General features: G+C 41.3%; 1 long non-coding RNA gene across 1 annotated transcript; it reads left to right on the top strand.

The window, feature by feature from the left end:
• The first annotated feature begins 45,791 nt into the window (after positions 1-45,791).
• On the top strand, positions 45,792-66,735 carry LOC140707970 (uncharacterized). Its single transcript, XR_013537743.1, has 3 exons — positions 45,792-51,767; positions 59,659-59,733; positions 61,658-66,735. It is a non-coding gene; the product is annotated as an uncharacterized LOC140707970 (long non-coding RNA).
• Positions 66,736-72,089: the final 5,354 nt, after the last annotated feature.

The following is a 72,089-nucleotide window of genomic DNA, read 5'->3' as shown; positions in this document are numbered from 1 at the left end:
CACATGCCTTCTCTGCAAATTGGACCTCGGGGAGTGGGGGAGAATTTATTTATTTATTGAAAATATCTACCCCTCCTTTCTCCTCAGGAAGGACCCTAAAAGACAATGTTGAAAGCTAAAAACAGTAAGTATACAAATACTAAAAAGGATCAAGCAAATACCACACTAAAAGACACTAAACAAAAGCAATGCCAAAATATTGTATTTTTTCATGTATAACATGATAGGTAAAGGTTCCCCTTGACATTTAGTCCAGTCATGTCTGACTCTAGGGGGCAGTGCTCATCCCTATTTCCAAGCCTTAGAGCCAGCGTTTGTCCATAGACAGTTTCCGTGGTCATGTGGCCAGCGCGACTAGACATGGAAGGTTGTTATCTTCCCACCGTGGTGGTACCTATTTATCTATTTGCATTTACATGCTTTCGAACGGCAAGGTTGGCAGGAGCTGGGACAAGCGACGGGAGCTCAGTCCATCGTGTGGATTCAATCTTACGACTGCTGGTCTTCTGACTTTGCAGCACAGAGGCTTCTGCGGTTTAACCCGCAGCGCCGCCACATCCCATGTATAAGATGCTTTTGTCTAAAACTTTTAGATTAAAAACTGAGAGTTCTCTTATACATGGCAATAAGCCGAGGAGAGAACAAAACGGCTCATAACTTGCCTCTGCAAACGGGCTTCCTTCAATCACGACGCTTAGCTCCCTCCAATCACTGAGGCTCAGCGTCCTCCAGTCACGAGCCTTGTGTAACAGACATCAGCTGATGTTGAACAAACCAATTGGAACACACCTCGTTGGAGGTGGAACATGTAGGCAGTGCTCAGATGCAACAGGGACTTGTAATGTCCAAGTGTTCTGAGCCCAGAGGCTGAATACTCAAAGCTAAGTTAAGATTTCTTAATTTTGGGTTAGAAAAGTGGGGTGTGTGCGTCTTATACATGGGGACCTCTTATACGTGGAAAAATACGGGAGTTATTTTTGCAGTAAGGCAAAACCATTCATTCAAAAACCCCACTCAGGCAGCCAGTCATTAAGGAAAAGCCTGCCTGAAGAAAAAGGTCTTTGCCTGCTTGCAGAAGGACAGTACTGGAGAACAAACTTCAGAACATTATTAATATATAGCAAATTATGATCATAAATATGCCCTGAACATAGACTGCCTAATAGGTCTGCCATAGGACAGACATAGGTCTTTAGGAGTGGATTGAGCTAAAGTTAAAGACATGCCTGCCTGCACACTCTTTTTTTTTATTTATTTATTTTTGCTGAATACTTGAGTATTTTCACTTGCAGATTTCCTACAAACAACATAGCAAGCACACCTTTGCCTCCCCCCCACCCCTGGCTTCAATTGTGGTTTGGGACCATGACTCCTGTTTTAAAGTTAGCTTGTTTTCATAAAGATAAGTTGAGTTTGTGTGTTTCTTCCTTTTTAAAAAAAGAGACAAAGAAGAATGTAGAACTCTTTTCCTCTGTGACAAAAAGGCACAGACCATGAAACAGGATGAAATGAAGCAGAAATTATGTAGCTATTAATGCGAAGCTGGGAACGTATGGTTCGGTATGCAGATTGGCATTTTGACGATGCAGATCTGTGAAGGCAAACTGTGCAGAATCAAGGAGGAAAGCACCCTGTCATGCAAATGCCATTCTGCTGACGTGAATGCACGTAGATGTGGATTTTGGTCGGCCATCTCATGAAGAATACTGGTTAGACTATTTATAAACGCAAACTGTAGTTACTTCGAATGCAAGTGGATGGAAGGTGTCCACATGCTATGTTTTAGGATGGACTGTTCTCCATTTGATACTCCTTTTCAAGGTATTCTCCATTTGAATGAGGCTATCTGTGTTTTTGCAACCAGCAGGCTACTCCTAGTAATTTATTTATTTATTGCATTTATATGCCGCCCTTCTAGACATAGTCTACTCTGGGCGGCTCACAACTTAGAAGATAAAAACAATTTAAAATATACAGTTTTACATTAAAAAACAAAATAATATAAAATATAATATAAATTTATGATTTTAACAGTTAATTTAAAGCAAAGAGTCCCAAGATGGCAAGAATAAAAAAAAATAAGAATGACTTAATTGACTGAAGGGAAGGCCTGCTTGAATAGCCAAGTTTTCAGCTGGCTTTTGAAAATGCCCAGCGAGGGTGCCAGCCGAATTTCAGTGGGGAGGGTGTTCCACAGCCGAGGGGCCACCGCCGAGAAGGCCCGATTTCTTGTTTTTTCCTTCCGGGCCTCCCTCAGCGTCAGACCCCTCAGCCGTCCCTGCTGGCTGTGTCGGGTGATTCGGGTAGATCAGGGTTGGAGAAGACGATCTGCCAGTAAGCGTGGCTAGGTGGAACCTTTCTAGGCTGGTGTGGCTGTCAATCTATCCAGCAGTAACCAATTGTTCCTTCCAACAACACGAGGTGACTTTACACATGGACATCATCAGTCTGAATGCAGACTTCCAAAGAAAAGCAAGGAGAGACAAGAGAACTTTCTTAAATGAACAGTGCAAAGAAATGGAGGAAAATAATAGAAAGGGAAAAACCAGAGATCTGTTCAGGAAAACTGAACATTTTGTGCAAAGATAGACATGATAAAGAACAAAAATAGTAGGGACCTCACAGAAGCAGAAGACATCAAGAAGAGGTGGCAAGAATACACAGAGGAACTATACCAGAAAGATCTGCATGTCCCAGACAACCCAGATAGTGCGGTTCCTGACCATGAGCTAGACATCCTGGAGAGTGAAGTCAAGTAGGCCTTAGAAAGCATGGCTAACAACACGGCCAATGGAGGTGATGGCATTCCAGTTGAATTATTTAAAATCTTAAAAGATGGTGCTTTTAAGGTGCTACGCTCAATATGCCAGCAAATTTGGAAAACTCAGCATTGGCCAGAGGATTGGAAAAGATCAGTCTACATCCCAATCCCAAAGAAGGGCAATGCCAAAGAATGCTCCAACTACCGTACAATTGCACTCATTTTACACGCTAGCAACATCTACTTCTGCTTCATTGACTATTCAAAAGCCCTTGACTGTGTGGACCACAGCAAACTATGGCAAGTCCTTGAAGAAATGGGAGTGCCTGACCACCTTATCTATCTCCTGAGAAATCTATATGTGGGACAGGAAGCAACAGTTAAAACTCAATATGGAACAACTGATTGGTTCAACATTGGGAAAGGAGTATGAGAAATCAGTGGATCTACAACAGGGTGAAATTCTTTGTACATTTAGCTAGGAGTAAGCCCCACTGAACCTAATGGGACTTGGTTTCTAACAGACCTGTAGTAGTTTCACTTCGCCTTTATTTACTTCAGAGGGCTTAGACATGCCTCATTTTGTATTAATGTGCACTTTATTTTTGAAGCAATAAAGTTAATTACTATGCTGTGTGTTAATTGTTTGGATATATAGTACATCTGATAAAAGAACCCCCTTGAAAATCTTCCTCCTTCCATTTTTGAACATTTACAGAGAAATTCTAATGGAAAGAAATACATAAAAGAAGCAATATTTACATCTTGCTGTGCTATTTTGCCATTTTCTATTGTCTTGATATTTCTTCCACTGGCTACAAAATCTTAACTAAAAGTTTAATAAATCCAGTTCAGTTTCATACATATAAATATATTATTAATAATTAAAAAGCTAGTTACAAAAGAACCTTTAAGGAAAACATGAAAGGTCAGTACAACCTTTTTTTTTTTAAAAAAAATCACATTTCTTTTACTGAAAGATTCTCTCTTAATATTTTGTTCATACCTTCTTATTTTTTTAAAAAAAAAATAAAGCTGACCAGATTCTATCCATTTAATCCTTAAATCCTCACTTACTGTCATCACCATAGAAACACCTGCTGGTAAAATCAGTATGTTGATCAGAAACGGGTGTTCTGCTCTTTTCCTGGAGGAAAAAAAAAGTTCTAAAACTTCCAGGGATCAGATGTAAAGTCTGAGACATAAAAAGCCCGGAGAAGCAAAATTCATTATTTTATCCAATCACAGGGATCTTTCTTCTTCATTAGGAAAATGAAGAAGAAAAAAAACCTTAGATGTGATATAACATTTAGATATCATTTTGTTCAAGAATTCTCCTATCTGACCTCTCTCTCTCTCTCTCTTTCTCTTACACACACACGCACACACACAACACACACATACACATACACACACACACTCACACACACACAGAGAGAGAGAGAGAGAGAGAGAGACTTTTGAGTTCATGAAAAGATAATTCAAAATGGCAAAAGTTTCCACCTTAACTTAAGTCACCTCATGCTCTACAGAAATGTCGGCAAGTCTTTGGCACCAAGTCTCAAGTCTAATTCCAAGTCTTTTGTACCAAGTCCTAGGTCCAAGTCCCTATTAAAAATAAGCTTTCCCCCCCAGAAAAAAGGGAGGGGTGAGTGAGTTCTGATTTGCGAGTCACGTTCCAGTCATTGAAGAAAAAAAAAAAAAGGAAAAAAAGCACCTCTGAGTCAAATCCAAATCAAGCTACTGGTGTAAATATCACTCTGACCGTGACTTGAGTTCCCATCCCTGTGTTTTGCCACCTTCTTCAAACAAGAAACAAGCTGATTTTTCCCCTCCGTCACTTCAGTCTTTCCCATTATTTATTTGTGTAGTGTTTTTTGAAAAGAGATTTTTACTAAAATGACACTGATATCATATTCTTATTAAAGTTAAACTGTGTACAAGGAGTGGAACAACTAATTTTTGATAAATGATATCGTTTCTGTACTACAGAGAAGCACCCTGTTCCATCCCTGGACACAACAGCCCATTGTTCATCCAACCAGAAATGTAAACATATTTTCAGTGTTTACCTATGATAACCTTGTGCTCTTACAGAAGGATTTACCTCAGATCCGTCCTGACTTGTATAGGTTAGTTAGGCATCCTTCAGTCTCGAGAGACTATGGTAATGTGCTCTGTATGGAGGACTTGAAACCATGTCTGATGTGGCTGAGAAGGCCAATTCGAGAGTGACAATCCCTTCCACACTGAAGACAAATACAATCTGCCCCCTGTCCAGCTCCCTGATTTTGCTATTTTGCTGCTTTTGTGACTTCCTCTTTGCCTCGGCCTGCTGGACAAGGGTCTCTTCAAAATGGGAGAGGCCATGATGCACCGCCTGCCTCCAGGCTGAACGCTCAGATGTCAGGGTTTCCCATCTGTTGAGGTCCATTCCTAAGGCCTTCAGATCCCGCTTGCAGATATCCTTATATCGCAGCTTTGATCTCTAGGTACTTTTAGGTACATCAACTCAGTGAAGGCAACATCTACATTCAAAACGTGGCCAAAGAGTGGATGGATCTTTGGTGAGCCCTAACTGATGTCCTAGCTTCTCAAAGGAAACCTTCTTAGGTCAGGCTGAACCATATGGGCCTAGTCATCTATTCTGACTGGAAGTGGCTCTCTCAGGTTCTCTCCAGTCCAAATGATACTTCAAATTCTGGCAAAACAAAACTATAATGACATAGGAAGGGGACACCTGTACTTTTCCCTTCTCTCCCATTGGCTGTCAGTCCAGGCCAATGCACTGCGGGCCAATTCAGCTGCAAAGAGCAGAATGACTTGCAGCCTCCACCCTCTCAAGCATCTGCCTCCTTGGCCGCAGGCCATGACACAGCAGCATTCCTGGTAACTTACCAAATTCCTATTGCCAGTGCTAGCAATTGTGTTTATTTTTCAGTGTGACGGGCAGGTTTCCAAAGGTCTGTGCAATCCAAAGGGCGATGCACCGCTGATACAGCTCCAGTCGGAGCCGATCATGGGTTGCAGAAGTATTGTCTTCAAAAAGCCATGGTAACACATTAATTGCTATTGTTCTAGCCTTTCACCTGCTTCGCTTTTTCCTGTTTGCTGACAGCTATTGTTGTTTTAACATAGCATTTAAAACATTTGACCACTCACCTGAGGACTGAATTGGCACAATACATTCTACTGTTGCAGGAGGCTATTAGTCTGTTTTGAATCATGCGCAGACCAGGCCACGAGTTCTTCTGAAAAATATGGGAGTCACCTCTGGAGGTGACTCCATAGGTAACTCCATAAAACCTCAGAACATAAAGCAGCTGAGCTGCAGAAAAGAATGACAACTAGACAACAGACTAGCCTGGTCACATAGTCTGAGGAAGGATATACTGAGGTATCTCATTATACTTCTGAGTCACTATGCCACTGAAGACACTGTCTGTTTTAATGGGTGAGCTATTAAGCCAAATGCAGCTCATCAGCCATGCAAATTAATTGTCAAGTCAAGTAGCACTACCAGTTTTTGTTGTCCGAAATATTCAGTAAAATCAAGGGTTTATCAGTCGCTTTGGGCAGCCATACACGATGGGCAAACATATATAGTGAAAGCTTGTTGGTGGAAATGAATGCAGTGTGTGTGTGTGAGGAACAGAGAATGACTAGACAAGAAGATGACAATGCTTTCAGTAAAGTGACTAGATACTACCATGTTCTGTGTCTCAGGTTATATAACCGTCCTACCCATCAGAGTTCATGTAATGCATACATGCATACATGCATACATGCATACATGCATACATGCATACATGCATACATGCATACATACATACATACATACATACATACATACATAACTTTCTAAGGAGAATTATGATGCACGTTCCTATGAGACAACCTCTATATATGGCCAATTCCTTAATGATTAGTCCATATTCAGTCCACTCTGCTAAAGAGGCACTAAATTAAAAAGGGCTGCTGTACGAAGCTAAGGCTACAAATTGAATTTCAAACACCTAATAAGACGTTGAAAATTACCTCAAGCTTTCAAATGTCACATAATGTAAAAGCACAAATGAGTCTCGAAAATGCAGCTCCAGCCGTAATTAACATTCTGATGTGTTCAAATAATCAAACGTTATCCTCCAAGGAGTTTATTGAAGGAGATTATTATAAGTGATAGTTCGCTAATCACTGGGTGACAACGATTTTTTATGCCATTGATCCAGGTTGCCTTGTCTATTTTGTCAGTGTCACTCAGCATCTTTTTTTAAAAAATAGACGGTGATATTTTCCCCCACATGGAGACAGCTCATCCTACAATTCCCAATTGATGTCAACCTTTGCTCACAGTTATCATCTGTACACAGCCAGGCTTCGTTTTAAATCAGAGAAGCGGGGATAAATAAAACTGGATGGCTTTCGGTTCCAAGTTCATCCTGGTCCACCCCCATCCACCAGCCAATATGTTATCATGAAATAATAGATTTTATCTATATGAAAGGTTGGGTTGAAGCCTTTTTACATTTTTTAAACTAAAAAGAGATTTATCTTAACATTGGCAATACTGTTCAGTTTCTTTGGCCAGAGATAGACAGACTGTGGAAAGGTTTCTCTGCCTTTTTCTTAAAGAAAGAGAAAGGGTAGAAGGAAATCATATGGCCGGCAGAGGGATGGAAATGAGATCTTTACTCAATGTTTTGTATTGTTGAGCAGCCCAAAATGTTGCTAACCATGGTAATAGGATTTCTCACCTCCATTCCCTGTGTCTACTCTTGGGACGTCCTCTCTAATCAATAAAGCACAACACCGATGTAAACACCAGGAAGCATTTCCTCTCGGTATTCCTGTTTCGTGTACTAATTCTACCCCACAAGAAAAAGAGGTTGCTGGCAATTTAACCTCAACCCAATACCGGATAGTTCTCAGCAGTACAGATTCAAACACACCACAAAAGCCATTTCTGACATTAGAGCCTTTGCGACAGATGTGAATGGTTGGCTTTTTATTTTATTTTAATTTTTGGTGGAATTCAGAATTCACCATCCCCGTTCTGTCTCAGTCCTCCATATCAGGTTGCATGTCATGTTTGTTTGTTTCCACATGCAAATGTGTTCATCTCTTCCTACACAATTCTTCTATATACACAGTCTAATCCATTTTTCATATTGGTGAAAGTGGTTGTGTGCATTTTTTTCAAACACACATATTCTAAATTGTGTGTATTTTTTCAAATATGCACATGTTTTCAGATTTTTCTTTATCTACTGGAATTCACTGTAAACCTTGGCATTGTATGAATTTTCCAGGCAGAATATGCATCATCTTGTTGCTAGTCTCAGGAAGTGTGAAATTAAGATATGTACGTACGTACGTACGTACCTACCTACCTACCTACCTACCTACCTACCTGCCTGCCTGCCTGTCTGTCTGTCTGTCTGTCTGTCTGTCTGTCTGTCTATCTATCTATCTATCTATCTATCTATCTATCTATCTATCTATCTATCTATCTATCTATCTATCTATCTATCTATCTATCTATCTATTATCCCACCCATCTAGTGTCCAGGCCACTGCTCTGGGTGGCTTACAGTAACATGGGCATAAAATAAAAGTCAACAATAAACATCAGTTTAAACAACAAATTAAAAGAACAATCATAGACTAACATATATATAAGCAGCTGGTACAAAAGATGAACAAGGATAATTAGCCTTGAAATAGTGTAATGTCAGAAATCAGAAAAGACACAATTAATCAGGATTAAGGCTGTGAAAGGCCTGAGGGAATAGCCACTTCTTCACTTGTTAATTGAAGCCTAGGAGAGAATGAGTTTGTTTCACTTTTACCAGAAGGGAGTTCCATAACAAGGGGGGCCATCACCGAGAAGGCCCATTTCTGGGTTGTTGATTTGCGGGACTCCCTCGGGATAACCACCCATAACATCATGGATTGGGATGTATGGGTTTTATACGGATTTTTATAGAATATATGAACTAGACAAATTTCTCTTCTTTCCCTAATCTTGAGGCATACATTCTTAACGAACAGCAAAAAGCAAAAATAGGGAAAACTCAGTTTTCAACTGAATGTGAACTTGCCAATTCACAGTGCTCAGACATATACATGAAAAAAAATGCAGCTTTATCTCACAGTTGTGCTTTTAAAAAATTTTCTGGAAGGTATTTTCCAATCAAATATGTGTGCAGCATTGTACATATTAATAATTTATATTAGTTACTGTAGAGAAAAATCTATATTAGTTACCATAGAAAAACACATTTGTATGCAGAAATATTCATAGGAGAATTGCCGTGTGCATGTGTACAGCATTTCATGGAGATATATATTGTTCACATCAGCAGTTGATTGAAAATTAGAAACTGAGTGAAACATAAACTGACAGAATCACTCACCTGTTAATAAATCCTAGATAGAAACTGGCTTTCAAAATCTAATAACTGCAGGTGAGCTATATTCCACTTGGTGCGCAAAAAAACAGAGAGGTCCCTAGAACATGATAAAAGTTACTTTTAAGAAGTAATTGGATACAGGTCTGGTTCCAAGGCTCTCATAAGGAAGCAAGATGCTGTTATGGTTAGATTTTTTTAAAAAACTTATTTGGTTCTTGATTTTCAAATATACCTACTTATTTATATATATATTTAAGCTGAGTATTTCAAGTCATTGACCTGTGGTACAAAACATTTACCATACAGTTAAATAAAATAAAAATCTTCCAGAATGTATTTTTATTTTATTTATTTATTAAATTTATACCCCGCCCCTCTAGACTATGTCTACTCAGGGCGGCTTACAACATAAAAATCAATATAAAATAATCATTAAAAATACAATTACTATATCAATTAAGACAATTAATTTAAGAAAAAAATTTACCAAGATGGGGTAGGATAAGGAAAGAAGAAATAAAAAGACTTAGCTGACTGGAGGGAAGGCCTGCCTAAATAGCCAAGTTTTTAATTGTCTTTTAAAAACACCCAGCCGAATTTATGTTGGGAGGGCGTTCCACAGCCGAGGGGCCACCGCCGAGAAGGCCCGGTTTCTAGTTTTTTCCTTCCGGGCCTCTCTCGTAGAAGACTAGTATCTCAGGAATAAAAATTCCAGGTAAGCCTCTGTTCTTAACGTGCTAATTTTAAGTTCCTGGAAATTCATAACTTAATTATTCAAAGTAGGGAGCACTGAGACATGTATCCTTACATCAAGATCTGTGATGTGTTCTTCTCTTGATCATCCAGCCCGGCTCCCAGTTTATTTCCAAGAAGTGTATGTGAAATTAATAATTGCTCAGAATTCTTCTCATTTAGCTCTTTTACCTGTAATGCTTAAAAGCTGGTAATTTTCCCTCTGTGCACACAGGATTCTCGTTTTGCCTCCTGTTTAAATATCAAGCAGCTGCAGTGCGTGGGTGCCACCTGGAAAATAATTAAACAATGGGTCCCTCGCCCATCTGCTATAAATTGTTGTTTGAACTTAATGGGAGTGAGACTGTAAAACGGGAGCGCATCTTGCTCTTTTCCCTATATACTTCCCACAGAGAAATAGAGTTTTATTGAGATGATGAGAACTAAGCAGTTTCTTCTCTGCCAAGTTCAATGCATAAATCAATATTTAATAATAGAGCAATGCGATTGTTGTATGCACTTTGCTGCTTCCCTTGGTGAGTTTTGAATAATCCTCAGTTCCCAAGGGGGTTGAAAGTTTTAATTAATTACTCTCTGTGAAGCCTTGTGTGTTCCTTCTAAGATGGGCACTAGTGAAGTGAAAAGTCCTCCCTCTTTTCTCTTTTTCCCAGTGGGCTTAATTGAATCCCTTTCCGACATAATGAAACTTCCAATTCAGTATAGTAATCAGAGCATGGAAATTTTACTTTTTGGGTCTAGAGGGGCGGGGTAAAAAATCAAATAAATAAATAAAATAAAATAAATAAAAATGGCTACCAGAATTCCCAATCCAACAGGGTCGACATGGAAATTCCGGGAGCCGCAGTGCGAAAATTTAAGTTCCCAGCCTCTGATAATAATACTTTTCAACCGCAGAATCATAGACCCCTTTAGAATGGTCTCTCACATTGGTCACAGCAGGTCTTCAAAACCTTCAGTCAAGAAAGGTTCTATCAAGTCCTAGCTCCCATTTAGGAACTGGGCATTCATCAGGAGTGGGGAAATTCTGGCCCTCTCAGCATTTGGATTTCTGTGCTCAACCACAACCAGCATTGCCAATGCTGAGGGACCCTGAGAGTTCCAGCCTATAAGATCTGGAGGGCCATAACTCCCACCGCTCTGGCTTGGGTGATGATAAAATGCAACACAGCAATAATCCACATGGATTGATGAAATACTCTGAAAGCAGATGACTTAGTAAGCTTGGTAAAACGAAGCAAGTTCAGGTCTCAACAGGGCTTGTTTAAGACAAAGTCTTGAAACCTTAAATATACTAGCTACACTCCATTAAGTATATATAATTATGTATACAAGGTAAAATGAAAAGGGGAAGGAACAAAGATGAAATGGAACATCATACCCTTCTGAAGAGGACTGCATTCCCTCAGAGGTTGGGATGGAAAGAAGAGCCAGTACATGCCCCATTCTTGTAGATTTAAGCTATCTTGACAGGACAAGTCACCACAATGAGGAATATCAAAGGACTATGAAGTTCCTCACAACCAGCTGAGTGTGAGACAAGGAATTCTCCTCCTCCTCTGAAGGTGTCTAATAATTTGTGGAAAATATCCCCAGTGACCTTTCCTTTAAGAAGGAAAGCACAGACATAAAGCCAGAAGGACGGTTCAGAAAGATGCAAACAACCCATCCAGTCCTCACTTAGAGCAACTTGTTTTAAAAAATCGCATTTTTCTTCAAAAATGACAATTTTGTGTAAAACGTTGTTCTCCACCATGTGACAGTTTTATGGAGAGCACCAAGAAATTCCTTACAATTCATCACTGACAAGGAGAAGAACACTGAAGCTCTGAATCCTTAAATGAGAATAATAATTTGCATCCATATTCAAGGGTAACTTATAGGGAGCCATGGTGAATGAGGCCCCATGCAAAGGGGATGAAGCTGCCCGTTCTCTGTCCTCTCTTTCTCCTAGGCCCGTTCTTATTCTCTCCCTCTAATCCTACCCAGCAGCTGTGTCAGACCTAAATATTTGAGCCATGAAGCTTGAACTCTTATGGAGGCCCTTCATAACCCACTGTGAGGTCTGGGTAACCAGTGTTATCTTCTTTAGTGGGGTTATTCCATTACAGATCACCACAATTTTTTTAAAGTAGGCTAAAATTGCTTCTGGGGTCCTTCTGGGATTAGGGGCCAAGAAGCTTGAGCTTCATTAGTTTTACAGTAGATCTGCTCCTGCCCAGCAGGCTGCTTAGAAAGGACAAACATGGTTGCCGAAGGTTTTGACATACTGCCTGAAGAGGGCTTCTGACACTAGGCTGTGGGCCACAAGTTACCTAGTCACCCCGTAGTGTGTGGTCAATGAATTTCCTCTAGCTTCTCTCCAGTTTTTTCAGCCATGCCTCCCAGGTGGGACTCTTTCTTTGGGGATTTTGCTTGAGTATCACCTCTTAACGAGATTCAAGGTAGTGTCAGAGGTCCTCAGATGTTTGGTTCCTATTGCCACAAGATTTAAACTTAGCAACTTTTGGCCACAGCTGTAGTAGACGTTGCACAGATGTTAGAAGACTTCCTGCACGCTCTCTTTGGGAAGTGCTTTGGGTTGAGCAACTGAATAAAGAAAGGATGGGATTCCGTCCCTCCCTTTTTTGCGACAAGGCTTGGCCATCTCACTTGATCCTGTCTTGGAGCAGCTCCTGCCCTCGAGCGTCTACGCTTTGCTGAGCTCAGCTTCCATTTTGGCCACACAGAGCTCGCTCTTGGAAAGCCCGACGGCTCTTTAATGTCGGCGGATAGGCACCAATGGATTTTCTTAAAAATAAAAATTGTCTAGGCAAAGGGCTTGACCTTCTTGATTCTCTGTTTAGAGCCCTGTGTTACAGCACTGTGCTTCATTTGTTACCTTACCGCACATCACTGGGAAAGGTAATTACAGTTAAAATTAAACTCTACAGACTGTGTCCTGCTGCCTTTTAACAGCACAACGCAACAAAGAGGCCATTTCCTATGTATTCTCCTCTTGTTTAGAAGATTCATGTTTATCTAATGTGAAGTCAATATTATCGCCCTGTAAAGAGTTAGGGCACTGCTAACAATCCATCAGGGACTGCTACTTTATCACGGCAGGGCTACGCTCTACTGGCTCAGAAACCATTTAACACTGTGCTAATGCTTATGCCCGACTTCGCCGTGTCAGCATTCAGTCCACAGTTCTTCTTGCTCCAAAAAAAATGTTTAACGCTAGAATATTTCAAAGTGCTTCCACAGCGAGGTTCTTCTAGAAATGCGGAAGTGGAAAGAGCCGTGGCTGAAACAGCACGCACCCAGAAGGAAAGGAAGAAAATGACAATGTTGTATTTGCATCTTATTCATGGGAATGCTTATCTGGAGGCTAAATGCTCATGAGAAAGGGATTGACACTGAAGTCATGGAGCCCCCTTCTGTAAACACGGACCAATGCCCTCTTGGGTACAGGACACATTTTCTGTGACGGTGGAGATATTCAGTCAATGGAACACGTATGTGCATGCAGATTGTGCCCCACCATATGTACAAAAGATCTAGCAAAACTGAGGCGCCTTTTTAGATGTTAGAGAGATGTCATCTTTCCTTTATTATCTCAACAAATCTTCTGGTTTTAATACCTCTAAATAAACAGAGCGGGGGGACACACAAGGTGGGAAAGAAGACATTTGGCCTCAGGTGAGTCCAGAGACGGGCCATCAATCCACTGCTGGCGGATTAAGACCCAAATGGATGGAGGCGCACATATTGGCTAAAGAAATACCGCGGATGAGGTTTGGAAGTGATCAGAGGAGGAGAGTGACCAAATCTGTTTAACCATTTATCTTCATGAAAAGAAGAGAAGTAGGAGGAGGAGAGAGATGTGGCTACCTTGAAGGACCAGACATCATGTCTCCCATTCACCATGTCTCCTATCAGATAGATGCTACCAAGAAACACAGTGCCCTACCAGTCCTTTCCCAGTGGACAGAGGATGAAAAATTGTATTCAGCTTAACCACAAAACTCCAGCATCCACCTTTACTTCTGGATAGAAGACAATAAAGCTAGGTTTTGGATTACAGTTCTCATAACCCTCCAGCCCATGTGGCCACTGGAAGTTGTTCTTTTTTATAAACTCTCCTTTGGAAACAGAGGAAATTAATCTCCCTCTTTTTTTGGAAGCCTTTTCTTTTAAAGGTAATTAAAAATTATTTTTGCTACTGTTTCATTTTTATTTTGGCAATGTAACATTCAGGGAGAAGGTCATTTAACCCATGCTCAGTACGCAAACACATCAGGTTCCAAGATAGTCCATAATGCAAACTATTTTCAAATTGGGTTCAGGAATTAGAGTGACAGAATGAATGAACTCCACCGTTGAAGAGCAAACATTTAATGTGGCATGTTCGGCTCTGCTCAGTTTGATTAGATGAAACGCTCCCCTTTTCTTATGCAAGGTGTAAATATTGAGCTATAACTCTAGGCTGTTTGGTTGGCTGAGATGATTAAATAAGGGTTAATAAGGATGACCTCTGATACGTTCTACAACCAAATTTCTCTCTCTGCTTCACCTAGTGCAAATTGATAACTAAACCTAGCATTATTTGACAGAAAATTGTGGACACATCAGGTGTAAAGCACATCTCACTTTAGTGAATATCATTTCCAGTTACTTAATTAATCTGAATTGTAACTTATTCTCCTCAACCAGCAAATATAGAGATTTACAAAATGAATCGAGACCCTGGTTGGGATTACATGAACAACCCTAATCATGGTTAGCTCCAGTGCAGTTGTGACATTACAGAAGAAATCAAAACATGATTCATATGCAAGTGGAAATAGTGTATGAACCACACCAGATAGACTGGAGCTAACCATGATTAGTATTGTTTGTGTAATCAGAGTTCACTGCCAGGGTTTCAATTCATTTTGCAAACCTGGGTTATAAGGATCATTCTGGTCAGTATTAGCAATGGTGAGTAGGCCTGTATCATATTCCAGATCTCCCTATGGTCAAGGGCACAGCCAGGTCAATGGATATGTTGGCAGGAGGATTCTGGGAGTTGCAATAAAAAAGTAACTTTCCCCAAACTCTGGTTAAAAGATAAAACAGTGTCTTTATTTAAAACAAACCAGGTGACCCACTTTATAGAAGCCCAGGAAGACAGAAAATCAGTTCCTTGGCCAGAAGCCAATATTCGTTTAATCATAAAAAGCTCTATAATTAGCATACACTCAAATGTCCATGAAATTTTTGGGCCAGCTTCATGGAGCAACGAAGAGATGCAGTTCCTTGTAGAAGAGGCTTCCGCTATGATCGCTTGAGACAGAAATAAGGTAAAGCTGGTATTCAACGGAAGGGAAATAACGGGTTTAGATAACAGACCTAGTTCTTTGCAGGACCAATTTCCAAATACATTGTTTTAATAGATAGGGTATGTTGTTGCTAATACACAAAATTAAACACCAGCCCACTCACCTCCAAGGTTACAGCAATGGCAGTGAATTTGTTTTTTGTTTTTTTAAAATCACAGGTACCCAAACAGAAGTGTTAGGAAATGTAACACATTCCCAGCTGGTACAGAGCAGGGGTGGCAAATCACGTGGCCCAAAGGCTACATATGTCTCTGTAACACTCTCGGGTTCTATGGGGCTATGTATGTATGTGTGTGTAGTATACATATACTTTATATAATCTACCTATCACTTTATATTATCTATCTATCTATCTATCTATCTATCTATCTATCTATCTATCTATCTATCTATCTATCTATCTATCTATCTATCTATCTATCTGTCTGTCTGTCTGTCCGTCCGTCCGTCCGTCCGTCCGTCCGTCCGTCCGTCCGTCCGTCCGTCCGTCCGTCCGTCCGTCCGTCCGTCCGTCCGTCCGTCCGTCTGTCTACACTTCATGGGCAGGGTGGTTGAGGGCCTTGACCCTGAAGGAGGCCCAGAGGGAAAGAACAAGAAGCCGGGCCTTCTCGGTGGTTGCCCCCTGCCTATGGAACAATCTGCCCATAGAGATACACCCGGCACCCTAGTTAGATGGGTTTAAACAAGCATTGAAAACTTCGCTCTTCCGTCAGGCTTTCCCTGAGTATTAAGTTGCTGATATCTCTGCTTCCCTTTTATCATCCTTTTTGCCATCTTTATCGCCATCTGTCTCACTAGTAATTATTGTATCTGTTGAATGTCTATACAGTATTCTTTTATTCTTATTGTGTTTTAATATGGTGTTGTTTTTCTTGTTGTTGTTAGCCGCCCAGAGTGGCCTGGCTACCAAATGGTGTGGGGTATAAATCTAATAAATAAATTAAATAAAATTAGTGCTACTTCTCATGGTCTGTTGTTCTAATGCCTCCCTCCGCTTTCTCAGTGCTTCCTGGACAGCTTTCCTCATCACTGAGTTACAGCAATAATGTCTAAAGCCAGCAAATGTGCCCCTACTTTTGAATAAGGCTGCTGTAATTTGACCCACACTATAGGACACTAGGATAAGATAGAAAAGTATGTGAAACTCACTGGAGGCTTGGAATTGAAACTAAATTACAATTTTAAGCCAGCCATGATCTTTGAGGGCCCGCTGCTCCCTTATGAAGTAACCGCTTAAATTTGCATTGGCCCTGTAATGTATTTGCTTGGCTTGGTATTCTTTGCATAGAAGGGGGAGTGGAGCATATTAAAAGAAGGGAGGAAATCTCTATTTCCATTTTTTAAAATCAGTCTCCAGGTACCACATGGAATCTCTTCTGCAGATATGATACTAAATAAAATGTTTCAGTTACCTAGGTCTGCTTCCGTTTATACCCCACAACACTTGACATGAAGAAATTGTCTGTGTGCATATACCGTATTTTTCTGTGTATAAGATGATACTTTTGTCCAAAATCTTTAGACTAAAAATTGAGGGTAGTCTTATGCACGGAAGTAAGCCGAGGAGAGAACGATGCAATTGCAAAACGGCCCATACCTTGCCTCTGCAAACAGGCTGCCTCCGATCATGAGCCTTAGATTCAACAGGGACTGGTCTGAGCATTCTGAGCCCGGAGGTTGGATAACATGATATACCCAAAGCTAAGTGTGATGCACAATATGACAGTACTGGTGTGTAAATGTTACCTAATTACTAAATTAAAAAATGGGTTCTGTTTTATGTTTAAAATACTGATTTCTTATTTTGGGGTTAGAAAAGTGGGGGTGTCTTGTACACGGAAATATGGTATGTTCTTCTAGAGGCATTACACAGTCTAAGCGTTAGTACACTTCAAAGCTTTTGTTATAGCTCAGAAACACAAACACAGATTTTTAAAGATGTATTCCCATGACCAAAACAGTCATCTATCATCCACCAGGAAACATTATAGAGGTAAATTTGGTAAATCTAGCAGATGTGTTAAAGCTAGAATTGACTTCAAAATAGGATATATCTGTAAAAGAAGGAATGAACTTGAAAGGGCACTTGATATGAGAATATTTCCAGATGCTTGTGGGTGTTTCGGTAATAGAAATTCAGTTGATACCAATTCTACTGGTCAGAAAAGACAAAACCCTGTTTAGTTGTTATTTTCCTGGATCTCAGCTATAGGTAGGTAATGACTGAATAGGATTCTAGTCGAAGAGATGGCCAACATGAAATTTACAAAAAGCCCCCCCCGCCCGCTCTACATATGAATTATGTATATGTTTTGTTGGAAGCAGATAGGAGAAAAAAGATGACATGGTCTCAGGCCAATCCACCCTGTTTTTGTTTTTATGGAAACTTTTTTAAAAGACAGGATATCCTGTGAAATCTTGTTTTGTTTGCCCATCCAGAGACGTTGCAGGTGATAAAGGAGCATTTAAAAATTGCATGTGCATTTTAAAAGATGCCACCAATTTGCAGATAGAGCAGCTTCTCCTGTTTACTTATCACAGATGCAAACAAAGCCGGATGAGAAAATGCCCCGAAGCTGCTGCGGTTTGCAGCTCCATGCCTTCACGACAGATAAGGGAAATCACAGTGAGAAACAAATGAACAGTGTGGTGTGTAGGTACCATCAGTAATTAATATTGTGGATAATAGATTGCAAGCTTTAATAACTACTTTGGCATCCCCCCCCTTTATTCCATGACTACTGTATTCAGAAAGGAATCGTTTATGCCCCTGTAGCATTTTGGACAGAGTAATGATATACTTGATGCTGTCAACCACCCCCCAACATTGTCTTCTAAAATTACCAATTGTGAGTTGGGATCAGCCATATAAATTGTCATTGTTTTTTACTGGAAAGGTAACATTTACGTGTAAAAGACACTTCTGTTTTTCCTTCTCTGGTTAAGATGGTGCTGTTATGGATATGGAGGACAGGTGAATTAACTATGTTACTGCAATCACATTAGCTCGAATCTAAAACTTTGGGGTTGGTGGGTGAGTCTTCACACTGGCAATTGGGGAAGCAAGTGATTGAGCAGGCAGAGGAATGATTGGGCTGGCAGAGAAGACAAGTGAGCCAGCCATGGAAGAGCAGCAGTGGGGAGAAAGAGAAAGAAGCCCTCTACTCCAATACGGTAAAACTGAGTGAAAAAAAAATTCAGTGTGGCATGTGCTGTAAAATAAACAACACGCTGGTAAAGGGACATTTTGCCTCTCCTTCCAGCCAAAAACCCCCCAAACCTTTCCAGGCAAATAAGCCCATGCTTACGTTTACATCATGGACACACCTTGTTTTGAAGGTTCTTGTGGGTTTTTCTGGCTCTTTGGCCACGTTCTGAAGGTTGTTCTTCCTGACGTTTCGCCAGTCTCTGTGGCCGGCATCTTCAGAGGACTGGAGCAGGAACTCTGTCCATGCTCTGTTGCTGTTTGTTAGATAGTTGAGTATTTATAGCTGTGGGAACAGCTTTTGTCTTTTTTTTTTTTTTTCAGGAGATAGTGTGATGATGGTGATCAGTGTGTTTTTGTTGTGGATGTATTGTTGTGATAAGAGGGAGAGATTATCTGTCACTGTGATTGATGGGGGATGGGTGTCTTTAGCTGTCTTTAGCTCAACTATCCAACAAATAGCATGGACTGAGTTCCCACTCCAGTCCTCTGAAGATGCCGGCCACAGAGACCGGCAAAACATCAGGAAGAATAACCTTCAGAACATGGCCAAAGGGCCCGAAAAGCCCACAACTATCAGATCCTGGCCATGAAAGCCTTCGAGTATACCTTGTTTTGAATTGAATTTATTTTTTTCTTAACCCACATCAACAGCAGTTCTAATTGGCTGTGTAATCACAGCCTCAGAAATGGGTAAGCTTCCCCCCCCCAAAAAAATATATATTCCAAGAGCTGCCGAGCATGATTCCAAAACAAGATGAGGAAAATTCAACCATCATTTCATATTTCCAGGTCATGCTACTCGAGTCACCTTCTATAAATCACCTAGGGGCAAGATGCATCTCCCAGCATTCCTCACAATTAGCTTTGCTGGCCGTGGATCATAGGAATTGTAATCCGTCAACATCTGGAGGGCTACACTTTGCCCACATTTTCTCCAAATAATGAATCTAAATATTGGTGGAGAAACTTTGATCCTTAAAAAAAGCTTCTTCTTTTTTTCTAATTGTTTGCCTTTGTAAGTGAACCCAGAGCCCTTTCCAACTGATCGTAACAAAAAACTACACACACAAAGTTCAATGGCCTGAATGTTCAAAGAACATAATCATTTATCGATTGCACCATTTTCCTAAGAGATATAATCAATGTATGGCATTTTGTAAAAGGAGGAACAAGCTTTTTGTACACAAAAGTATTTAGCTGAAATCCATCAAAAGCTTCTGATGAAGCTGGTCTTTAAAAACCTTGTGCTGCAGAATAGATCACCATCACCGTCATTATTTTTTAAAAATGTCAGTGCTTATGTGAAAAATTCATACACAGCAGACAGGATTTAATAAGTAGATCAATAATGTTCATTTCAGGAGGAAAGAATTAGGTCCAGAAGAGAGTGAAAGAGACAATAATAAAAGAACATCAAATGCTCAATCACAGAAGTGATGACCCATTAGGGGAGAATGCAATTCGCTGTGGCATTTTATGCTGGGGTACATTAGGAACCTTACATCATAAAACACTTGGCAAGAGGAAAATGCAGCCTAATCTGTCATATGGTGGAAATGCAAAGACAAGGGAACGCTGTAGCAACTCAGCACAGTGTTTACTAAGCAGCACAGCGGAATTTTAGAATAGGGGAGACTCCAAAGGAACATGGTCTCTCACCAGTAGCACAGATGATCCCTAGATGTTCACCAGAGGGAACAAATGTACTACTGTGGGTTGGTCAGATGACCTTGTGATGAAGTCCCCCAGTTTAGCTGGTGGCCGTGGGTTGGCTGTCCTCAGAAACTTGGCCATTACCTTGGGGAAACTGACCAAGGAGGCAGCCTTTTTAATTCTTCTTCTCTGAAAAAAAAAGCCTCTGGGGGTAATCATGTGCTGTCATATAAATGGCATCCACAGGAGGTAAATAATCTCAGGAAGTCAACCAGGCCAACCTGCTGCTTATTATTTTTTTAAAAAAATCATTTCTCATAATAAGACAAGAACTGAACAATAGCATTAATGACCCCGAACTACTTCATATACCAAGCTTTCAGTAATTCTTAGCAACTACTAGTTACTTCCAAGCTCTTCATCTTTTCATACCTATTTAGATCAGAGATGGAAAATGTTGGGATACAGCTAGTTTGTTAGGGCAGTGGTCCCCAACCCTGGGCCTCCAGATGTTCTTGGACTTCAACTCCCAGAAATCCTAGCCAACAGAGGTGGTGGTGAAGGCGTCTGGGAGTTGTAATCCAAGAACATCTGGAGGCCCAAGGTTGGGGACCACTGTGTTAGGGGACTAAGAACTTGTAGAGTCAAAGCACTAGAAGTTTTTGATTAACAAGGATCATGATTTCATATCTACACCATTATCTTCTCTGTGCCCCCTGCTTTTACAGTGCAAGTTTTACACCACAAAAGGACAGTGATGTAAGCTATTCTAGATATTAGGCAAAAATATTTTAGGTGGCATGGTCTTGAGCAGGCAGTTAAGGTCCAATAGCTTTACCAAAGACATGCTCCCATTGGAGATGAACTGGTTTCTTGAACATGGCTGTCTGCCTTTTTGGGTTCTTCTTGTGGAGGTGACTATGAGTCTTGACATGATGATGAAGAATGCCTGTACTGTGAAAGTTACCACTGCACCACTGATTAGATCCTATTTCATCAAACATCCTAGCATGGGGTTATGGCGATTGTGAGGTGCATTTATAAATACTGAGATAAGGTTGATGTAATCCACCTTACAGTCAGTTGTTAACTGTCATAATTGTGATATTGGCCAGAGATGGCCAATATTTGATCTGGGGTCTATAGAATCCCATCCACCATATGGACCAGGGGGATGCTGGCTGCAGGATACTGGGAGCTGAATCCCCAAAACAAATGTTTTTGATGTCTGAATATGATTGTACTTAAAGGGTATTGAGGGACAGCTCATCTACCTTTCCCACAAGATCTTGGAAACAATTCTAGACTTCCTTAACTGGAAGTAAGTCCCATTTCTTTTGAAAGTGCCTCTCAAAGTAAACTTACTTATGATGGCCCTTTAAGAAATTTCAGGACAACAGTCAAGTGATTCTCTTTTCCTATCTGATCTGGAAACACAAATACAGAAAATAAAACACACACACACACACACACACATAGAAAGAGAGAGAGAGAGAGAGAGAGAGAGAGAGAAGGGCTAAAGCATCAACCTTAAACGTGATCACAGTTCTTCTCCCAGTAGACAAAGATGTCACTGCATACATTACGTGCTATAATTAATTCTTTTATCCTTCCCTGTCTACACCGTACAATCTAACTATAGGTTGCCTGTCACCTAGTGATTCTGGCAGGTGAGCAATTATCATGATAATTAATAGTTAGAGGAAATTACCAGGACAATCCCATCGTGTTCCATGTAAAGAAAAACTTGCTATTTATTGTGTGAGCTTCTGCTTCCCTTGCATCAGCCCTGAAAAGACATAATTTTTTTGCATCTGACACTCCAGATTGCATGCACTGATGCCACTTTCTCCTGCTTTGCAAAAAGGGTATGTTTTATGCTAATCCTTGTCAAACAAACAAATATTAAATGTAAGCGATAGTGGAAATAGCACAACAGGGTTTTGAAAAGTATGAAGTGGAACATTTCTTATGCCACCAAAAAGAAAATCAGCTTGGTATGATGAGGAGCGTGTCGTAATTGTACCTCCAGGGTGTCAGGAGATGCAGACAGTTTATTTGTTTGCAGTAGTACACGGTGGTTTAATTGCTTAAAGAAGGTAAACAGCCGTTTTCACACCAGTGAGAACAACTGCTTAGATGAAGTCAAAATATTGGTCAATTATTCATGGACCTAAGAAACAGGAGTTGTACTGTAGCCATTTCCCCTATTTGTATTCAAACATTTATTTAGGTGTTTATGCATGGTGTGTTTCTTTATTATCCAGCACTTTTAGATGCAGTTTTAACATTGCTGACCTTTTTAATACTGCATCTGCAATGTTGTGCCTTTTAGTTTGTTACTGGTTAAAGCTGGATTCTGCCATAGAGTAGACCCCCTGAAATTAATGGATCTAAGTATAGATTAAAGTTAAATCCAATTGCCAAAGATATGCAGGTTGTAGTGGGCTCTCTGATTCTATATTGGATTCCTATCTGGTAAATAGGAAAGCCAAATAGCATTGCATACACCTGGGGGGCAGGAAAGTTTTAGAGCTCGGATCATACTTCCGCACTATTAGGGAGCAGGCCAGGTAGGTGGGGCTCATCAGCCTTGGAAGGCAGCCCATCTAGGAGAAGGAAAACTCCGATTTCAAACCTCCATTGCCTTGTGGCTACCTATATCCACTGATGGGAAAAGCTTCAGGAGTTAACCTCGAGGCAAAATCTGGAGCTGGAGTCCCAGAGGCAGTTCGTGTCATTCTGGCAACTCCTGTGACGTTGCTGGAACCAGTTGTATTGGCTCTTGCCTTTCCATTGGACTATTTCAGTGACGTGGAGAGGGGGGACTTGCTGCTTGGGTAACAGCCTATCCTCCATATTATTTTACCCAGGCTTCATGCTCTGGAGAGGACACTCCAGCTGGAGACTCAACGCAGGACTCCATGTCAAGTTGAACGTAAGTCACGCCGGTGCTTCTATTCAGTTTTTTCACAGTGACTCAGACTCATCTCGTGATGCAGAACCCACCCATTTTTTTCTTGGGGGGAAAAGTTTTTTTTTCAAGAGGGACTCAGACTTGGGACTTGGGACTTGATACCGAAGATTTGGACTTAGGACTTGGAGCCAAAGACTTGGCAGCATTCCTTCCTGCTTGCACCACTGAATCTGCTGGCCGAACTGCTGGACCGGTTGCGATCAGATGGCAGAAAAGCCAAAAAGGGGTGGAGAAGGGGAAGAGTGTGAGAAGCGGAGTGACACCAGATGCAGTCCCCTCCAAACCAGGCTCACACCCACTCTGCCACCAGAGTGGATTCAGCACAACCTCAGCTTGCTGGGGATCAGCCCAGCCAGCCCCCCCCCATTCTGATTGCTCAGAATTTGGCCCTCAATTTGGGTTAAAGGTGCCTTTGATTGGACCACTTTTTTTTGACAGGCATTTAACAACCAACTGAGCAATGAAGAGATAGCTGCTGAGCATTATTGTTATTTTATGTATGCTCTAGTATGCTTCCATATGAACCTACCCGGCAGTTAAGATCTAGTCAGGGGACCCTTTTGAAAGAGCCATCCCTTAAGGAGGTAAGAGGGACGCCTTGTAGACAAAGGGCCTTTTTCAGCAGCTGCCCCCAGACTATGGAACGCTCTCCCGACTTTGTCTGGAGCCGACGCTGATGACATTTTGGCACCGGGTCAAAACCTTCCTGTTCCAGAAGGCTTTTAATTGAAATAATATCAACTGTGGGTCCTGATGGCAATTTTTAGAGTGTATATTTTAATTGTATTTTAATTGTTTTATCTTTTTATTGTATTTTAATTGTTGTAAGCTTCCCAGAGACCTTTGGGTAGTGTGGGCGTCATATAAATTAAATGAATGAATGAATGAATGAATGAATGAATGAATGAATGAATCCTGGTATTTTTAACTGTTTTAACTAGTTGTTTGAGTGCTGGTGCCTATTCATTTGGTTTTTTTAAAATCATTTATTGTGTTTTTAACCAGTTAGTTTTTAAAGAACAGGTGAGCTGCCTTGAGCCCTTCACTGGGAGAAAAGAGCATAAAAATGAAAATTTTATATTTGTACCCCACAGCTGATGAGTAGTCACTGGGAAGTCCTCTGTATGTTACCTTCCCCACGGGTATCATCAAACGGCTGTTTTCAGGTTATTGTAAAAGTAGTGATGAGACACAGGCTGTCCCACAATCACATAACCCAAGACAATAACAATGAGGTCTTTCAAGAGGTATTGTTTAAAGAGGGAAGGGAGAATGTGTTTTTTTTTTTTTAACCGCTCAGAAACCCTTTTTGGAAATGCAAGGATAGACAATACTTTTACAGACCACTAAAAAGCATCATACAATACGTGAGCTTTCGGGGATAAAAACACCCCTTTTTAGAAAGTCTTCTCTCCTCCCCTCCCCCCTCCCCATACCATACAAAAGCAAAGTTCAGGACAGACAGTTTTATTAAGCCATATACAGATGTCACGTGGGCAGCTGACAGCTTTGAATGACAAGCACTTTATTTTCGCAGGCCCCTGGCCGATACGGCAAATTTCACACTTAGGAGAAGAATGCTGGACTGAAGGTCAATGTCAGAAGTGCAGCAGCGAAAGCCTCGGGTTGGATTGGGTTTGCTCATGTAATAAGGCAAAACATTTACGAGAGTTATTGTGCAGGAAGATAAGCTGTTTTCCCTTTTGCTCATAGTGGCTGAGGTACCTTGAGCCCCCAGAGATGGGGAAGAAAAATTAAAGCAGAATCTGGACAGCTGCAAGCATTGGGTACACCCTGCCATGAACGCCACATCCGATGTTGGCTGAGGGGCCCCGGTCATAGACATATGCACAGACAATGCACGCAAACAATTGCAGACTTTTTGAATTTTGGTAAAATTCCTCTAGCTGTGCAGCAGAAGCGCAGAGATTCACAGGACAGAATAGCTTCAGGTTCCCCATGTTAGTAACCACCCTTTTTCTCATTAACTGGCACTTACAGTCTCAATAACTCACATGGCAACATATAATAATAGATGCTTATTGGGTTTTTTTTTGTTTTTTAAATTTGTAATCCTCCCAGAGTAGACCTTTGGTCTAGATGGGCGGGATAGAGATCTAATAAATAAAATAAAATAATGAGTAGAAAGAATAAAAGGACGCACTACTTACAATTGGACAGATAAAACAGCAAACTGACAAACACACCTGCTTTCAACAACAGACCTCAACAGACTCTAGAGAGGGAAACAGACACGGAGCAGAGAAGCGGATCTCTTTTTTAATTCAGAAGCAATGAAGGAACGATTGCTTAATGCTGGATAGATTGACAGTCACCCCAGCGCGGAATGGTCCTTCCCAGTCGCACCTTCTAGAGGTTGCAAAAACATACACCCTATTTGGATGATGAATGCCATACCTGATATGGGCCAAGGGATCCTGGTCATACACATATACACATAGGCACAGACAGTGAACACAAACAGCATTTGGGGATTCTCCTTGCTTGCCTGACTTTTGTGCACACGAGCATGGCAACCCTACCTCCATGCATGTAGCCACCATTATTTTCCCCCTCGCCTAGAAAACAAGCGATTTTTTTTCCTGATCAGAAAGTTCTCAGATTGTGACAACAAATGTTACGTAGTCCTACAACATTTTGATAGCCAGTGCTTTTTTACGTGGACTTGTTTAAAACTCAAGAGTATTTGAGGGTTTATTTGTACCTTTGGGGTTAATTAACCAGTCCTTCTGTACTTGTTGTATGGATGAATTCTCTCTGCAAGGGGAAAAAATGACTACTTTTGAACAGAGACATTTTGTTCAAATTGTAGAAATCTCAGTGAAAAAAAATGTCCTTGTCTTTTCTCAGGCTTGGGTGGGGGAAAATTTGCAAACGTCTCATTGGGCTCTTTGGACATGTCAAAATAGCCCATCCCATTGAAGACAAGTACACATCCCCAATATTCATTGGCTCAAATCCTGTTGCACTATTACCGAAATGGCATAATTTTTGGAGGCCAACTGTCCTAGGTTAAGAAATCTCCATTGGCATTGTCTGTCGCATGCCGTTTTGTGTGACTCAGTATGCAACAGTTAATGCCTACGAAGAGTTCTTAACTTATGGCTGTTCACTAGTAAAAGTTACGCTTTTTTCCTAACAGTGTGATAGAATTTTGGCCATTGTGTCCAGAATGTCTCAGATAGTGAAGAAATGGATTCAGGCTTTGCTCTCACCATAGACACCTTAGCTTACTGAGCACAGCAAAAGCTGATCTGAATAGGGCTATTATTTTTCTGGATACATTTTACCTGGAGGTTCTTGACACAATGAACATGAGAATAATGCATCAAAGAGCCATAGAACAAAGATTGCTTTATTGCTACATTAGCTTTCTAAAATAATTTGCCTTGCTTTATAATACCTTTATTAAACTAATGGACCCATTTATAGTAATTCTCTAATTAATATTTTACTATAAACATCTCAACAATTGTGTAAAATAATGCATCATTAATTTTTTTAAAAACACTTATCCCCTGGTTTCCTGAAATGCAGTTTTAGACACGTAACACCTTGCTGGCAATGCTTGGAAAAGTTAAACATGCAGAGTCATCTAATTCCATATAGCAGAAATTTAATTTCAACTGTAGCAGGAGTAAATAAAATATTTATAATTCATCTGTTAGATGACACATCTCATGGTGAGCACACCTGAGCTCATAGGAAGAGAAGACAGAATTTCCTGTAATATATATTCAAATAAACTTTAATGTTCCTCCTTTTTGATTCTAGTGGGACATTTGTTCAGAGTCACAGTCACATCATTCAGAACATATTTGTTAATGGCAGTGAATGTTAATGGCAGGTTCTTCAGAAGGTTCTTTCACCAGATACCTTGTGGAGTGAAATCTTAGAGGAATTTTTTTTATTTATTTTATTTTATTTTATACAAAAAATACACAAAAAAACACACATACATAACAACAAAAATACAAAAAATACAAGTAATAGTGCTTATTATAAACTAAATTCTAACATGCACCCCATACCCACGGGACTATATTTACTATAATATTTTTTTTTACAGATTACCTCTCCAAAATTGTATTGAGTATTGTTTAGAGGCTTTCCCCCTTCCTTTCACTAACACAAATTCCACAAATTTATCCCAAATATCATAGAAATTGTTACAACTTATTTCCCCTCTTTTTATTTTAAGTTCCATAATCAATTTATCATTTAATGCAATGTCCCATACTTCACAATACCAGTCTTCAATTTTAATATCATTCTTGTCTTTCCAAAACCTAGCTATTAATATTCTAGCACCTATCATAAAATTAGTGATTAATTCTTTCGAGTGATGGTCCAAATCTATATTATCAAAAATTGACAATACAGCAATTTTGGCATTAAAATCAATATCTTGACCAAATATATCACACATTTCCTTAAAAATCAATTCCCAAAATTTCTTAACCACTTTACATTCCCACCACATATGAAAATACGTACCAATTTCCTCATCACATTTCCAACATGCTTTGGGGTATGTTGGATTTATTATACTCAATTCCTTAGAGGAATTTTCTATTCAGAAAGAGGATAAATTAAATCACTAACTGAGGGTGTACTATGAAACATTGGGATATTTGCTTTCTGTCACAATGGCCAATAGTAGGCAGATGGGCAGCAAGAGGGGCAGAATCGAGGGCAGTGGTAATGACACAGAGGGTGTCAGATAGAGATGGGCAGGAGCCGGGGCTTGGAAGCACTGAACACCTGTTTGGCCGGTAAATGAATTGGCATGAACCGCCCAACCAGAGGTTATGAGCAGACATATATATGATTGCACTGCAGATCTTATGAAGATCTCTGTCCCAGTTATATATATATATTTCCTTTTGAAGTATAGTCTAGGAAAAGAGATTGCATGCCACATTCTGGATTCTAACTTTGATGCCATGTGGTTGAGCTTCTAAGACTTCACTTGTGGTCCATTGAGTCAGCATTGTTGGCCCAAAAGATTTAAGCTGGTGGCTCTGATTTCATAGGAGTGGTGACTCTCCTGAGGCTTTTCCTCTCAACTTCACAGAAGCTGTCCAAGGTGCTGAAATCTGTCGTCAAAACAGATGTGTTGGATAATGCCTTCAAAATTCAGGCTAAAACCCAGATCAAATCCAGTGTCGTAACAATGCCACAATCTCCAGCCTTCTGAGGTAAAGTGTATGAAGGAACTCCTCCCACTTCTGTGTGCAAAAGCTACGGATGGAATGACCTTCTCCACCACCTGAAGGTGGAAACAACTCCTTGTTTCCACACCTCTTGGTATTTGCTGTCTGAGGTGGTCATCTTCTTTAACCCTGAGGCAGAACTAACCTTGACAATGGGGCACCTGAAGTGTCATAGACTGCAACAGAAGTTGAACTTCCTATGATGAAGGCCATTGCTTGTACCTTTAACCGACTGACAACATTAAGAAAGAAGAGGTAAAATAATGTGAACTGGAAAAAAAAGGAACATGAAAAAAAGGAAATGAAAAGAGGCTAAAGATAAACTGATTGTTAAGAAAAAGTTTACAGGATAGCTTATTTGTGTTCAGAAAAATTATGACAATAAAAATACAATTTTACATTGGGGTGGGGGGAATTTAAACTTTAAAGGCATTTAATATCCTCATATTAAATATCCTTGCTAATGACTTACCAGTTTTAAATACTTCACAGTAATGATTTATATAATTTGAAGTGGTTATTTTCCATACTTCATTACTTTCCCCCAAATGATCATTGATTTGATAATTAGTTGATCTTTTAAAGCCTGCAGACATGATGTCCTTGAAAATATTTTAAATGTCTTGTTCGGGGCAAAAATAAATTAACATCTTCTGCTTGCGATTCTCTGGCAATTTTAGGGAATTTTTATCTATCCTTGGCTATGAGTCTTTTTATCATTTTTATGCAGCTGGGCACAACACTCTGAAAGCAACACTGCAGCAATATCTAGCCCATAAAATCTGTTTCTGTGCTCAGAACTTCACTATAATACACCTTGGATGAAAACCAGAGTTTTTTGTGAAATAAAAGAGCTTCCTGGTTTTTTCCCCTTTCCTCTGGCATATTTTTAACATGGTCATGTGAATACCAGAGGCTGTCTTATACCGGTCCAAACCAGAACTTCAAAAACGTATCTTCTGAGAGACAAGCTCCAGAATCCCCAGGCACCAAGGAGAGACTGGCTGGAGGATTCTGGGAATGGTAGCCCAAAAGTAACTGTCTCTCCTGGTGTTGGTCTTCTTGGAAGAGTTGTGCCTTTCCATGGTCAAGCAGAGGGTTTTTTTTTCCTACATCAGCTGGACTTTGATCCTTTCTAACCAGAAATCCCAAGCTTGACAGGTTTGGCCTGTAGGGTTGCCAGCCAAGATATAGCTGAAGTCTCAGAGAATTGCTTTTCTGGCCCACCAGATGGGGAGGCTGTTCTCAAGATCAATAGGAGGCAACACCTGAAATTCTCTCTGTCTCATGAACACACTTCCCACACAAAGGCCAAAATCTTGCTGCTTAGCATGATAAATTGCTTTACAGTAGGTCCATTGAATCAATAGGGATTTAGTCAGTCAACACCTTCATAACTTCCATTGATTCAAATGGGCCAACTTTGATGGTGACTTACTTTAGCCTAGTAAGTTGCAGTTAGACTTGGGCCAATTGAATCAGTGGAACGGGTGGAGATGACTCACCAAACCATTCAATGGGCCTATTCTAGTGCAACTTACTACACCACACAGCAGGACATGGGCCAATATTTTGTAATTGTTACACAAGGACTGCATGCTGGTCTCCAATTTAGGCCCTGGAACCTCAGAGAATGGGGTGCAGCTGACTTGGCAACCCCATCTCCATGCAAAGCACATGAACAGTGCTTATGGAAAGTGATCCAGAGCAGGAGTTTATCCCATAAAAATAGAAAGAGGTGGTAGAGCCATTTGATGGAAGACCTCACCTTGAGGGCCAACCCAAAATTTTTGCTTGAGATGAAACAAAAGATAGAAGGCAAGAAATGGTCAATGGCCCAGTCTCTGTCTGTTTAAAGCAGTGGTTCTCAACCTTGGCTTCCTAGATGTTCTTAGACTAACACTCCCAGAAGCCTTTACCACTAGCCATTCTGGCCAAAATTTCTGAGAGTTGTAGTCCAAGAACCTCTGGGGAAAAAAGGTTGGGAACCACTGGTCTAAAGGGATTAAATATCTCTCGTTTTTTCTTAAAATCCTACCGAGATGTTCAGATCTTCCAGATAGAACCTCTTGAAAATATCATCTCCTGCAGAGGTCCATTTGATGGACACATGGGATCCCTTCCTTCTGTATTGTTTCCCAGTTGTGAAAACCATGCTTCATTCTCTTTGCTTTCAAGTATGGTGTGAATGTACTGCTTTTCAATCTAGCCTTTACAATTGTTCTAACTGTGATTACTTTAATAGTGTTTACCATTAACATTGTCTTTAATCTGATGGCTAGCTAATCTTGAGCGCTGCTTTCTTCAGTGGAAAGACAGGATATAATGTTATAATAAGTAAAATAAATATTAAGTGTTCCTGTCCCACGTACAGACAATAATAGGAATGGTAGCTGAAATTACTTCAGAACTGATGATGGGGCAGTATCTCTACCACACTCAAGAGCAGTGGGCTAGATCAGTGGGTCCATATCAATCTATGTGGTTCTGTCCTGCTCAGCCATCTTGGAGCCACCCTACTCTGCACTTCCCACTTGAAGGCCACAACCTCACTCCACCTAATGATAGACAAGCCACAATCACCTTACATTTTCACTGGAGCTCATTTACGACTGAATACGAGGTTTTGAAATGGCTTTAAAAAAACAGCTGCACCTTCAATGCATTGCTGATGCACTGTATCAATTAGCAAAAATTTAAAAAGAAATGGAAAGCTTTGTCTCTCTCTCTCTCTTTCCCTCCATGGAGGAGGGGGAAGGAAGCTTTCCATTTCTCAAGATCATTAAGTGGCTTAAGCAAAGCACAGAGGAGGAGGCAAAAGGGGGATTTTTGTTTGTTTCCCTTGAAAGACCAATTGGGACATCCCTATGTTGACCTACGTGGTGGTGCTGAGAGTTAAACTGCAGAAGCCTCTGTGCTGTAAGGTCTGTAGATCTTCAGCTGTAAGATTGAATCCACGTGACGGAGTGAGCACCCGTCACTTGTCCCAGTTCCCACCAAACTAGCAGTTTGAAAGCATGTAAAAATGCGAGTAGGGAACACCTCAGTGGGAAGGTAACAGCATTCCGTGTCTAAGTCGCACTGGTCATGTGACCACGGAAGATTGTCTTCGGACAAATGCTGGCTCCATGGCTTGGAAACGGGGATGAGCACCACCCCCTAGAGTCGGACACAACTGGACAAAAATTGTCAAGGGGAACCTTTACCTTTACCTTTATGTTGATCTTGGAAGCACTGTATACAGTGGTGCCCCGCATAGCGACGATAATCCATTCTGGAAAAATCGTTGCTATGTGGATTCATTGCTATACGGAACAAAAAAGCCCATAGGAATGCATTAAAACACATTTAATGTGTTCTTATGGGCAGTAAACTCACCGTTATGCGAAAATCCTCCATACGGCCGCCATTTTCGCTGCCCGGTAAGCGAGGAATGGGCACGAAAATACAGCGGGCAACCATTTTAATTACCCGGCAGCCATTTTGGAACCACCGATCAGCTGTTCCAAAAACATCGCTATGCGAAAATCGGTAAGCGAAACAAAGCGATTTTTTACTACCTAAATCATCACAATGCGATCGCTTTTGCGATCGCAAAAAAGCCATCGCTATGCGGATTCGTCATTAAACGGGGTGCCCGTTATGCGGGGCACCACTGTATGTATATTCACTTACATTTCTTTATTTCTAGTTTGTATATGTATATGACAGTGATGGAACGGGACCCGAGTATGGACAAGATCTTTTAAAATGTGCGAATAGCACCAGAGTGGAACCATATACAATTGCTGGAACAAAGTTATTAGAATTTTGCCAGCTCACCTGGATCATTGGTCCAGGCACTTATTTGGCATCTGTGCAACTGCCATCTATTTTGCATGCATCTGCACTCCCCCACCCTTCAAACTACATCGCTCCTTGGATAAGAGTCTGAACAGGATTACTGCTTCCAGTTTTTAGATGTGGAAGGTGGAAAAATCCACGAATCCACAGCTGCATTTTCTTCCACCAGCAATCCTTCCATTGGCTTCAAAGTGGCACAGCTTTTGATTAACCCTGAACAACAACAACAAAAAGGTCTTGATTTGACTTTGATAGAGCTATGTCCATTTGCTTCATTGACTTTACAGGGAACAGGTCATGACCTGTTTTATGGTTTCATGCTGTTTTACGGCCTTGAGTGATTTCCTAAAAAACACAGTCAGGTTATCTGGCAGGCTTCACAGCAGGTTGTTGTTTTTTTTAAAGGCCATTTGAGACATTTTTGACTTATGTCGAAACAGGCCCAATGGCATGGCTGTAATAGTAACATGACCAACATTGTCAGATCGTAGTGATTGTGTAGAAAAGTCGTCCTTGAATTCTTAGCTTCTACCTGCCTGTCCAGCAAATCTAATTCTAAAGGCTGTACCTAATGGCCTTTAGAAGTGATTGAGACATCCCGGGGAACTCATAGGAAAGACCCATTTATCTGACACAGAATAAGGGAATGAAGGACTAAAGTGTATCAGATGCATCTTCTAGACTTCGAGACTTCTTCTCACAGATCCACCATGGTGTCTTTTTTGAAAAAGAAAGTAGGAGAATGAATACCTAGCTCAATGCTTTCAAGTATGATATCTGGGGAAGAGATCAAATGGGCTTCTTTAGAATGATCTGATTGCTGAGAAAGATTCACATGATATATTTTGAGCACTAGAAAGAGACATGAGCTCGACAACCAATGTATGGTGACTAGCACAATTTTGATGCACCAGAAGATGATCAGGGGATTGGAAACCAAGCCCTATGAAGAATGACTGAAATAAGTCAGCATGTTTAGCCACGAGAAAAGAAGACTGGGGGAGAGATATGATAGCACTTTTCAAATACTTGAAAGGGGCAGAATCTGTTCTTGATCATCCCAGAGTGTAGGAAACGTAATAATGGGCTCAAGCAACAGGACGCCAGATTTAGGCTGAATATCAGGAAAAAACTTCTTAACTGTTAGAGCAGTACAACAATGGAATCAATGGCCTCAGGAGGTGGTGAGTGCTCCAATGCTGGAGGCAATCCAGAGAAAATTGGACAACCATCTGTCAGATCGGCTTGATTTGGATTCCTGCACTGAGCAGGTGGTTGGACTCAATGGCCTTATAGGCACCTCCCAACTCAATTATTCTATGCTTCTAAGTAGGCCCCCAGCCATGCATTAAGATGTATCAAGGCCACCTTGGTTGGTAGGCTGCATTCAGAGATTGCACAGGTGGAGATGTACTGTATTTTTCGCTCCATAAGACGCACCTTTCCATAAGACGCACCATTTCTTTAGGAGAAGAAAACAGGAAAATATTATCTGTTTTCTTCGCTCCATAAGACGCAAAGACTTTCCACCCCCCTGTTTTGTGGGGGAAAAGTGCGTCTTATGGTGCGAAAAGTATGGTAAGTTATTATTCCCCAACTGTAACCTTCCAGATGGGCTAGACTATAGACCCCATCATCCACTAACCAGCAATGCTGAAGAATATCACCAGGTGGAGAACGGTTGATTTAGGTGCTAAGGGCAGAGATAACTTTACAATAGCTTTTATAATATCTTTTTCACACTTTTTGTGAAAAAAAATTTTTGTTGAGGAATACAGTGAGCTCTGTTGGCTAGGACATGTGAAGGTCACCTTATGGCTGGCGATGGTCTCCTGAACTCTTGAAAATCTGTGTGCTTAACCCTGAATTTGGCAGGCTTCTGAAATGAAAAGACATCAATCACCTATCTACTTCAGAAGAATGAAAAATCAAGATCCTTTGTTCACAAGAGATATTCTCCTGCAACCTAGATGTGACCTACCATCTTAAGACTAATTTATCCCAGAAGAGGTTTGATCTGCTGCACATCTGTTACCAGTAGCAACTGAGAGCAAAATAATACACTGCTGAGATAGCTGCAGCCATAAAAGAGGAGGAAAAAAATAATTTCTAGTCGATTTGGTTTTATTTTGTATTCTTGATAATAAAAAGTTAAGCATGGAGTCTCTTCTCACGAAGGACCGTTCATCTAGAGCTGCAGAAGAGCCAGCATGTCTGACCTCAGGAACAGCAATGAAACCTATACAAATATGCCCATATTTTGACAGCTGTTCCTAGAATAGTGAGGATCACCAGTGTTGATATGGCCACCATGACTATTTTAGGGTTGCTCGAGTGTCAGGGCACTGGCTGATGTGTCAGAAAATTGCCATGTTTACTTGGCTCTCCAGGTAGGAAGACACATTTCAGGATGATAGATTCTAGAAGAGGGCAAATTTTGATTTTGGCGTGTGACCCTGAGCACCCAGCTCCAGACTTTTCCCGTTTGTATCAGCGTGCCCAGACTCAGCACCAATGTGTGTTGTGCTTACAAGAAGGCAGGAGGAAGTGAGGGCACTTGAGGAGGGAACTAGTGGGATGCACGCATTTGGACACATCATGCCATCTGGATGAAAGTAGGAATGGAATCTTGACTCGTGAGCCTTCTTGTACAAACTCTAACAGCAGTGTGGTGCAGGGCACAAGGGGAGAATCTGTCACCTTGGGAATGCATCCAGCTTTCCAGTAGACTGGCAGTGAACTTTCCATAAGACTCTGCAACAGCAGAGAACCTGGAAAAACTCCCAAAAGGCTGTGTTGCTGCTCTCAGACCTTGGAACTCCCTCCCACAAGAGGCCAGGCTGGCACCATCTTTGCTGTCTTTCTGTGAGCAGGCGAAGACCTTTCTCTTTAGCTTTCCCTTAATGCTTGGCTGTCCGAGTAGGGTTTTTTAACTGGTGCTTGTGCCTTACTGCTTTGAATATATTTTTGCCGTTGCTTTTGTTTACTGTCTTTTAGTGTGGTATTTCCTTAATCCTTTTTAGTATTTGTATACTTACCATTTTTAGATTTAAATATTGTCTTTCAGTTATGTAAGCCACCTTAGGTCTTTTATAAAGGAGGAATGTGGGGTAAAAATGAAATGAAATACAATTTTTAAAAAGTAAGTAAAATAAATATGGGGTGTGAACCATGTTTGAGAAAAGATGTTATATTTGAGATAGGTAATACCATATCTGGGACGTGGTGGCGCTGCGGGTTAAAGCCTTTATGTGCTGCAAGGTCAGAAGACAAAGCAGTCGTAAGATCGAATCCACCCAACGGAGTGAGCTCCTGTTGCTTGTCCCGGCTCTTGCCAACCTAGCAGTTCGGAAGCATGTAAAAATGTGAATAGATAAACAGGTACCATCTCGGTGGGAAGGTCATGGCGTTCCGTGTCTAGCCGCACTGGCCACGTGACCACGGAAACTGTCTATGGACAAATGCTGGTTCCACAGCTTAGAGACGGGGATGAGCACCGCCCCCTAGAATCGAACACGACTGAACTAAATGTCAAGTGGAAACTTTACCTAATACCATATGGGATGTAAATCCTGGCAGAAATGGCAGCAACAACCACTGTAACTGTGGGATGCATTTTCCTGCCTATCTGCCTTGCAACAGCCTTCTTACCGGTCTTGAGAGTTTCATTTGCAGCCTGGGCCCATTTATCTGGATTCCCATCATGCCTGTTTCCATAATCCGCTTCACAAGGCACTTCCACCATTCCAGAACCTGTTCCCAACATGGCCTGCTTCCCTTGTGTGGCATCACAAAGTCCATCTCTGGTCTTACCTTGTGGCCCTGAAATCACAGGAAATGGAGTGCTGCTCACCTGGCAGCTCAATTATTTTCAGGTTAGATCCATGACTAGTCCTACTGAGAACAGACTTGGAAAAATAAGTGACTTTTTGAAAGTTTGTCTGGGGGTATAGTTACCGATTGAAGCTCTTTTTACAAGCTAAGCACCCATCGTAGTTGCTAGGTCATGTGTGAGCACAGCACTCCTTTGGATAAGTGCACAATGTTCCTTCCCCCGCTTCTTTTTCTTACTTCTACAATATCCTTCATAAATATTCCCAAGTGCTGTGTTTGTGTGTATGTGTGTGTGTGTGTGTGTGTGTGTGCGCGCGTGCGCACCTGACCATTTTTTTCTACCTTGATTGATCAGCAGAAAAATTAGCTACTGTGAAGCTGCATTATACAATGCTAATATATTTCATTACAGCAGCAACACTATATAACCTTACTCCATGCATTTTCAATGTGTTCAATGGCTTCACGGATTTTTTTTAAAAAACGGAAAAATCAATTTCAATTGTATTTTATGATATTAGATTGTAAGCAATGCGCAAAAAATTGTAGTGGTAAGCTTAAACAGTACAATGAACCAAATATATATATCCATTGCAATAAATCAGTACTGCTCCCAACTTTATAGAACCGCTCAGATGCTTGTAATGTTGCTCTGGCAGTGTTCATTCTGGTAAGAAAAGTGTTTGAATCAGCAGTTCAGTGCTGATCTCTTATCTTATGAAAATAAAAATGCCCCCAATGGAATTACAAAGGTTTTGGTGACTGAGTTCGGCCCCATCTTGACCAATCCTGGGTTGTGTTTAATCTTCTACAGATGTTGTCTCCTGTAACCCAAGGCTGCCATGTAGGCAGAATTTGGGGGCAGAAACCTGGGGCCACACTTAGTGGATCGAGAAGGTCATCCCCCAAAGGTAGCAAGGCTGGCTTACTACATTTTGATAGAAGTTGGATCTCACTGAAATAAGGCACATGGCCAATTTAGATCAGCACCAACCCATTCGCTGAGATTTCAGGACTCAAGCCAGAGACCAACAGACAGGGCTCTTCTGGAGCCCAGGTACCCCACTTGACCCTCTGTGGACACTCATGCAGAGAACCAATGTTGAATTTAAGATCAAAACATGAGTTCCAGAACAAGAAGCAACAGCAGCTCGAGTTCAAATGCATGTCTTGAAGCTATAAGAAGTCTAAGGTTACCAGGATGGAAGCAACATATTACACAAGATTTCTGGCCCAGAATCTGAGATCTGGAGGATGGACCTGCTGCTGAACTGTAGCTCCATTGCCAGTGGTGGTGACGACCCAATGGATCATCAAGTACACCAACTGTCAAGGAGGCACTGTGGGAAATCAAACTCCCAGCCTCTGGCTTCTCAGCCAGATACCTAAACCACTGAACCATCCAGCAATTCAATTGCTGAACATCAACCTGAGAATATAAGTCCTTTCCTTCTCACCCTAATCCTGCTTTACTCTATACTACTAGTTCCTTTTCTTGAAACTGAAGGAAACTGACAAGGGGACACTACAAATTGGGTAGATACTCTTTTATGGATGATTATAACTCTCCGCTAAAGCGAAAGCTAGGGATTCTGCTTAAATTCCTAGCATTTGGAGGGTGTCAAGTGCTCAGTAAATGACAATGTTTTATTGCTACCTTCGGTTATATACACAGCTGCTGCTATACTGTGCCGAGACTATAAATAAAAAAGAGGGGGAAACTTACCTCACAAGCATTTATGTTTTATGATTCACTTGAGGGCCGCTGATGGCCAAAAGATTGGCTGGCTTTGCCCACTTTGAAGGTTTTCTTCCCCCAGCGCTGGTAATGAAATTAAAACTGGCGGCCATGAAACTGCTAGGTGTCCATCAATGTATCACTGCCCAAACAGCAGCCACTTAAATGAAGCAGGATGTTTTGGGGTAATAATCTGTGTTATTTTAAAAGGATTATGAAGATCGGCGGCAGCTACAATGAGAGGAGGGTAGAAAAAGCCTTGTTAGGAAAGTTGAATTATTTGACTGCAAATAGTTATTCTATTGGGGTAACATTTGAAGAAAAGATTTTGTGAATCCAGAACTTCGGGTGCGAAGGAATTTCAGTTCTCCACAAGTGAATGTATATTTGGAGGGGAGAAATGGATTAAAATTGAATAGCTGTGGCCACAAAGTACAGGAATGATACAACATGAAGCCCTCCACCCATAATGTAACTGGGATGGAACTCCAGTTTTGCTTGAGGAGACCAAAATTTAGAGGACACCAAAATCTACAGGTGAGTGTTAAGAAAACAGATGGAAAATAGACATTCTCTTCTATTTTCATGGGACTAAAAGAGATCAGCAGAGAAGAATAATTTCAGATTCCTCAGATAGTCCACCCCTTTCTCATTAACTGGCATTAAAAGTCTCAGTATATCACTCAGGCATTTGCAGAAGAAAGGATGAAAACATTTCATTACTAATATTTTTGAACAGATCAACAACAAACTAACAAACTGCTTCCAACAGGATAAAGTGGGTGGGTGTGTGGGACATTCAGCAGAGAGGCAGAAAGGAGGTTCTGTGTGAATTCAGAGATGGGAAGGAACAATTGGTTAGTGCTAGACAGACTGACAGTTACCACAGACCGGAAAAGGTCCCTCCTAGCAACATCTTCTATAGGCAGCATGCGAGACTGTAAAAACTCCAACAAGATCCAACTCTAGATTTTAATGCCCTCTAATAGTTGGCACCCTGGGGCACAGACCCACTTTTCCCTTGCCCTAGTTAAGGCAGAACAGAGGAGGACTCTTAGATCTCCTGGAGCAACAACACACGAGGACTTCTTTATCTCCTCACACAACTCAAATATTTAAACATGGAAAGGATAGCGCACATGTTTACTGGAAGCCTAAATACGTAAAAAGCCTAAATTCTGGACAATTATTATTATTATTATTATTATTATTATTATTATTATTATTATTATTATTATTATTATTATTATTATTATTATTATTATTATTATTATTATTATTATTATTATTAATAAAGTCTGAAGTGAGAATTGACTTGATACATCATCATCATCATCATCACCACCATTACCACCACCACCACCACCACCATCATCGTCATTGTCGTCGTCATTGTCGTCGTCATCATCATCATCATCATCATCATCATCATCATCATCATCATCATCATTATTATTATTATTATTATTATTATTATTATTATTATTATTATTATTATTATTATTATTATTATTATTATTATTATTATTATTATTATGTGGCCCAGGGATTCTGGAAGCTGTAGTTTAAAATAGTAACTTTTCCAAGCCTCTTTCAGGAGATCTCTGGGCTTCAGTTAAATGAATGCTCCCACATGGAATACAGGATGTAACTTCAGCTGTGTGAAAATGTGTGAAATGACGACTTGGGAGTTAATTGTTTCATTACTGCAACTGTGAAAATCTTTAGATCAGTCCTCAGTCACACATAAAATGTTAATAACATCAACTTTTGTGCTGAAGATACAACGGAGAGAAAGGGGGAATTGCAATGGGTTAGCATTACTGATCTGAGCCTTGATTACTGAAACAGAAAATGTGGTTTGAAGAGGGGGCAAAGTCATTGGCTTGCTTTTCCGTGTGTGTGTGTGTGTGTGTGTGTGTGTTTTGCTGTAAGGTACATAATTTGCTGAGAAGGGAGGCTCACACTTCTCCAATATGCTGAAATCAGCAAACATTTTACAATTCAAATAATTTTACAAGCATGATCACGGGGAATTCAATCCCAACTGGAAATTAATGGACTGCGCTGAAATATAGGCAGTATTCTTCTGAATGTTTAAAAGAGATTGTATAACACTAAGGCATAAACACAGCCAGTGTAATGGGACAATGCAGTGAAAAAGTGTAAGTAAAATATGGTCTACGTAAATGATGCAAACACATGAACACAACTTCTTTATTATATCTCAGTTTCCTCAGGAGTTCCATGGTCATCTAGCTCCATCGTATTTATTCTGAAACAGCAAAAGACGTTTGATGTCATCTGTCTTTTCTGTCCTTCCATGAGTGGACAAAGACCTTTCTCTTCAGGCACGCTTTCCCTTTGTGACTGTCTGTCTGGGAGGGGTTTTTTAAGCGGACATTTTGCCTTGTTGCTTTGAGTCTGTTTTTTGTGTTGATTTGATTAGCCCTTTTTTCATGTGGTATTATTTGATTCTTTTTAAATATTTGTAAAGTTACTGGTTTTAGCGTTCATATACTGCCTTTTAATGATGTAACCCGCCTTTGAGGGTGAAACCTAACCAATAGTGCCAAGTGGACTGAATTGCATAAGGCACCGCACAACCGGTTTATTAGAGATCGGGAGGAAGCGCCATTTTGCCCCCCCCAATATCCCAATGAACAACGAATCAATTCGTCATTCGTCTGGTCATATTTTCCCCCTTTTTCTCCTTTTGCAATGCTCTTGGGCATAGCAAGAGGAGGGAAAGCAGGGATCAAAGCACTTGCACGGTGGGATCGCTTTGATCCCTTCTCCCCTCCTCTTGCTAAGCCCCATGGGGCTAAGCAAGAATATGGAAACCAAGGATCAAAGTGAACTTGCAGTGCTTTGATCCCTTTCCCCCTCCTCTTGCTAAGCCCCATGGGTCTAAGCAAGAACACAGAAACCAGGTATCAAAGTGATCCGGCACTGCTTTGATCCCCTGGGGCTAAGCAAGAAGACGGAAACCAGGGATCAAAGTGATCCGGCAGTGCTTTGATCCTTTCTCCCCTCCTCTTGCTAAGCCCCATGGGCCTAAGCAAGAAGGCAGAAACAAGGGATCAAAGTAATCCAGAAGTGCTTTGATCCCCTTTCCCGTCCTCTTACTAAACCCCCTGGGCTAAGCAAGAAGACAGAAACCAGGGATCAAAGTGATCCAGCAGTGCTTTGATGCCTTTTCCCCTCCTCTTACTAAGCCTCATGGGTCTAAGCAAGAAGACAGAAACCTGGGATCAAAGTGATCCAGCAGTGCTTTGATCCCTTTTCCTCTCCTCTTACTAAGCCTCATGGGTCTAAGCAAGAAGACAGAAACCTGGGATCAAAGTGATCCAGCAGCACTTTGATCCCCTTTCCCCTCCTCTTACTAAGCCCCATGGGTCTAAGCAAGAAGACAGAAACCTGGGATCAAAGTGATCCAGCAGCACTTTGATCCCTTCTCCCCTCCTCTTGCTAAGCCCTGCTGGGCATAGCAAGAGCAGAGAAAGCAGGGATCAAAGCAATCCTGCAGTGGCTGGAGGATCCCTCTGATCCCTCTTTGATCCTTTCCCTCCTCTTCTTATGCCGCATGGGCATAGTGAGAGGAAGAAAGGGGAACCAAACCATCTTCCAGCCCCAGGGGGTGGGATTCCTTTCAGGCAGGCTTTAACAAGCCACCCGAAGGGAAACCCCCTCTCTCCTTATGTCCCCGAGGAACAGCTGATCCGCAGCGGCATAAGCAGATAGGGAATGAAGGGACAAATATTAAAGGGTTATATTCATTGCTTCATATTTGTTGGGGTCTCTGGACCCCAAGAATACAAATCAACGGATATCTGACGAATCCGGGATATTTAATGAATATCCTGATTTGTTTTTATATTTGTCCCTATCACCATGTCTACTATTTATATTTATTAAAACAATGTTCAGTTAAGCCACTTAGAAATAAAATAGGAATATTTTCAACAAGATTGGGGACAAGTCAAAGGCCAGCATTCTCGTGCTTTCTGACTGGCTCTCTGCTCACAGCCTATCACAGCTAGGCTTTGCCAGCCATGGATATTGCTTTCATGGAAGTAGACACCTAGGGACAAATGGGACAACAATGCATAGTAAAATTGAGAAGCATAGACTTAAAGCTGTTTCACTAGAGAGCATCCAGGAGTTGGAGGAGTGTATCTGTGAGAACACGTTTCAGCAGGATCCAACCCAAGATTCTCCCCTGCCTACTTTTAAGCAGAAAGAAAGAAAACAAGAGCAATATTTACTTCATACAAAACTTCTTTCACAGCCTGAGACAAATTCAGCATGACAGCTGAATTTCCTCAAGGGTGAGAGACTTTCAAATTTCAAGTAATCCCCATGGAAGACTGTTTGCTATGTTGTGAACACTTAAAACAGTATCTGATATTGTTGATGGAATGAAAAAAAAAGCAATTTTTAGTAAGACTGGAAGGTTGGCATCACTATTATTTTCCCTTTCCCTTATTTTTTTTTTTTTAATGTTCTCACGGAGTGAAAAACGGCATGTGGTTTATCACTTAGATTGTGTATGTGTGTGAACATGCAAATTGAATTAAAACTAGAGTTGACTGTATATCTGTACTGACATGAAGGGTTTGAGCAATGAGCCAGCTGTAACCTTTTAAAGTTTAAAAAATAAACGTTTCATGGTCAGCACTGACCTGCCCCCAAAGACGGTTCTCTCCATGGAAACACTGAAAGGTGCCTTATACAAGGACAATTTGTACGTTTAGGTTAATATTTTCTACTTAGAGGTGAAAAGACTTCAAGCTTGTGCAATCTCTCTCTCTCTCTCTCTCTCTCTCTCTCTCTCTCTTTCAAGACCCATCAGTGTGGGTACACTTGAAATGGAAGAATTTTAAGCTTCAAGCTTCAAATTCTGAACCTCAGTTTGTTTGGAATCCACAGTTTTTCCACATAGTCATACAACCCTAAATATTACTCTCCCTCTCTCCCCCTCTCTCTGCAACTAGCAGTTTTGGTGCCCAGGCAGGGTCCATGGGAGCTGCAAGGGACTAGGTGACTGGTAGTTTTTAAGACACAGAGGCTAAGGAGCAGAGAGACTACCCATCCCCTTATTCTTTGCAATTTCCATGGAGCGTAGCCACTCCCACTCATTTGCTTCTTCTTTGGGCTAAGGTTGGTCGCTTCAGAGATAAACTTACTGAGGTGTGTGTTCTGAAATTCATCTCAAGGCTTGGCTTTTTCTTGGCTGCAGGTATCAAAATTCTGGCTGGGGAAATTCCTGGCAAATCGTGAGAGCTTTAGTGAAAAAATCCATATATTCCCTGCTTGTTAAATAAATATCAGAAAGAGACATATTGCAGTTTGTGACTAGTGCCTCAAGAATTCAACAGGATGCCTTAGAGGTGAAAGCACCACATCAATAAAAATAACCCACAGCCCTCTTTCTCCTATTTTATGCTTTTGGTGGGAGGACTGAAACAGCCAGTCCAGGTAGTTAGATGAGAGGTTTCTTGATTACTCTTATTGACTCCCCTCCCACTTGGGTACACCTTGCCCTCCAGGAGCTGTGGTGAAGAAAATATCTAAAAGTTGTATGCCTAGTGTTTAATGTAGCTTGGAGGTCAGCAATAATCAGTCCTCCAGATGTTGTCGGACAGCATTTCTCATCAGCCCTAGCCAACATAGCGCATGGTGTGGAATGATGAGAGGTGAGACCTGAAGAAAGGAAAAGGCTAGCTTTTGCTTGAGAGGTCTGCCAGCGCTCTGACACCTCACTATGTCCATCAATGTTGCTTATCATTGACTCCCGCCCTTTGCAGAGGCCCACAGCTTATGATGCCCACAGCAATTTCTTATGCAACTCTGTCCCCTGGATAAAAGGGGCATGAATTTTTGGAGAAGTGCCAGAGATAAATGCCTTAATGTCTTACAGACAAAACAGGCATACCTTTTCCCCCTCTTTATTTCAAAACTGCAGCAGATATAATAAGTAGTATGGGTCATCACTTAATACAACTTTCAGGAATATCACCTCGCTGAGGAAACTGCTGTTGCCTTGGAAACATTCTTTTTAAAAGCCTTTGGCAGCTGGGGCAATTCCAGCCTACATGCAATGGAACTTTAATAGCCACCACATAATTGCACTAATTGGAAAGACCAAGATTTTATCTGTGGTTTTTATAACTTGTTTAAAGGGTTCGATCATTCAGCCTCATTGCACCAGTCTGCAGTTCGGTAAATAAACCATACAGCCACATTTTGTTCTGTCAGTCCAGTGAGCTGCCTCAGTAATGGCTCTCTAGATTTCTCCCTGGATAGGCTAATTTGAAGCAGCTCATAATGTAGGGATGCACAAATGATAACCTTCCAGAAAATTCTGGAAAGCAACCATTGAGTACGCTGACTGTGGCTGATGGGATCTCCATTTTTACTAGCATGCCATTGCCTTTTGGGGGGGGGGTTAGAATTGGGAAAATACAAGAGGAAGAACCTGCTGATCAATGCTTTTTGTGTTTACTGTCTAAGTATAGGGGAAAATATTTAAAAAGTTACTTTTTAGAGATCACACCCACTGGGTCTCCATTGCTTGGCACCACATAAAATCTGCCTCTAAAGCAGAGAGGACGGAATGGATAGATTAGTTGAATGAAGCCCAGTTGGTCTGTAATTCCCCTTTACTGTCAGTTTAAGAGATTTTGGGGCTCTTTAGTAAGTTAGGTATCTGGCTGTGGAGCCAGATTGGGAGTTCAATTCCTCATTGTACCACCTAGGGGAAGAACCAGCCTGTGTGGCCTTGGGCAAGCTGCACTGTCCCAGGATGCTCCCAGAAGAAAGGAATCATAAACCACTTCTGAGTATTCTCTGCCTGGAAAATTCTGAAAGGAGATGCCGTAAGTCAGAATTGAGGTGACAGCTTCTCCTCCTCCTTCTTCTTACCACCAAACCAGGAGGTAGTATCCTGTTTATTTGACTATCAGAAAAACAGAACTTTTTTTTTGCACAATGAAAATATCCGATAAAAGATTCATTGATTAGTGCAAAGAGCATCTCTCCACCTTGTTCTTCATGCCGATGCACTTGTGGAAATATTACCACCTACTCCATCTCTTTTCCCCCTGCTGTTGTTGTTTAGTCGTTAAGTCGTGTCTGACTTTTCGTGACCCCATGGACCAGAGCACACCAGGCCCTCCTGTCTTCCACTGCCTCCCGGAGTTGGGTCAAATTCATGTTGGTCGCTTCGATGACACTGTCCAACCATCTCATCCTCTGTCGTCCCCTTCTCCTCTTGCCTTCACACTTTCCTAACATCAGGGGCTTTTCCAGGCAGTCTTCTCTTCTCACGATGGGCCAAAGTATTGGAGCTCAGCTTCAAATCTGTCCTTCCAGTGAGCACTCAGGCTTGATTTCCTTCAAAATGGATAGGTTTGTTCTCCTTGCAGTCCAGGGGACTCTCAAGAGTCTCCCTCCAGCACCACAGTTCAAAAGCATCAATTCTTCGGTGGTCAGCCTTCTTTATGGTCCAGCTCTCACTTCCATACATCACTACAGGAAAAACCATAGCTTTGACTATTCGGACTTTTGTTGGCAAGGTGATGTCTCTGCTTTTTAAGATGCTGTCTAGGTTTTTCAACTTTCCTTCCAAGAAGCAGGCGTCTTCTAATTTCGTGGCTGCTGTCACCGTTTGCAGTGATCATGGAGCCCAAGAAGGTAAAATCTGTCACTGCCTCCGTATCTTCCCCTTCTATTTCCCAGGAGGTGATGGGACCAGTGGCCATGATCTTAGTTTTTTGATGTTGAGCTTCAGACAATTTTTTGTGGTCTCCTCTTTCACCCTCATTAAGAGGTTCTTTAATTCCTGCTCACTTTCTGCCATCAAAGTGATGGCAGAAACCTACTGCTCTAGGCTTAATCTGACATTAGCAGCATATGTAGCTGTCAAGCATCCTGCTGTTCCACCACCAGATGTGCCGGATATTATGTAGATAAAACATTTAGCTTGTATCACTACTAAGGATGTGCACAGAACCCCCTACTCTGTCCATACCCGAACAGGAGTGCACAGACTGTTGCCCAACCCATACTGCACCCCCTTTTAAGACACTCCAAGCCAACCCATGAAAATATTTGTGAATTCCTGGTTCCCGGGGATATACCCCATCTCTGTGAATGAAGAAACACAAACGGCAGGGCTGGGCATAGACCTAATGATGCAGGAAGAACAGAAGGGATTTCAGCCTGGATAGCAGCAGTTGCACTAGCAGGGTACCTGTCATTTATTTTCATTTTTCCTCCTCTTTTACATAGCCACTCCTTGATCCTGAGCCAAAGGGAAGGGAATGAGCAAGAGGCTTCCAAAGAGCTATGGACACCGTTCCTTTTGATGGGATGGGGAACTAGTTGAAACATAACCATCAGTGGCTTTGAGGACAAGGACTGATGGAAACTGAGGCCCATCAGCATCTGGAAGGCTGCATCGTCACAGCTCTGTCTTACAGAATGACATAAAGCAGTGGTTCCCAACCTTGGGTCACATGATGTTCTTGGACTAAAACATCCAGAAGCCTTCAACACTAGCTGTGCTGGCCAGGATTTTTGGGAGTTGTAGTCCAAGAACAAATGGGGACCCAAGGTTGGGAACCACAGATTTAAAGGCATGCGGGCCTTTGGATGGGTGTCTATCAAAATTGAAACGGCATTTCCACATGTATCAGAGAGCAAGCTTAAATTTTCCAAGACACCTTATATGATATAAAAGTCAGAGGAGAAAAGAATAGGATTTTTAACTAGAGCTTTGACATAATAGATTACAAATAATGAGTTAATCATCATCATCATCATCATCATCATCATCATCATCATCATCATCATCATCATCATCATGATGTGCTGTCAAGTCAGTTCTGACTTATGAGACCCTTTTCAGGGTTTCCAAGGTACTCCATAGTGGCTTACCGTTTCCTTCATCCGAGGCCACCCTGGGACTGTGCAGTTTGCCAAAGGACACATAGGTTGGCTTTATTTCCACACGAAACAGTGGGGAACTGAACTCCCTACCTTCAGCTAAACAGCCAGATATTTAAACCATTGAGCAATCCGGCTAGCGATACTTACAATTTTTTTTTTTTTGCTTAATAATAAAGGGATAGCTAGATTGTAGTGCAATAATGGGTAACATTGCTCCTTTTTCCATGTAGTGGTGCCTCGCTAGTCAGTTAACCCGCACGACAGTTTTTTCCGCTAGACATTGGCTTTTTGAGATCGCTATAGCGATTTGCAAAACAATGATTCCTATGGGGGAATTTCGCTGGACAATGTTTGGTCCCTGCTTCGCAAACCAATTTTCGCCAGATGACGATTTTGACAGCTCCCTCCGTGCTCGCAAAACGGGTGTTTTTGGGACCTAAGCTTCGCAAGGCAGCGATTTAAACAGCTGATTGGTGGTTCGCATAGCAGCTTTCCTATGGCTGATCTTCGCTCAACAACGACGATTCTTCCCCATTGGAACGCATTAAACAGGTTTCAATGCATTCCAATGGGGAAATGCTTTCTGCTAGACAATGATTTCGCTAAACAGCGATTTCACTGGAACGGATTATCATCGTCTAGCAAGGCACCACTGTAAGTATAACTGTTTTAATTTACTTTTCTAGTTACAGAGACATGCAGTAACTTCTATGCATGACAAACTACTTAGGTGTGGTTGTTGTGGGTTTTTCCGGCTCTTTGGCCATGTTTTGAAGGTTGTTCTTCCTAATGTTTCGCCAGTCTCTGTGGCCGGCATCTTCAGAGGACTCTGTGCTGTCCTCTGAAGATGCTGGCCACAGAGACTGGCAAAACGTTAGGAAGAACAACCTTCAGAACACGGCCAAAGAGCCTGAAAAACCCACAACAACCATTAGATCCTGGCCATGAAAGCCTTCGCGAATACTTAGGTTTACAACCATAAGACAGTGGTTTGTAATGTTGTTGTTTTTTAAATCAACAAAAATTAATTATTTTAGTTATTTTCCAAATAATGAGAAGATTGCTTTTGAAATGTAAATATGACACCAGGTACTTTGGGAAACCTTGGAAATGTAACACACATTAACTACTTTTGAAAGCTACTTTGTAAGTTTTGTTTTTAATGACTTTCTTTCCATCATGTTCTGTTCACCCAAGAAGCCAAACTGGATTCAGTTTGTATACAAGTCCTCTGCCCCATCACTGGGCAATAATTTAATGGCTCCAGCCAAATTGGGCCAGCTGCCCAATCCAAGAATTCACACACTTTATATTAAATAAAGGCTGAATATTTCTGGAACATTTCCCCATGTTGTTCAGGAAGGTATCATTAATGCACATGGAAGCCATATATTAGTGCATCTGCGTGAAAAGCTTCCCACCGCACTCTCCACCACAACCTAACACTTTGCCCCCACCCACACAATGACATTTCCATTGGTTCCCGTGTCATTAGCAGAGGTATATGTAATTATGTACTAAATATTAGCTCATCACGAGTCATGATAGCCAAAGATATGTTCTGTATGATTCACTGGTCTTTTCAGAAGATGCTCATTGCCTGAAAATTGCTGCACAGGGCATGCTATGCCCATTTGTTTGTATTAGCAAGCGAAGCAGAACCTAGAGCAAGAAAACGCGGATCCTTTACAGTTTTCACAACAATTTTTAAAATGACAGGAGTATAGGCAGAATCCAGCTGCCCACACGATGCCAGTGTACCTCCATCTGATCTCCATCAAGCAAGGGAAGAATGTGCTGATCACCTATTGAAGCCAGTATGAAGAGGTAAGTTCAACCAACATCATCCCGCTTGTACAACAGGCCTTGTTCAAGTTCAAGCAGCGACTTCCTCCTTCTGCAACAGGCCATGACATTTGTGGAGTGGATGAACAATGCCTTCTTCTGTTTTACTGTGTGAGATTTTTGGAAGCTCTTGCCATCAGATTGGTTTGCCTTACAATTTGCTCTGGCAGAGGTGTTGACCCTATGTGACCCTATATGATTTGCTGCACTGAAGTTTTCTGGGGAGGGCTGTGCAGCTCTCTCTTTTTGCTGACAGAATCAGGATGGCAACAAGGCAAACCCTATTTCCCATAGCTCCCCTGAAGTTGAGGATGCTGATGTTTTCAGGATACCTGTGAAGGCGTCCATGCCCATTTCATTTTCTGCTACCCTCTGTACCCCCAAGGGACATGCCAACTATTCTGTACCAATCCAGAAGGGATTGCAAGGTCACTTCCAGGTTTTTTAAAAGTGCTGTTTGCAGTACCAAAAGTATGGGGAGACTAAAATAGCTTTCAAGAGGATGTGATTGTTCTTATGATGGGGGTCGGGGCTTGGAGGGCCTGGATGCTGCTGTACCACACAGCATTATGAGGCAGTTCCAGCCTCTGGTCTAAGCTAATATATACCTAATGCAAGGTCAGAAGACCAGCAGTCATAAGATCAAATCCACGTGACGGAGGGAGCTCCTGTTGCTTGTCCCAGCTCCTGCCAACCTAGCCATTCAAAAGCATGCAAATGCAAGTAGATAAATAGGTACCATCACGGTGGGAAGGTAACGGCATTCCGTGTCTAGTCGCGCTGGCCATGTGACCATAGAAACTGTCTATGGACAAACACTGGCTCTACGGCTTGGAGACAGGGATGAGCATCGTGCCCTAGAGTCAGACATGACTGGACTAAATGTCAAGGGGGACCTATACCCTTATAATTAACTAATTAATTAAGTCCTATATCCCTTTCTGCCCCACAAAAAGCTCTCCTTACATAAAACAAGAGTATAATGCTCACACAACTGTTTGTAATCCAGCCTTGTATTAAAATCACATTAGTTCCAACCTGTCACAAAGATACTTCCAAACTGCAGTGCCTTTTCTCACTTTACAGTCCAAAAGAAAGGGGAAAAGCAGATCTACAAGGCAGGGTAAGCAAATGGAGCAGTTTAAAGTGCATGTTGACATGTGGAAGTTTTCATTAAAAGTATATTTTGAGATTATTCTTCATTAGACAGGAGTTATATTTTCCTTTCTGAATCAGGTGTGGTACCTGAGTGAATGAAGCATTCTTCTATATATATGCACATAGGCTTAGTGCTGCCCATCGTTATCTGGCTGAACTTCAAAAAGAACTAAAACAACTTTCTAGTGCATCTGCACTGCAGATTGCTCAATGTCATAAATGAATCCAGTTGGATTGGACACCAGTGAGAGTCATCTTCCCCAAATTCTTAAATGAACAGAACACAGAGAATACAAGCATTGAATTGCATCTTGTTTTCCTTTCCCCTTCAAAGTATTCTTTGTATGGAGTCAGCATAGTTCTGAAGCATACACAAAGTGCATCCCTCATGGCAAGACACAGCAGGATGGCAAATGAGCACAGCCTCTCCTGAGAGGTAAGCTAAGCCAACTGAAATAACTTCTGAACTCATGTATTCCACATTCCTAACTTACTTACTTTCTTCATAAGAAACCTTAGCCATTGGAGCAAATCTGGCCCTCTTGGAAAGTCAACCCAGTCCTTTGGTCATCCCCAGATGACCACCCGCCCTTGCTCACAACTCCACCATTTGGCTATTTCCCAAGTGCTATATTTTTAACTCTGCCCTCCCAAAGGCTGAAATGTCTCCCTTAAGGCTTAGTTTTTTAGCAGTAACAGCTAAAATATGCTGATATTTCCAACATTTTTTTTTATTTTGTAATGTGGCCCCTCAGAACTTCCTCGGGACTAAATTCAACCCTCAGCTTGAAAGAGGCCCTTCAACCTTGCCTAAAGGCCAGCCACCGTAAGCTCCAGCTCACCATTGGTGATATGGTGCTAATCACACTGCCCTCTTTTAGCAAGGTAACGTGAACTCCCTTGGAACACTTGAGAAGTTCTGTGTGGAAGTGCTATTTTGGGTTGTTCCTGTGAGAGCAACTTGGGGTGGCTCCTTATAGATGAACCAGAAACAAGGGCTTTATTTTGCTGTTCTGATGGTCCACTTCCAAGACCTTTGTGAGAAAATACATCATGTTAGCTATCGTTTCCTTTGAAGGTTGTCCTTCACATACCCCCAATTCTTCCTTCCATGCATATTTATTTCCTTGAGGTGATGACCTCGGTTTCCATTTAATATATGTTCTCCTTGCAAAGCGCCCCAAGCATTTATGTCACTTCTCTCCCTCCTCTCTCACGACATTCACTTTGGTTCACACAATTTGCTGTCGGTATGTGGGGAATTAGATGCTTTCCTTTTCAACATGACAGTCTGTCCTTTTACACTTCGTTTTTTGTTTTGACACATGTGGGCCCGGGTGGGGGGGAAAATCTCTTCCGGGAACAAATTCCGAAGCAATGTCATTATTTGTATTCAGCTTTCCGGGGGTGGGGGGATCTTTGACATGGGGATGCAAATGCTGGGTTCTTAATGCTCTTTGACAAGGAAGGTTCTAGCTATTTCCAGAACTGACAAGACAACTCGGTCGTGCAGGGAGACTAAATCTGGAAAGGTTAGGTGAGTGGGACCACTTAAAGTGGTCTTGTGTATTACTGAGCTTCCATTGCTGGTTTACCAACTTGAAAATTTAAAGCTGACATTCCTTAACAAACAGGATTTCAATGGGGGAAAAGGCAAAGGCAGGGATGTAGCTCAGTGGCAGAGCACCTGTTTCCATGCAATCCCAGTTTCATCTATAATCAGTAAAGAACTTAGTAGTGGGAAGTATAGAGTTCTATCCCTGAGATTGCTTGTGATTTAAGTGCTCTGATGTGATTTATGTTGGAGTTTTTGCAAACTTGTACGCTGCCTGTAGTAAGTGTGGCTGGGAGGCTTGTTACTAGGCTGGGGTTACTGTCAATCTATCCAGCTGTAACCAATTGTTCCTTTCCTGCCTCTGGATTCAAAGAGAGCCCCACCTCTCTGGACTGCCTTTTCCCCTCTCAGGAGACTGGTGAGGCCCGTTGCTCCAAGCAATCATATTTGTTAGTTTTGCTGTAGATCTGTTCAACTGTAAGTAACAAAACATGTTTTTTTTCTACTACTAAAGTCTCAGTTTAAGTTATTTAGACTGTACATTCCAGTTAATAATGAGAAAAACTTGAAGCTATTCCTTGCATTTCTGCTGTGCAGTTACAGGAATTTGACCAAAATTCACAATGCTGTGATTATTTAAGGCAGCTTTGTGTGTTTTAAGGGGACATTTTACATAACAAAGCCAACCCAATATAGATCTTGGAGCGATTCCTGGAGGAGGATTCTGGAGTTTTTTGAAGCTCTGCTCCAATGCCCATGGATAAATTGTTTCTGGGATGAATCAAATTTACCAGACTAATGCAATATCATAAAAGTTAATTAATTTGAAATAATTGTTAGGGAGACCATTGTGATGGCAAGAGCTGTTCCAAGATCTGTGGAAAGGGTTATCTCAGATAGTGATAAGTTCTCTTCATTGGGGATTCTTGAACAGAGAATGGATGGCCATCTGCTGAAAATGCTTTAATTGTGGATTTCCTGCTTCAATAGTGGGCTAGACTAGATGACCCTTAGAGGTCCCTCCCAGCTTAGCAGTTCTACGATTCTAATTCACTTTGTTTTACAACAATTCACAGTGGAGGTGGAAGAGGAAATGTGAATCAACATCCTTTCTTCCTTTTTTTTAAAATGGAAAGCTGTGCTTCCCACGATGACGTGGGCTGATTCACACATGCATAGATGTCCTTTGATATCCCATCTCTCAGCAGCTCATCATCTGATGAGGAACGGTGTCAAATGTCCCTCTTTTTTTAGCAAAAAGCGATGCATTTGAAGTTGTGCTGGGGACTGAAGCCAGGCCTGTCAGTGGGTGTAGCACATTCGACTATCTGGCCTAAAATTGGGAGCTATTGAAAAAAAGAAGAGAAAAGGCAGCAGCAGTAAAGAGAAAGGTGAACCGATGATGACGGAACTGCTAGAATAAATGTAAGTTTAACTTTGCCAGAAATGGGAATTGCTTGATCCCAAGAGGTTGACAGACCAGAAATTTCCAGTTCCCTGAGAATTCAGGTCAGAGCCCCAAGATCATCAAGTGGCCCCTTGTATAACAGTTTCAAAACAGAATGAGTTTAGGTAGTTCTATGTGAGAGAGTGAGATACAAGGTATGAATTTGCTGCATGGCCAACACACAGGCAAACACCTTCACATGGGCCAATGGTACCCGCTGGGAGTGAGGAGGAGATGAGCCCCCAGGCATGAAAGGCACCACCTAATGCAATTAAAGTGTCTCCTCTGGATCAAGCACCATTTCCCTTTAGACTGAAAACCAAAAAGTGGAAGTGCCCATCCGGATACATCCAGTTTGCTTGGTTATTTTTCAAAATTGTTTTTCCAGCCATTTCCAAGCTTGATACAGCCTATGGTAGAGACTGGGGCAAGAATCTCGTGCCCAATAATAATAATAATAATAATAATAATAATAATAATAATAATAATAATAATAATAATAATAATAATAATAATAATAATAATAGTGATGATGATGATGATGGTGGTGGTGGTAATGGTGGTGATGATGATGATGTATCAAGTCAATTCTCACTTCAGACTTCTGGCTCAGCAGTTTGTGCTGGTTTACTTCTTGGTTAAACAGGTGTTTAGCACTCAAAGCCCTGCCTCCTCTGACAGGCACCCATTCAGAAGTAGCAGTCAGGCTTCCGTGCTGCACCTCCTCTGGACACTGAATGGCTGCCTGCCTGGGGAGGCAGGGTTTGAAAGGTGACTACCTGTTTGGCCAATTAACAAACTGCCACAAACTGATGGACTGGTGGTTAATGCCCCTTTCTAATCATGACCCTTTCCAGGGTTATCCAGGTTTACCATTCCTTTCTTCTGAGCGCACCATGAAACCGTGCAGCTTTCCCCGAGGCCACACAAACTGGCTCTTCCCCTAGAAGGTACAGTGGGGAACTGAACACCCAACCTCTAGCTTCGCAGCCAGATACCTAAACCACTGAGCTATGCAACCAATGCCCAAACCCACTAGTATACCAATCCACTTGTTTTTTAGACCAGCCATTCTCAAACCCCCTCCATATTTATTTATTTCTCACCACGACCCTGTTAGGAACTCTTTTCAGGTTCTCAGGTTCCAGGGCCCCCTCTCAGTCAAGGAAGCAACAGATGTAAAGATGTGGTGATGTTTCTGTCTGTCCCCCCCCCACGTTAAATGTCCCACCCACCCACCCCCCGGAGTCATATGGGCCCCCTTGAGAATGGCTGATTTAGACTGCCAGAAACAAAGGCTAGTCAGCTGCTGTGTCGTTAATGTTTGGTTGACGAACTGATTTCCCGAGTAGGGATTTTTTTGATGGATTTTTTTTTTTTTACATTACAGCTTTGAATGTGTTTTGGCGTTACTTTTGTTCACCGGTTGTTGTTGCTTTTAAGTGTGGTATGCGTTTGATCCTTTCAGTATTATATTCCCAGTGCTAGCTTTACATGCTGTTTTTTTTTAATGTTGTAAACCACCTTGGGCCCTGTTTTAAAAAGAAAGACGAGGTAAAATATTTTGAATAAATAAGTAACTCTGTGAAATACAAACTATATTAGCCATTCAACCACAGCTCATTGGTAAACCATATGCTTTGTACTAATAAGATCTCTGCTCGGTTCCTGGGCTCTCTAATTAAACAGTCTCTGTCTGTTTGAAGCCCTGGAAAGATGCTCGCAGTCAAACTGGAGCAGATACTAGATGAATGACTGGTTCTGACATGTTATAAGGTGACCCATATACTGTAATCCAATATCAGCCCCAGCTGATGCCTGCCAGTAGTTATGGGACATAACCTTGTTTGAAAATCACCTCCCTTTGGTCCAGCAGAAGAGACACAAGAGAGGCTATTGAAGGGCATTAGAGGCACATTTTAAATGATTTATTTTAGAGTCAGGCCTCTCGTCCTCATTGTGCCTGATCTGCACTTGAGGAATGCATTCATCGTGCATGGAGAAGTGGGCGCCGCCCTGCCCACATTTTACGGAGCCGACATGCAATCGAAGGCGCTGTCATTTATAGGGTAACACTTTTGTAATTTGTAACTCACTGTCTCAGCTTCAAGGAACTGGTGACACTGCTATCAGACCCTCTCGAGCTAGGCTTTCAAGCAATAAAAATGCAAGCGGGGTCTGCAGGCGGTGCTGCAGTGTACAGGGAGGTTGGGGGTGGGCGGGAGGAGAGCTTTGTATTTTCACAGCTTTTTTTTGCATCATGGTGGTGGGTTAGCCTTCTTGTAATGCTGATCATCATCAGCAGAAGGCCTTGCTAGTTGTCAATTCCTTTTCTCTGCGCATTGTGGGTTATTGCCCCGCAACCGAACACTTCTTCCTCGGCTAGCTTTGGATAATGAGATGCTGATTGGGAATTCTAGAATACACTTGCTGATGATTGTGTGTTATTTTAACAGGAGCATGACAATAATTTCCTGTAATGCCACTTGTTAAGGTAATTATTATGCGGTAATTGCCTTATCAAGGTGTCATACAGGAGAGAGAGAGAGAGAGACAAACTCAAAGATTTCACAGCTGCTGTCATACTTCTGTTAAGTGTTTTCTCAGGAATGGATTACATGGAGACTTTCTAGCAACAATTCAAAGCCGAAAACTACCTTTTTTCCGGGCGTGGCACAGAGGAATTAGGAATGCCCCCCCCTCAATCATGGGTTGAGAGTAGATTGGTTGTTGTTGTTATGTGCTCTAAAGTTGCCCCTAACTCAGGGTGGCCCCAAGAATGAGAGACCTCCAGAACATCTTGTCCACAACTGCCCGATTCAACTCTTGTAAACTCAATCAAGACTGTGGCTTCCTTGAGTCCCTCTTGAATTTGGTCTTCCTCTTCCTGCTGCCTTCCACCTTTCCCAGCATTATTGTCTTTTTCCAGGGAATCCTGCTGTCCCATAATGTGCCCAAAGTAGACCTTTTTTTTCCCCTTCAGAGACAGTTCAGGCTTGAACTGAGTTAAGTAAAGGTAAAGGTTCCTCTTGACAATTTTGTCCAGTCATGTCCGACTCTAGGGTGCGGGGCTCATCCCCGTTTCCAATTCATAGAGCTAGCATTTGTCCGAAGACAATCTTCCGTGGTCACGTGGCCAGCGTGGTTAGACACGGAACGCGTTACCTTTCCACCATGGTGGTACCTATTTATCTACTCACATTTTTGCATTTTGCATGCTTTCAAACAGCTAGGTCGGCAGGAGCTGGGACAAGCGACGGGAGCTCACACCGTCGCGTGGATTCGATCTTACGACTGGAGGTCTTCTGACCTCACAGCACAGAGGCTTCTGCGGTTTAATCCACAGCGCCACCACATCCCACCTAATTGAGCTAGGACCCACTTAATTGTCTTTTTGGCAATTCAGGATATCCACTAAGCTCTCCTCCAGCACCACATTTCCCCCCCCCCCGTCAGCTTTCTTTACTGTCCAGCTTTCATATCCATACACGGTGATCGAAAAACAAGAATGTGGATGATCTTGGTCTCCAGTGACATGTCCTTACACTTGATGCTCTTTTCTAATTCTTTCATTGCTGCCCTTCTTAGTCTCAGTCTTCTTCTGATTTCTAGGCTGCCATCTCCATTTGGATTTGTGATTGATAGTAAGGATGAAGAGTTATTTTGTCTTTTGAGAAAAAGATATATTTATATCATAGGATTAGAGTGGGTATATCTTAAGGTGGTCAATGTGGTCCTCCTGGTATTTTTGACTCTCGCTGTCATAGGGATGATGAGAATTGTAGTCTAGCAATAACTGCTGAACCATGTTATTATTTCTGAAAATTTCTCCGAAGAGCCATAGAGAGCCATGGCTCTTCCCCCCCTTCCCCCCAAGGTTTCCACACAGAGAGGCATGATATAGTAGTAGCCTTCTGCAACCTGGGTGCTGTTAAATGTTTGGTCCTTCGACTCCTGTCAGACCCTAACAAATGTTCGAGGATGATGGGAGTCCTAACGTAAAATGTCAAGGAGCGATGTGTGGTTGAGGGAAGGCTGTAATAGGAGGCTTTTAAAGGATTTTGTACTGAATGTTAACAACAGATGGGAGAAAGCTGATAAGAACTCAGAGTCATCCAGGGGAATGGATTTGCAGCAGATATGGAACAGAAAAAAAAGAGAGTAGCTCATTTAAGCAGTATTCCATTATGGAATTCGCCGTTATGGGATATGGAGGTAGTTCCTAATTTGCTGCAATTTAAAAGGAGACAGAATGAGAGAGATGAAGGATGGGTCTGTTAGTGAGTGACTGTTAGCTATAATAGTGCTGTTGAACTGGTGTTACCATATAATAGGTGCTGGGGAGTAACAGCAAGAAGTGACAATTGCAGGGGTGGGGAACATTTCTGTTTCTAGATGGACTACAGCTCCCACCATTCCTTTCCCTTGAGTATGATAACATAGATAAAGGGAGCTGGAATCTAACATCTCTCAAATCTTATGAGCACTCTTCCGCCACGACATGGGCTACTTCCTTTACGACCGGCTTGTGCACTTCCTTAAGATATCTGTCAGTACACTGTGGATGGGCTACATGGATATTTTGTATGAGTCGGTACAAATCATCTTATATTTTTCTAAATTTTTACCTTTGTTCTCTTTTTATTCAAATTTGATGGGGACCATTGGAAGTCATATGATGATGGTCTGTGAGTTCAATCCTAGCTTCCTAGCTTCATAAAAGATTAAAAAAAAGTGAGCATCACTTTATGGGGCAAGAGTGAAATTTAGTATTTCCACGTATTGGTTGTATTTAACTTAGTGGGGACTTTTCTTTAGGGTTGCTCAGAGTAGACCATGTCTCTCTACCCCCTCCCCCGTTTAGCTACTTGCTACTGCAAGACCTTCTAAGTACTTTCAAGATGCCAGATGTTGTTAGACACTGATATTCAAGTTAGTTTTAAGTTGACAGTTGTGGACATTGCATAGCCAAAGGACAGAAAACCAACAGCCCAAGCTGGGTTGTTTGGTTTTGAAGAAATAAACACACGAAGAGAGTTAAAAAATTTTTTAGCTCTTCTCCTCTCTCTCTCTCTCCATCGCTAGGAAATATATTTCGTCCATTACAATAAGGATAACAATACCTGGTATCCTACCCAAGACAACTAACAAATATAGTCATTTTTAGGCTTTGTCTGAAGAAAAAAATAAATAGGGTATTTTATTTCTACAGGAAGCTTTTCTCAGCGTATTTCTTGAATACTAACAAGCTTGAACATATTTTGCTTATGCGGATATGATGTTTAGAAGAAGAGCCCATTTCCTTTTCTTTCGCAGCTGGTGTCAGAGGTGATAATGAACATGATTTAAAGGGACCCATGCCATTTAAACATCTAATGTTTTGCATGTGGTGGAATTCAGAAAACCATTGAAGAATGCTCTGTTGAAATTTTTGTATCAAACTGCTCAAGTGCAAGTGACATGACATGTACGCCATTTACAACAAAGATGGGGAACCCCTTTGGATGGCATTGGAATGGCCTTCCCCTCATCCCTCACCAGTGATGGCGGTAGGATAGGGGAAATGGGCATTGCAAACCAAAACTTCTCCATGACCACTTTATGCTCACAGGGGTTTGATGTCCATGCTAGTTGACGGGACAGAAAAGGTGGTGATAAACAGAGCAAAACCATGGGGCAACAGCAGGTACACACACAAATACGCACAAATGCAAGGACAGAAAGACAAGCACGTATGCATGCAGGAACGTATGCACACAGATATCACCTGCTCTTGCATTCATAGAATCAAAGAATAAAAACTTCTCAACTGTTAGAGCAGTATGACAATGGAACCAATTGCCTTGGAAGGTGGTGAGCACTCCAACACTGGGGACATTCAAGAGAAAATGGGACAACCATCTGTCAGACCTGCTTTCGATCCCTGCCTTGAGCAGCGGGTTGGACTCCATGGCTTTATTAGCCCCTTCCAATTCAATTATTCTAGGATTCTTATGATTCTTAGAATCATAGAATAACTTGTCTATACTCTGACATCTATTAGGAGCTACCAGAATAGGTTCTCCTCTCTTTTGTTTGAAACTAGAAGTCTAGTTGTGAGTTAGATTCGTATCTTGGCTAAGAGCACAATATACAGGTTCCTTGGGAGGCAAGGAGCAGAGGTCACCCAAGAAAAAGGTAGCTTATGAGTACTTTATGCCACTATATGCATGCTGAAGTCTTTATAAATAGGATGATTGGTGCTGAACATGTGATTATTAGAAGTTTCTTTGTATTTTGTTAGGCACCATCGTCTGACCTGTCCAAGAATGACTTTAAGCAAACATAGAACCTTGAATACAAGCTACGCGCATCTGTTCAATGAGATAACAATGCAAATACAAAGGACAAATGTGTATATAAGTATCCATTGCGTGCCGTAGGCTCAACTCTTGACTAAGAAAAGGATTTGCTCTCCTGCCCTTCCATTGTTCAGATATTTCCCACTTCACCCCAACTGCAAATCAAAAGTAGTTGCTTCGGGGAATGTTCTGGCTCAGCTAGTTTGCAAAATTGTTTAGAGCTATATTCTAAAGTTTTCGGAAGAAATACAGATCCAAGGGAAAACATCTGTTCAGGATAATTTCAAGACAGAGAATTACAGGAGATATTAGCAAGTGGCTAAGAACATGCCAAACAAACAAACAGACAACCTCCATCCTCCGATGGAGTCCAACATCATCCAGCTTTATAGCATTGTGACAGCAAGCTTTTAAAAAAGTGCATACACTGCAAAAGGTTCTGGGATGTAAATTTTCTGAAAACGTACATATCTGCTACCATATGCAAAGCTACCCCAGTACAGGCCAAAGATAGGTCCATTTAATCAGGATCAACTAACCTGGCAGCTGTCTAAAGTAGATTTCTTTTCCTAAACAAAAGCAGGAGCTACGGCAGCGATGGCGAACCTATGGCACGCATGCCACGGCTGGCACACACAGGGGGACTGGAGGACCAGTAAGTATTTCTTTGTTCATACCGCCTATAAGAAAAAAAGCAGCAAGCATTTAACACTTGCAGTGCAGAAGAAGTTGTTTTTTCTAAACTAAAACCTCAGCATTCAGGTTTTAATTGCAGTGTTGGCACTTTGAAATAAGTAAGTTGATTTTGTGTTGCAGTTTGGGCACTCGGGCTAAAAAAGGTTCACCATCACTGAGCTATGGGCTAAAAAGAGGCACTGAGAAGTGCCTACAGGCCAAGAAGACGCTCAGATTCATCCACAGTGGGCCTAGGAATTTTAAAATCAAGTTCTTACGATGGTTCTTCAAGTCATCAACTAACTCCAGTATAGTTCCCAACCATGGGTCCCCAGATGGACTTCGAGAAAGCCTTTACCACTAACTGCACTGGACAGGATTTCTGGGAGTTGTAGCCCAAGAACATCTGGAGACCTAAGGTTGGGAACCACTGTCTTACTCTTATAACTTCAAGCTCAGCTGAGGTTTTGGAGCTGAATTAGATGAGACAGCAGCTTTATGGCTGAGGGAGCAGAGCCATCAGAAGTAGCGAAGAATGTTTGGTTTATCTCCCAACGATTATAATCCTTCACAGCTCAGCAAGTGGCAAGTTCATTTGTATTTTTAGAGACTGGTAATCAGGAAATAAACAAAAGAGTTTTGTTGGCATGTTGATTCTGCACACCCGGCAACTTAGAAGAACACATATCGGAAATGCGGATGTCATATGCCTTACATGTGCATTGGACGAATTACATATGGGTGCTATGATCGCTCCTTACTGTCTACAGTATTAGTTTTGTTTATTTATCTTATTTAGGAGATGCCTTTACAGGTTATCAAGTGAAAGGCTCAAGAGTTAAATAAATATTAAAAGCATCCCTTAATGAAAAGTAATTGAAAATTACTTGAAGCCCTGCAAAAGGTGCATACGCCGGAATAGTAAATATTAATTATCCCATGAGGCTATCAGCAATATGGCAGATTAACTGAAAAGTTGTAAGTGAATAGATCTACGTATGGATTTTAAAGTGACAAGGAATTGTTTAAGAAATCAAACGAAATCAAAATAACATTTTTCTCTACACATTTCCTTCCAGAAAATATGTGCATCCACACTCTGACAGACAGACAGACAGACAGACAGACAGACAGACAGACACACACACACACACACACACACAAACACATTTACTGAGCAATAGCACAGAGAATCTGCTTTGAGGAAAACCACCTGGCTCAATTCTTTTTCCCTGCACACAACTCTGAGGAAAACAAGGGGAAAAAAACAGGCAATATCATCTCCTACATAGCTTTTGGCCTTTCCACCTTGCATAGATTGAAGAGCCTGCTTGATATTTAAACTGATGTCTCGGCATAATCTGGATCATTATTTCCAACCAGTTAAGTTGGAAATGCCAGTGCTGCCTGGGTTTCCTCCCCACACTCTTCATTCAATCGTTTGAATCACAGGGGTCGGCTGGTTAGCAATGACCTCTGCAGCTCCCATAGGCTTGTCAGCTGGATGACGGCAAATGAAAATCTTCTGATTAGCTCAACTCAACATTCCTCTCCTCCAAATTAGCACCTGAACAGCAATCTGCAAGGGAGGGAAGTCTGCAGGGAAGGCTACGCCAATAAATAAATAAATAAGGTAGGCCAATAAATAAATAAATAAGGTAGTTTTGGCCCATTTTGCAAAGGCTCATTAGGCCATTATGATACTAGCTCATTATTTACCCAGAGTGGGTTGTTTTTTAAACAAAAGAATTGTGTCGTTCAATTCCCTAACAAAGCTGAGATACACGAGCGATGAACCTGCTAGATATGACATCCTCAGATGTGTAAACCAACTTTGGCTAGAATATATCTTTTGATGAAAGGACCAGCCCCGGCCCATACTTAAATGTACCTTTTTATCTCAGAACATTTATTTATCATCATCCCGCCTCCTGCCAGGAGTGGTTAATCCACCGTGACCAACGGAACGATAGGAAGGCATCGCAAAGCACGCGGGAGTGGCAGAATTGTGAGTGGTCGGTCTGGCCCCAGGGGGGCGGATCCTCATTATCTGCACCTGTGGGGGATATTCATATTCATATATGAATACGAATACCTCTTTTTCTGGCTAACCTCAGCTTATTCTTAGCTTTTGCCCTCCTAAGGCCATTTTTGACTACCACAATTCCTTGCTACTTGTCTTTACTCTTCCTTTGTGGCTTGGCTTTCCTTCCACTTCCTATACTTGTCCTTTTTTTTGTTTCCAGGTCCTCTGTGAGTTTTTTGCGAAGTCACACTGGCCTTAATCACTGTGTGAATACGAATATGTTTCAAAATCAAACAGGAAAAAGTCTGGTTATGAGCCTAGTCTGAAGAAAGAGTCAAGAGAAGGTTATACATGGAGAAGGCCTGGAAAAGTTACTTTTTTCAGACCGCAGCTCCTTGGAGTTGCCGGCCAACAGGAGCAACACCATTAGTCATAATGTCTGGGGTATTTCAGGAACTGAAACATAACTGTTCCAAGTTATTGGTTTTCTAAAAACGACAACATGTTGGTGAGGAAGGGAGAGTAAGGAAGCTGGTCTGGGTACATCAAACTGATTGAATTTTGTGGTATTTCTTTCATTTTGTCCACCTGCAGGGTAAGATGACCCCCCCAACCCACATGTAATTTATTAAAAGCTCTTTAACCATAGTGTTGGGTGTTGAACTTTTGACCTCTTCTCTTTTTTACAATGCTGGAGTAGGTGAAGAAGTTCAGCTGTACGATGCAAATCATGTCAGATTTGTCCCAGAGGATTGCCATGGTAACACAATACTAATGTTGTATGTGGAAACTTCTGTGCATTAAGCAGAGACAAATTCAGGAGACCACTTTTGAAGAGAAGGGACACAAAGCTTCCAGGAATCAATGGAATGAGCATCAGTTGCTTGCTTTCCAATATAATGCAATGCAGATAATCTCTTCTGATTTCTAGCCCTCGGCGCATGTTCGTGCAATCCATCATCAGCAAATGACCCTTGTTCTAACTTTCTCTAATGAACTTACACTGATTTCCATATGACACTTTCATTTCACATGCTTTCACCTGCGTTTGAAGTTCCCCCTCCCCCAAGCCCAAGTTCTTCCCATCTTTACTATGAAGAAATAGGAGAACTGAGTCAATATTTTAGAAAGAAACGCAAACAGTATTCTTCTTCATTGGCTATTTCAGTAAATATTGCCTGTCCTGGCATGGAAAGGCCATGTTTTACCTGCCTGCCAAACCGGTGTTAAAGATGAAGAGACTCTCAGGAAATTTGGCCCCGTGGACAAAGTAGAATGCACAGAAATTCCAACTAGGAATGTGAATAATTCTCACTAAATAATTTATTCTTGAGGAAATTGGTGCCTCATCTACAACAAAAGAACGAGATAACTGCTTTATAGCTTCTTGAAGCTTCTGCGGTTTCCACAGATCATCTCTCTGAAGGCCTCTTCCCTTTTTGAAGCTAAGCACAGAGACACAGAAAGGTTGGTTGTTTCAATTAAAAGGACAGATACAACCAATTTAATCCTTGTAACTGTAACAAGTCCATGCAAAAAAGCCAGAGCGTTACACAGTTCAGCTACATTTTTGTGTGTGCGATGCATGCAATTCACATAATTTGTGCAAACACTAGTTTTTCCAAACTCTCATCAGGTATGAGAGAAAATAACTCGCTGTCGTGCAGATGAAATAAAATACTGTAGTTTCTCATTCTGTCACATAAGAACAAGACAAACAAGGATTTAAATCCTTAATTCCAACTCAGACTTTTAAGGCTTAAGCACTTTGAGGTGCATATAGTCATGGTCTGGAGGAAGAAAACCACCAGCATCACTTCCTCTCAATCTTATTCTTTTTTAAACAAAAAAAATGTTTCCATTTTTAAAATCAAGAAATACAGGAGTGTAAACAATTTCTTAAAACATAGTCAAAATAAATTCACACTTATCCCTACTTTACAAAGAGTGCTTCGCTGTCAGCTGAAGATAATCTTGGGTTGTCTTCATGTCATTTCCTTATGTATCTGAAAGGTTATGTGAACTGACCATAGTATCTTGAGTCTGTTGTTATGTGCTATCAAGTTGATTCTGATTTACAGTGACCCTATGCATTTATTGTCAATATTCTTGCTGTTGTTTCCATTCACATTTTTTTAAAGAGGAAGAGGAGAAAGAGGAGTTTTTTTTTAAAAAAAGAAAGCCAAGGTTTTCAAGGGGAAAAAATGCAAACAGAGTGAGGAGGAAAGGTTGAGTAACTTACATTCTACCCTTTAAATATTGTAAATAGCTTTATTTCCTGTTAATGGGGTAATTTATACAGTACCTACTACCTCCATTGACAGCACTTTTTATCCACCAGCAAATGGGCAGCATTTACCGAATCAATTACTTGAGTTATGAAGAGGAGCACAAAGCCTCAGTGGCACTCCATTCTTCTCAATAACAAAGAAGAAAACACATTAAAAAACTAGCATTGATGGGTTGTTGTGAGATCCAGTCAATGAACACTCCCAGGGTTGAAATTAAAAGGCAGTTAGGAGAAAATTGTTTTCTCTGGTCATCACTCACCATGTGAAAGGGCTTTTTTCGCCCCCAATGATTAATTAAAACCTGATGGTGGGGGGAGATTGGGGTGGGTGGGGGCAAGTGGCGCTTCAGTGAAGTATTGGTACAGAGGTGGGTAGAGATCATCCTGAGTTAATGGACAGTGGCTTGCCTTGACTAAGTGTTATGCCTCCAGTCCATAATTTCATCCTGAAAATGTGCAAGGGAGTGAATCTTCCTCTTCGTAATTGAGTATTGATTTGAAAATAAATGGCACTGAAACACCCACTGAAATGTCAGGATATATTCTGGACAGCCGTGACAATAAATGGTTTCTGGTTGGTGTGAAAGTTATGTATCAGCTCGATACTTAAACACATAGAACTCATCTGCAATCTGCCTTCCAATTTATCAAGCTTCAGAGAAGTCAGTACTGCGCATAGGAAATAACATCTGTGTGATTGAAGCTGAGATGGTCTGAACAGTATAGATGGGGGACCCGCCAGTGCTTCCTTTCATTCACAGGATTCGAGAACCCCAATGACAGAACGATGCTTCCAATGTCCATCCCCTTTTAAAAAATCACATTGCACGTTACAAATGTCTAGGGATGTAAAAAGTATGTTGTTACCTTTGATAGTGACTCACAACGAAAGCAGCCTGTTTGCACCAAGACAAAACAGACCTCATCTCCTAAATCCATGCATTTACCAGGCTTGCAGAAGGTTTGGAAGAGAGAAAATGTGAAAAATGCACACATTTTAAAATCTGAATGCTTAAAAATGTGTTCTGTTGGAGGAAAGACACTACACTCAATGGGGGAGAATTTGTACATTCAATAAGTAGATAAATACATGTGCACATAAATACAAATATGTAAGACTGCAATAGGAATCTCTATGCCAGCCCCCTCCTTCCATCCTCACAACCCATTGTGAAACAAAGATGGGAGGAAAATGCAGGTAAGAGACAGAGAAATAGGAAAAGGTCAAGTCTTAGATTTTCACAACCATGGGAATGAAATAGATTATGAAAAAAGTATAAGAAACAGTCTAATGCCAGGGTCAGAATCTTTGCCCAGCTAGCCTAGTTTTACATACCCTGACTGGCAAGAGATCTCCAAGGTCTCAAGCACAGGATCTTCCCCATCACCTGCCAGTAGAAAGCCTACTGCTGCAAAAGGTGGAAGCTGGATCTTCTGAAATAATGTGCTTTGCCTCTGGGCTGTGGCCCCTGGCTTAGAGGCTGCTTGGCTTCTAAGTTGCTCACAATGGGACACATCAATGAATGCACCTTTCTCTATGTCTCATCATTTTTGATGATCTTGTTCAGCACTTGGTGACTTGAAGAGGGATGTGTGAAATGACTTGGTTTAAAAGCATTTGGAATTATCCAAAGGAAGGTATTAATAATGTGTAACAAAATACAGTGTGTTTAATATATTCACGAATACAGTGTGTTTAGCTTATTGGTTTGTTTTTTATTTATGCATTTTGCACAAGATCTGTCTGTTTGTCTGGTCCTCATTGGGGATTTCTTTGCAGACCTACATACTCCCCAAGTGGGGAGAGGGAAGGGAGATGAGGGCTGTCAAGACGGGTTTTATTCCTCTACCATTGGGAGGGTCTTTACAAAACCTAAAACTAGGACAGTATATGGCCCGTTCGGCAACTCTTTCTACTGGAACTCTTGCCTATCTAGAGAGGGGTTGCATAATCAGCCCTGAATAAACAAACCTAATCCAAACCACTGGGAAAAATATATTTTTGGTATATGCTCTCCACTTAGACCTGATTGGGAAAGGAAGGGAATTCAGGGATGCTGTTCAGAAGTCAAACAGCTGCTCAGAACCTTCACCTTCACCCCTTCCTGTTCATTACCAAGCTGCCTACAGCTGAGAATGTTTTATTAACACCAGAGGAGCCTAGTTGAGGAGCAAAGCTTTCTTAAAATGCAAGTGGAAAAAAACTATTTGCAGATGGAGAGGTTAGAATTCTGGATGGACAAAGGAGAGACATTGCTGAGTTCAGTTAGGAGCCCATAAATTGAGCGCAGTCCGATGCCTAATTGAATTAAATATATTATTAATGTCAGATATGTGTACAAAAAACCAAGCATACATATAAAGAAAGGTACTCATGAAAATAACATTAAACACATTCTGTTAGGAAAATTGCAAAGTTCTTTGTTCCTTTTTAATATTTGTATATTGTTTTAGCTTTAAAGATGTCTTTTAATAATGTAAACTGCCTCTTTATACTCATTGCTCTTAGTTTTAAATATTGTCTTGTAATGATGCAAACCACCGTTGTATACTCATTGTTATCAGCTTTAAATATTGTCTTTCGAGAATGTAAGTCGCCTTGGGTCTATTTTAAAAAAAATACTTTAAATAAAAAATAAAATCACATTGGAGGAAATGCAAATAAACTTTCTTGCCAATTTTTCTTAAAATCTCAGATTTCAGGATGAATCATATTTAACATTGGGAAAATTCTCAAAGTTTGGGTTGAATAAATGTTAAATTTGGAAAAAAAAATAGAAGTGGAAAGAAATTCTTACAAATTCCCACTTGAGTGCTCACATTAGGAAGGGTGAGGAGACATAATTTATTGGCAGAACTCAGACAACAGAATTTGCTACAAAAAAATCCACACACAACAAAAATAAGTCTACAGATTTATCAAGAATGCTTACTAAATTCCTTGTTATCATTTATTTCAGCTATCTTTACTTTAATGGATACCTCAGGAAGAAAAGTAAACCCCTATGAGATATCTCACTTCTACCCAAATTTGAGGCACACATTTTTCACCTTTTAAAAAAATTCCCATTATTTGTGTATAATACATCTGAGCAAAGCCAGTGTTCTTTCCCTTTGTGAAACAAAGCATGCACATACAGAGCAAACATGAAAGGTTTGACTGATGGTTAGGAAAGGTGAAGCCACCCTTCCAATGCTTCAGATTCTCAAACATCCGTGAAACAAATTTTCAGTCATCTTAATTTTACAGAAATTCTGCGCAGATATGTACAAACTGGGCAGTTGGCACAAATCTTGTTCTCATCATACAACAGTGCCAAGATTGCCTACACATTCCTTGCTGTCTTTATTCATAACAGGAGAAAAACAGATGTTCCTTCTTCTCACTTGTGATGATGAGCCAGGTCAAGATTTATGCCACTACTGGTGTAGATGTTCCTAGGTAACATGTGACATGATTAGAGATGGGGGTATTCGTATTTGTATGCAAATGTGAATATCCCCGCACAGGTGGCGTTAATGAGGGTCCAGCCCCATGGGGCTGGATGGTCCACTCATCGATCCGCTGCAGGCATGGACAACGCGATTCTGTGAATGGCTCCGCAGCGCGCGATCTGCTCACCACTCCTGGCAGGAGGCAGGAGGAGAAGCCTCCCTGCAAGGTCGAAGAGTGCCGAGCGGATCAAGCGCTGTGGAGCCATTGGTAGAATCGCAGCGTCCACGTCCGTGGCGGATCGGTGAGTGGACCGTCCGGCCCCATGGGGCTGGACCCTCGTTAACGCCACCTGTGTGGAGATATCCGTATTCATATACAAATGCCCCAATCTCTAGACATGATACAGTCTTCATGATCATACATTTGGGATGGAGGGCTGAGGGACTGATTTGTTCCTCTATATCAAAAACTAAAACTCCCAGAATCCCCCAGTCAGTGGCATTCTGAGAGCTGCACAACTTTTGCAGACTCTGCAAACAAAAAACAAAATTCAACAACAACAACATTGGCTAAAAAAGAGAAAACCTGCCTTGCTCAGAGAGAGGTTCTAGGTCAGTCTTTAAACATCTGCCATACAGAAATTTTATAGTCCAATTCCCATATAGTTTGAGGTGGCAGAGTCCCATGAAGGCTTTACTATGCACATTCCTGGCATGCACAGAATGGCTCTCACATTCTACATGAAAATTCCTAGGTGCTCCCTGAAGACTCACAATTGGATGTTCTTGGCCCAGATCGTTGCTCTTCTGCACTTTATGTCTGTAATTCTAAAGGAACACACACTCAGATCCTTCTTATATTGTATGATTTTGCGCCCTGAATAAAACATGGCACCACTTCTTTCCTGAGAACCTTCAGGCACCTTTCCATACTGCGTCTCTTACACCGTTCTAATAAGTGGAAGATTTTCCTGCAGTCTAGCCTCTCCTTCACTACAAATACAGCTTCGACTGGACAGCTTTCATCTCATTGGAATCGCTGGAGTACCATCAACAAATTGAGATGTACTTTTTCGATTTTTGACAAGCATTTGGATAATTGCTTTTGCCACCAGTCGGTAGATGAAATGAAGATATGCCTTGTGTAGTTTCCACGGCGCAGAATGAGAAAAGCCAGTGACGTCTCTTTGGCTACGTTCGCTGTTTTAATAAGATCTCTCTGCGGAGCTGGGGAAGTGGCTAAGGAGCAGGTTAATGGGCACCACGGAACCTCCTTTGAGGTTGTGTGTGTTAGATCCACGTATGCACTGCAACACCATCAGAGAATGACTCCATTTTATTTCATTTCATTTCATGTAGATACGTCCTGGAAAGAAACCAGCCACTGTGGAATGCTGAAGCTACAGGGCTAATGTATACCAAGTACTTTGTGAACTCCATACCAAAGGACAGAAAGGCAACTGTTATGAATAATGGTATTAGCACTTGGCATACTGAGGAAAATGCTGGGCCCACAATCCCCAGGAGAGCTTCCTAAGGCTGACACCAGTCATTGGTATCTTTATTTATTGTTGCAGTTACTGAACTTTTATTTCTCAGTGTTTCTCTTCTCAGTCTTGAGCTGCATGCTGTCCGTGCTGGTCCATCCCCTGATCAGCTGACTGAAGGGTAAGGTGGCCACATGTCCTTTTGAATGAAAGACTGACCTCCCATTGAAGGCAATTCTCCTTTTGAAGGTCTTTTTTTTCCAGCAACATGTATGTGGTTTTCCTACTGAGAGTCAAGCATTTGGATGATGCTGGTGGAGGCCACGAAGGTCCATTCCCATTACCTCCTCAAACCAATTGCTAATGAAGAAGAAGAAGAGTATAATATGTATTCTTTAAATGTTAAAAATGCCTCTGCTTGGAGGCTTACATTCTAACCAAATGTGTGAACAGCTTCACCTGAAACAGTCTGCCGGCGGAATATGGGACTTTGAACTAAGATGGTTCTTCAACACCCACACGTGCAAATTGCTCTCAATGCTTCACTTACCACATAACCATATCATGTATGTGGGAACCAGCCCTCATCTCTGGCCTTCCAGTATTTCTTGGACACCTGATTTTATGAGCCTCAGTCAGCATTGCCAAAGGTGAACTATGCAACTTGTACTCTGTTGATATTTAAAGGTTGGTAGTTCCTCACTCCTCTTTTAGGATATGTGAATAGCCATGCCATGCATGCAGGAGTGGTACTAGTGGTGATAGTAGAATTAATGCCAACAGAACAAATAGTGTTTGCTGTTTATAAGTAGTGGTAAGTGCTGCAGGGGATAAAGCTGAAATTCAAGATGTAGATGCTTGTGTAATAAACCCTGCATCTTGCCATAGGTTACCTCCAATCATAAAATCTCTGATGTTTGGGAAACTACTCTTTTTGTTGCATCCATGCAAGGAGCATGGTCTTCACCAGTAGATTTCATTTGGCCCCACTTTTTTCAGTACATAGTGTATTCATATTAGATAAATAGCATCATGAAATCCTCCTTCTACTCCCTATCTTTGTAGCTATTCATTTGTATTTGATAGGAGTGCCATTTTGACAGGGATCGATTTCTAAGATCTGTTTCCGATGTGTTAGTTTTCATTTGTTGGGAAGGGTCACCTAAGACCCCCCCCCCAGACTCCCTCCCAAGAGAAATTGTGATTTACCACTTTTCTGCATGAAAGAAAAGATTGCAGAAAACTTTTGGGGTCCTTCCAGACATTATATTGGGGTTGTGTACCTTGCTGGCATCTTTACTGATGATTTTATTCCTGCCTTTTTTCAGGATAATAATATTGTATTTTTTTTAAAAAAAAATCTGTAATCACAGTAAATAACTCAGGTAATATTAAAAACAGGGTGAGCTCCCTTGTAGCGAGTAAAACAATAACAGAAATAACCAAAAGTATTATAAGAAAATACACACACTCACAGAGAGAGGGGGGGATAGGAATACTAAATATTTTATTGTATGGGAGCTGTGCCACAGATGGATCTGGCCGGCACAGACTCCAGCCCACTCCATGAATCTCTCCCATATCTTGGCCTTCTTTCTATACTTCCCCATTTTGCTAGGCTATAAATGTAATAAGTGGTTGTTATGAATTCTAAGAATAGAGTGACAGTGGAGCATATATTTTCAGCCAGATAGCTTCCTGCTAGACTCAACTAAAATATGCAGCAATATGATGTGCTGCCACAGAGGTGACTGAATGATGTTTCCCCACCAGGGAAAGTATTCAGCAAGCCAAAACCCCTCTTGTGATGTGCTTTGACTTCGAGCTTGTCAAATCAAGAATTCTTGATCTTCCTTCCAGTATAGCTGGGAATCAATCTGTAGCTGCTGAAACAAGCAGGGGTGGGGTAGGGGTGAGTCATATGCTAGTTTCCTGATATGAGAAGGCATAAGCTTGCATGTCCACTAGCCGATGAGTGGCAAAAATCGGAATGTGTCTTCAGATCAGTTGTGTCTGCACATATCTGGTCACTTTAACAAGAGGAAAAAATATGGGTGGGTGGATGGACTGAAGAGGCAGGGTTCATCCTAGCAAGGAACATTAAAATCAGAGCTTGAGAAAGATATTTAAAAAATGTAATTCCAAACACCCCACCATCTAATATGGTGATTCCAGGAGTTGCCACCTCCAAAAAAGTAACTTCTCCAAGGTGTGATTAAAACCAGACAAATTTTTGCCTTTTACTGTGCTGTTGGTTACATACCCAAGTCTCTTAGCCTGCTTCCTGTTTTGTTTTAAATAATTAAAATTGCAATTGAGCGTGTTCATAATGAAAAATGGTGGTTCAGTAAAAAAAAGAAATAATAAAAAATAAGGGTATAAGAATATTAGCCTGAAAAGGAAGAGGCACTTGAGATCATATTGCAAATATCTGCTGGCTATCGGAGTGCACCAAAGAATTTGAGATCAGTCTATGCTTTTTGGACTTTGATTGTGTAAATCATGAGAAACTATGGGTTGTTCTGAAAGAACTACACAGCTTTAACATTGACAATGCAGAGACTGAAATAGAGATTTGGTAGACCTTGGTTCAGTCATGAATCCAAATGAAGACTGCAGCCTAGAAATCAGAAGAAGACTGAGATGAGGAAGGGCAGCAATGAAGGAATTAAAAAAGAGCATCAAGTGCAAGGAAATGTCACCAGAGACCAAGATCAAGATCATCCACATTCTTGTATTTCTAGTCACCATGGATGTGAAAGCTGGACAGTAAAGAACGCTGACATGGGAAAATTGTCTTTGTGTGAAATGTGGTGCTGGAGGAGAGTTTTACAGGGTCCTAGATCAAATCAAGTTTGAGCTCTCTCTGGAGGAAAAATGTTGAAACTGGCCACATCATCAGAAGACAGGATACCCTGGAAAAGACAATAATGCTGGGAAAGGTGGAAGGCAACAGGAAAGGAGGAAGATCAAACGCCAGATGGACATACATTTTAAAGGAGCTACAGGCTTGAGTACAAGAGCAGAGCAGGACATTTGGGAGATCGCTCATTCCTAGTGTTGTTATAAGTCGCCTAGAGTGGACTGGTAGTCCAGAT

This window comes from Pogona vitticeps, chromosome 6 (assembly GCF_051106095.1).
Source record: "Pogona vitticeps strain Pit_001003342236 chromosome 6, PviZW2.1, whole genome shotgun sequence".
NCBI lineage: Eukaryota > Metazoa > Chordata > Lepidosauria > Squamata > Agamidae > Pogona > Pogona vitticeps.
Note: the sequence above shows the minus strand (reverse complement) of the source record. Positions and strands in the feature narration are given on the sequence as shown.